The sequence below is a fragment of the Bactrocera dorsalis genome, chromosome 1, assembly GCF_023373825.1.
Source record: "Bactrocera dorsalis isolate Fly_Bdor chromosome 1, ASM2337382v1, whole genome shotgun sequence".
NCBI lineage: Eukaryota > Metazoa > Arthropoda > Insecta > Diptera > Tephritidae > Bactrocera > Bactrocera dorsalis.
In genome coordinates this window covers 34293125-34365213 of record NC_064303.1, presented here as the reverse complement: position 1 = coordinate 34365213, position 72089 = coordinate 34293125, and the positions used below count along the sequence as shown (strand labels likewise).

General features: G+C 35.5%; 2 protein-coding genes and 1 long non-coding RNA gene across 3 annotated transcripts; 2 read left to right on the top strand and 1 right to left on the bottom strand.

Annotated features, from left to right (window-relative positions):
- Window positions 1–21227: 21227 nt before the first annotated feature.
- Window positions 21228–44548, top strand: LOC125775704 (uncharacterized). The gene is made up of 3 exons (XR_007421310.1): window positions 21228–21338; window positions 21398–21478; window positions 43138–44548. It is a non-coding gene; the product is annotated as an uncharacterized LOC125775704 (long non-coding RNA).
- LOC125775379 (putative nuclease HARBI1) lies at window positions 26069–27431 on the top strand. The gene is made up of 3 exons (XM_049445912.1): window positions 26069–26373; window positions 26430–26825; window positions 26892–27431. The coding sequence occupies exons 1-3, from the start codon at window positions 26128–26130 to the stop codon at window positions 27414–27416; spliced, it is 1167 nt and encodes a 388-aa protein (XP_049301869.1). The 5' UTR covers window positions 26069–26127; the 3' UTR covers window positions 27417–27431.
- Window positions 44549–44596: 48 nt separating the features above from the next.
- LOC125775618 (uncharacterized) lies at window positions 44597–46425 on the bottom strand. Its single transcript, XM_049446267.1, has 2 exons — window positions 45824–46425; window positions 44597–45767 (listed from the first exon to the last, which is right to left on the bottom strand). Exons 1-2 carry the CDS (start codon window positions 46308–46310, stop codon window positions 45328–45330), a joined length of 927 nt encoding a protein of 308 aa, XP_049302224.1. The 5' UTR covers window positions 46311–46425; the 3' UTR covers window positions 44597–45327.
- Window positions 46426–72089: the final 25664 nt, after the last annotated feature.

The window sequence follows — 72089 nt, the reverse complement described above, 5'->3', positions numbered from 1 at the left end:
CAATATTTTTTTGTACCACCTTTCCATCTTTTTCCACTTACTGCTCTTTTCGCAGGGTCGACAACTTCTTTCAGTGCATCGATAGTCGACCTCTGTTTTCTGAAGCCGAATTGTCTTTCTGATAGTCCGCCGGCTTCCTGGATTGCAATCTTCAAGCGGTTTCTTATTATGCTTTCGTACACTTTGCCCATTGTGTCGAGCATATACAGAGGTCGATACGAAGAAGGTTCATCTGGTGTTTTTTTTTGTTTTGGGATTAAAACCAGACGCTGGGCTTTCCAGGGATCGGGGAACATCCCTTATTTTATGCATACGTTGTACCTTTTTGCAAAGAGAGTGGGCTTCGAAATTATGGCTACCTTTAGAGCTCTGTTTGGTATTCCGTCGATACCAGGCGCTTTGTTGTTTTTGATTTTTTTGGCTATGGCTAATAGTTCTTCTTCTGTAACCAGTGGGGGTGATTCAGCATCTTCGTTTCGTTGCTTAGCGTTAGTAATCGGTTCATGCGTCGGAAATAATGCCTCGACGACTTTCTTCATGAACGTAGCGCATTTGCGTTGCTGCCCCTTATTTTTGAATTTGGACATACAGAATTTATAAGCAGTCCCCCAGGGGTCTATATTCGCTTCTCCACAGATTTTTTCAAAACAGTTTCTTTTGCTTCGGGTGATAGCTGACTTTAAGAGCTTTTTGTGGCTTTTAAAAGCTTCTTTGAGACGGTTTTCGTTTTCGTCGCTTTGATTGCGTTGTAGGCGACGTCGAGCTGCGTGACAAAGCTTTATCAGGGTGGCAATTTCTTCATTCCACCAGTATACAGGGGTTCGCCTATTGTGGCATTTCGTCCTTCGCATTGTAGCGTCGCATGCTGCCATCAGTTCCTTTCGCAATGCGGTTACTAAGTGGACGCTGCCTTCGCCCGGTGCTACTGCTGCACTCCAGGCTATCTCAAAAACGTCAGTATCAAAATCTGTTTGTTTCCAGCTTCTTTTTCATGTAGTGTTAATGCGTGAGTGTTCCTGGGCCCGAGAGAACGAAACTTCTGCATTGATTGCCATGTGGTCACTATATGTAAACATGTCTGACACCTCCCACTTAATGTGTCTACTTAGTGCGTCATTTGCAAACATCAGGTCTATTATAGAGCCTTTAGTTCCTTTTTGATAGGTATTTTTGGTGCCACTATCAATAATTGTGAGGCTGGTTTGGCTCAGGAATTCTAGAACCAGGTGCCCACGATGGTTTGAACATCTGCTACCCCAAGCAGTGGACCATGCATTAAAGTCACCTGCCATTATTATCGGTGATTTGCATCTGCTTTCTAAAGACAACTCAAGGAGGAAGTATTCAAATTCTCTAATGGATGCGCTGGGACGGGCATAACAGCTTACGAAATATATTCCTCCTATTTGCGCCCATGTGAAACCATTTTTTGCTTCTCTGCAGCAAGATGTGAATGATTGTCCGTTGCAGGACGTGCAGCTTTGCCACTTATATCTGTGATCCAAGTACTTTCCGAACGTTGGCAATATTGCTCACTCAGTAGGGCGACATCAATGTTGCTTTCAATTATGGTTTGTTGCAGCAGTGCCTGTGCTGCGGCGCAGTGATTTAAGTTCAGCTGCAATATTCTCATTTTTTCGTTGTCTTTAGCAACTCCATGTACTTAGGGCAAGTCGTGCTCAAAACTGAATGCTCCCCTTTGCACAGCATGCAATTAGGTGTATTAGTGCATGCTTTTGACACATGTCCCGGGCTTCCACAACGTGTGCAAAGAGAGGACCTGTCTATAACACTGCTACATTTACGCGCCATGTGGCCTGGATGGAAACATTTGTAACAACGGGAGATAGGCGAGTACTCCCGGAGGCGACAGATCGACCACCCGATCTTTACTTTGCCTATTTTAAGGGCAGTCTTAGCGTCTTGAACCCGCAGGCATATAAGGGCTATTTGAGTGCCGCTTCTTGTCTTCCGCATATTTTTGATATTTGCTGGCCCTATATTCTGAAAACCACACTCCTTTTGTAACGCGTCGCAGATCTCTTCGGGGGTGGTTATCTCGTCCAGGTCCTTGCACATTATAGTGACGTTATGCGTTTTTTGCTGTATTACAGCCATTTCTCCAATCACTTCCTCTAGAGCGCTCTCAAACGAGTCTGCTCTCTTGTCTGCTTGGGGTTTTAATTCCAGTAGCAAGTCTCCTTTGAGCGTTTTTCTAATGTGCCTTACGTTTGTGCCCAGTTCCTCAAGGCCACTATCGCACTTAATTTTCTTGAGAATGTCCGCATATGATCCTCCGTTCTTTTTGGTGTGGTGAGTAACCTGATAGCTCTCGTACCCTCTTTGGCGTTTGCTTTTCTCTGGGGATAGGGGATACTTGCGACGCTTTCCCTACCATGGCTCTTTTCAGCGGTTTCTCTGAATTTTCAGCCTTGTCGTACAGGCTCGTTATGCAGCTTACAAGGTCTCGCATAGCTTGATTAATATGCCTCTGGCCAGACATCATGGTTTCAAGCTCCTCAATTTTTGTGCCCAGTTTGCAAAAGATATTGCCAGCTTCATTTTCTTCGTTCTGCATTTGCTCCGATTTATCGCTTTTGTTATGTTGGCCGGCGTTTTCACAACTTTTAATCGTTCCAGCAGCTGTGATCTCCTCATTTTTGCCTTTTGGAGGTGTTCTCAATATCTTTGAATTCCTCCGAAAAGGATTCTCTGGTGTACTTCCCAAACTATTTTCAGAGGCCATATCTCTGCCAGAAAATAGTTGGGAACACCTGTCAATGGGTATGTTCAGTCCTTTGTCCTAAAAACCTTATTTGCTTTTTTAATGGTTGGCAATGCCGTAACCAAAGGCAAAGCGAAGAAGGAAAAAACGAAAAAGGAGAAACAGCTGATCGAGCAAAACAAAACGGCAGATTAAATTAAGTGCACGTTTTGTTTCGCTGTTATATGGGGAAAAAATTAATTTAAGTTTTATTTGTGTAAATTTACCACGAAAAGGGGCAAGTAAGTAAAAAATAAAATTTTGATTCAAATCAGATTTTACTTATCTTTTTGCTAGGTTCACTATCCAAATTGAAAGGTCCAGTCTCCCGGTAAGTCGTTACCTAAACTATGTCACTTTCACTAATTATAATTATGAGATTTCGCGAGATATTCAGGGACTGCAAAGAAACCCGTCTACTCACTTCAAACACAAATAATTGCTCCTATGATGCTTTTTATTCCAAATTTTCTAAAAAATCTGGAATATATTTCAAATAAATTTACTTAAATTAGTATGTTATTAATACTTGCCCCGATTTTATAAAATTTTCTTCCTCACTTTCACAATAAATTTTGCTACAGCCCGCAGATTTCTCGAAATGGACGACTGACTGATGGGCACGTCAACTTGCCTTGTTACCTACTCATTACTGGTATGAGCCAGAGAATGTAAAGTATAGAGAAGGTGCAAATCGAATTCTGTATGATGGTTCGATTGCGCGGCTAACAGAGCTTATAGGATTGTGACACGGAAATTCACCATTATCGCTGCTATTTAGCAGAAATGAGCATGTCTCTGGCAGAAATGCGAGCCACATACATAAAGGGTGATTTTTTAAGAGCTTGATAACTTTTTAAAAAAAAAAAACGCATAAAATTTGCAAAATCTAATCGGTTCTTTATTTGAAACGTTAGATTGGTTCATGACATTTACTTTTTGAAGATAATTTCATTTAAATGTTGACCGCGGCTGCGTCTTAGGTGATCCATTCGGAAAGTCCAATTTTGGGCAACTTTTTCGAGCATTTCGGCCGGAATAGCCCGAATTTCTTCGGAAATGTTGTCTTCCAAAGCTGGAATAGTTGCTGGCTTATTTCTGTAGACTTTAGACTTGACGTAGCCCCACAAAAAATAGTCTAAAGGCGTTAAATCGCATGATCTTGGTGGCCAACTTACGGGTCCATTTCTTGAGATGAATTGTTGTCCGAAGTTTTCCCTCAAAATGGCCATAGAATCGCGAGCTGTGTGGCATGTAGCGCCATCTTGTTGAAACCACATGTCAACCAAGTTCAGTTCTTCCATTTTTGGCAACAAAAAGTTTGTTAGCATCGAACGATAGCGATCGCCATTCACCGTAACGTTGCGTCCAACAGCATCTTTGAAAAAATACGGTCCAATGATTCCACCAGCGTACAAACCACACCAAACAGTGCATTTTTCGGGATGCATGGGCAGTTCTTGAACGGCTTCTGGTTGCTCTTCACCCCAAATGCGGCAATTTTGCTTATTTACGTAGCCATTCAACCAGAAATGAGCCTCATCGCTGAACAAAATTTGTCGGACGTAAAGCGCGAAACACATTTCGAACCGAACACTGATTTTGGTAATAAAATTCAATGATTTGCAAGCGTTGCTCGTTAGTAAGTCTATTCATGATGAAATGTCAAAGCATACTGAGCATCTTTCTCTTTGACACCATGTCTGAAATCCCACGTGATCTGTCAAATACTAATGCATGAAAATCCTAACCTCAAAAAAATCACCCGTTATATACATACATACATTCATAATAACAAGTGCCGCACGCATCTTTCGCATCTCCGTTGTCACGGCCAACCAATGGCCGTGCCGAAAAAAATAAACGAATGGCCGCCGATTGTGTAAATATGTATGCATATGTATGAGCTTGCATACATATCGACGCTGATTTTTGCGAGCCACGAAAAATATTTTAGAATTGACAAATATTGTAAATCGACAACAGCTATGTTGCCACTTTTGTCACTTCTTTCTGTGAAGAAGCATCAGAAAGATGTTCAATTTATGATTTTTAGCTTTTGCCATCGTCGCGGAAAGACGCTTGTTGGCAAAGGCATGCTCGGGGAGATGTTACGGCGCACATAGGTTTCTGCTAGTGCATACTGCGGCTAAAAATATAAGGAGTTGTCGCAGGACAATGACATTTGGTACATCATTGTTTTAGATTCCAATCAAGAAAAAAATGAAAAAAATTTTTTTAAAAATTTTATTTTACGCCCACCTCCCATATAAGGTGAAACTTAATTTTTGACCTACAGCACTGATTTTTGGTACATAGCATTTTTATGACATTATATATGTTGGTGTTAAATTTCAATAATATCCGCCCACTTTTACGCCCACCTCCCATACAACTAAATTCTCTTTTATCAAGTCTCTTTTAGCAACTTTTTCGTGATATTCTGACATTGTTTTTTTCAAGGGGGGCAATTTGGGGCAGCTGAATTTTTTCTTATCGTTTAGCTGAGACTTCAGGCTTTAATTCGGTGTATGTATGTCGACAGCGGTAGACAGCGCTAAAAAGATGCACCACTTTGAATTTGAAGAACATTGAAATTTTGACGTCCAAATTATGTTGTTCCACAAAATTTTGTATGCATTATTTTTTTCAATGGATTTTGATGCAAATTTTTTCTTTGATACGTATTATAAATGAAAAATAAAACAAAGTTGAATTGCAATAGTTGTTTTATTGTATCAATGATTTGACTTTTGAGTAAATTTTTTGCTAATTTTGATGTTCTCTACATTCACCAACTTTGGGTATTTCTGGACAAAAAACTAATGCAGATAGAATCCTAATACTTTGGGAAAATAATGTACAGATAGTTGGTAACAAACTGTGAAATTTTCATTCAAATCAGACAACATGAAATTTTTGAATTTCGGCCACAGATATCCCAATGTGCGGCGTCTGTTTATATGAATGAAGCGCGGTCGCTTGTGGCATACGCGCCTGCGTTTATGAATGAAATCGTTTTTGTTGTAAAATTTACTACATTTGAGCTTCGCCGATTCGGCTGCCATATTGACTTGTGATGCTTCTGCTATTTGAGGAATTGTTGTTTTTGTAGAACAATGCTTCAATTTTTTGTTGGCGACATATTCACATGTGTATGCATATGTTTGTATGCTTGTGCATTATTTGTTCGGAAGTGTATACAAATATTTGTACATACATATAAGTGTATATGAATGTATGAACATGCAGATCAATGCGCGCACATGTAATATATTGATAAGTGATAAAATCACGACTTGATTTTCTGAACGCGCACATGCGTATACATACATATCGTCACCTGAAATGCAAAATAACGTAACAACATTTTCAGAAATTGACAGTGGCATGAATGAAACACGAAATAAAATCGAACATGAGTGAAACAAAATATTAATATTGGTTAAGACTGGTTTATATATGACCGCAGAACGAGAAAATGTTGAACATTTGTAAGATTATGTATATGACTTAAAGTAGTGAAGCGTAATCAATAAGACACTCAATTTAGATTTTTTTGATGATACGTTATTTTGCATTTCAGGTGACGATATGTACATATATTCATATGAGCAGATAATAAGATTGATATGATAGACAATATACTTATGTATGTATGTATTTATGTATTGTTGTGATAAAACATGCAATTTCTATTACTAAGAAACATCATACAAAAAGGTTTATTAGTATAGTATATTATGTAAAAATCAGATAAAATTATTAAATATTCAAGTCCAAATTGACTTTGCATTCATAACAAATTAGGGGTATTCTCTTGCTCTTGCAAGATTGTGGATTGCAAAAATACTACACCGAAATATACAAGGGCACGAGAGCACCCATTGCAGAATCTAGTGATATATGAGCGACTGATTCAGTCAATTTATTGCAAATGACTATTGTGCATGGCTATTGTGAATTGGCGCACCTTCTGCATGCATTTTTAACAAAAAAACTGTAACAAAACTTTATAATTTAAATAGAAATTATAAAATCTAATTAAAATTTACCTTTCTCAACAGTTTAACGACGTAATATGTCTTTATGTAAAATGGCAACTACAACAGGGTTGCAATTTTATTTTTGCGTGACATTGCACGCTAATATACACGGGTTTTGGTCTGACATATTTCACAGCCCTTGCAAATATTTTTCTGCGTGTGTTTGTTGTTGTGCCATTGTAAATTTGCAATGCTTGCACCGTGCACCGGGTTTTGCAAGAGCAAGAGAATACCCCTATTATACTCATATCATAATTATGTTTACATGTCAATATTGAATTGCCGACGGCAAAACGCAAAAGCATACATACATACATATTTATTTGCATACATTGCGATTCCCAAGTTGAAAAATTGAAGTATGAAAAATCACAAAGTTGGGAGATCATAAGGAGCAGCATGCATATGTTTATGTCTTCATATTCAATGCATGCATATGTTTACATATGTCTTCATATTCATATTCATGCATACATATATTTATGTCTCTTCATATTCTTGCGTATGTGAGACAGAGAACATAATATGTTATGTACACATGTTTCGCTGTCAAAAATGAAACAAAATATAAACAAGCAAAACGAAATTCTTCATTGGGAGTTTCTTCATATTCTATGCTTGGGCATACATGCTATGGCATCACATGCCGAAAATACATATGTAACGGGTGATTTTTTTGAGGTTAGGATTTTCATGCATTAGTATTTGACAGATCACGTGGGATTTCAGACATGGTGTCAAAGAGAAAGATGCTCAGTATGCTTTGACATTTCATCATGAATAGACTTACTAACGAGCAACGCTTGCAAATCATTGAATTTTATTACCAAAATCAGTGTTCGGTTCGAAATGTGTTTCGCGCTTTTTATCGACAAATTTTGTTCAGCGATGAGGCTCATTTCTGGTTGAATGACTACGTAAATAAGCAAAATTGCCGCATTTGGGGTGAAGAGCAACCAGAAGCCGTTCAAGAACTGCCCATGCATCCCGAAAAATGCACTGTTTGGTGTGGTTTGTACGCTGGTGGAATCATTGGACCGTATTTTTTCAAAGATGCTGTTGGACGCAACGTTACGGTGAATGGCGATCGCTATCGTTCGATGCTAACAAACTTTTTGTTGCCAAAAATGGAAGAACTGAACTTGGTTGACATGTGGTTTCAACAAGATGGCGCTACATGCCACACAGCTCGCGATTCTATGGCCATTTTGAGGGAAAACTTCGGACAACAATTCATCTCAAGAAATGGACCCGTAAGTTGGCCACCAAGATCATGCGATTTAACGCCTTTAGACTATTTTTTGTGGGGCTACGTCAGGTCTAAAGTCTACAGAAATAAGCCAGCAACTATTCCAGCTTTGGAAGACAACATTTCCGAAGAAATTCGGGCTATTCCGGCCGAAATGCTCGAAAAAGTTGCCCAAAATTGGACTTTCCGAATGGACCACCTAAGACGCAGCCGCGGTCAACATTTAAATGAAATTATCTTCAAAAAGTAAATGTCATGAACCAATCTAACGTTTCAAATAAAGAACCGATGAGATTTTGCAAATTTTATGCGTTTTTTTTTTAAAAAAGTTATCAAGCTCTTAAAAAATCACCCTTTATATTTATTTCTCTTCATATTCTCACTATGTGGGGAACTATTAAAAATGTTAACATTTCACAGCGTGAATTCGTAGCTGTGTGGTGAAATTCTGTGTCGCAATCTTACAAAATGTTCGCTGTCGAACCTGCACCTTCTCTATACTTTACATTCTCTGTATGAGCCGTGTCCAAAGTTAAAGGTAGTGACGGTAAATTTCACGAGTTAATCGAAAATTTTGCGCAAAGGTATTCTCACTCAAAGAAAATGGATTGCTATCATCACGTAAACATTTTAAATGCCGCGCGCGATTCCCATTCTCACAATTTTCATCTTCGTTTAACAATAATAACATTTCTTCCATTTTCACAACAAGATGCACAAACAGATATTTAATTCATAACGAGCACTGTCAAGAGCATATGACATCTTAACAACTTATAAAGAAAAGAGCTTTTTATTTCAGACACAGAATACGAAATCTATATATATAAAAATGAATGCCATTTTTCGTTGTGACGTTATAACTCAAGAACGGGCTCACCTATCCAAACCAAATTTTTAGGCTTTGTTTGGACTATTCAGTAGATGGTTTGTGTTTTGAAATTTTAAGAATCGAATACCAGAGTCTCGAGAAATAGGCCAAAACGTGGACCCGGGTAACCCTAGGATGTGTTTGTACAATATGGGTAGCAAGTGGAAGCTGTTGATGATTTCTATAGTATAGAGTATTTTTGTTGACGCTCCGTGACTAGGGTCTCGAGATATCGGCCAAAATGTTTCAAAAATTTCACCACACATATGTTACATTTTTTTTTATTTAACTCGTACCTACTTGGAAAGCTGAAAAGCGCTCAATGTATGGTGAAATTATATTTAAAAACACACCAAAACCCCATTTGTTAGGTCAGATTCATCCCACTTAGCCAGCGGATTGTACGTTTTCATATTAACATACTTACATCAATAGTAGTTTAATCATTCACTAAACGATTTGTTACCTACTTAGCTACGCTCTTTTGCTCTCAAAATTTATGAACTTTCGTCTTAACTAGCATACTTATTATGCCACCTACAAACTTACTTGCATTATATTTATATCAACATGTATTTGCATTATATTTATATCAACATGTATTTGTGTAAAACATATCGTGAAGCATGCCAACTTTTGCATTTGATGGAGGATGATGCTCATTGGGATTCAACACTTCATGATGCATCTATTTCGGCTCATCCTCAACAAATACGAATGCTGTTTGCCGTTATATTATCAACATGTATGCCATCAAATCCACTTGAATTATGGAACAAATATAAACATAATATTGCAGAAGATATTTTAATTCGTACGCGTCATCATGCAAGAAATCCTGATTTGTTGATAACTTTGGAGATGTACAACGAAGCTTTGATAATAATTGAAGATACATATGTATGTGTCTACGGATTGCAAATAAAACATTAGTACAATTGGGTATGACCGCACCAAATCGTGACATGCATGATCTGTTTGATCGTGAATTGCAACGTGAGCAGGAATTCAATTCCAATGATTTGCGTTTATTTGTACAATCGAATATAACCAAAATGAATATTCAGCAAAAACATGTCTATGACACAATCATGCAAGCCATTTCCAATAATGCAGGTGGGTTAAATTTCTTGGATGCACCTGGTGGTACAGGCAAAACGTTCGTTATATCACTGATTTTAACCACTATTCGATCGGAACAGAAAATTACATTGGCACTTGCATCTTCGGAAATTGCTGCTACATTATTAGAAGGTGGTGGGACAGCACACTCTGCATTAAAATTGCCATTGAATGTACAGGTGATTGAAACTCCAACTTGCAATATTTCAAAAACTTCTGCTATGGCAAAAGTTCTGCGATTAACGTCAATTATTTTGTGGGATGAGTGTACAATGGCGAATAAAAAATTACTAGAAGCATTTAATCGAACAATGCAAGATTTACGTGGTAACCAACAGCTTTTTGGTGGTGCTTTGATATTACTGTCAGGGGATTTTCGACAAACATTGCCTGTCCTCCTGATGATGAAATAAATGCCTGTTTAAAGTCATCAATTCTTTGGAGATATGTACAAAAATTGACACTGAACTTTAATATGCGTATTCACCTACAAAATGATCCAGCTGCCCATGAGTTTTCAAAACAATTGTTACAAATTGGTGATGGCAAAATACAAATCGACAGAACCAACGGATTGATCACTGTACCGAACAATTTTTGTACAATTACGAAATCGATAGATGAATTGATTGAATGTGTTTTTCCAAATATTCTTCAAAATTACAGAAAATATGATTGATTGAGAGAACGCGCCATTTTAGCACCGAAGAACATTCATACCAATGCCATTAATTTTCAAATTCAAGCAAAACTACCAGGCGTAGTCACGACATATAAATCAATTGACAGTGCTATGAATCAAGATGAGGCAATGAATTATCCAACTGAATTTTTAAATTCATTAGAACCGGCTGGTATGCCACCGCATTGCTTGAATCTGAAAGTGGGTTCTTTGATTATATTATTGCGAAATATAAATCCACCAAAACTGTGTAATGGCACCAGATTGCCAGTGAAAAATTTATTGCCAAATTTGATTGAAGCTACGATCTTAACTGGTAAATCAAAAGGAGAAGTTTGTTTAATACCGCGTATCCCTATGATTCCAACTGGTATACCATTTGAATTCAAACGATTACAATATCCTGTGCGTTTATCATTTGCGATGTCCATCAACAAAACTCAAGGGCAAACACTTAACGTTTGTGGTGTGAATTTGGAGGAATCATGTTTTTCACATGGCCAACTTTATGTTGCCTTTTCCAGAGTCGGTACCCCCAGCCGTTTGTTTATTCATGCTCAAAATGGAAAAACAAAAAATATTGTTTATCCAAATGTTTTGGATAGCTAGCAAATAATTAAATATATTTTTTTTATAAATTAGTTTGATTTAATATTTCACTTTATACGTAGCGAAGCACGTACCGGGCCGCTATAAATATTATATGTATTCATTGTATTGCTTTCAAAAAATCATACAGTTCTGCTTATCTGTAACACCACATTCATTGACTGTTAGGCGGTACAAAGTTCGCCGGGTCAGCTAGTGCTTGATAAATTTCAAATTTTGACAAATTATAAATATGTTGAATTTGTCGAGTGCACAGAATAGCGGTGTTAATGTATAGTGATTGCGGGACCTATGGATTTATTTTAAATTCCATAACAACCCTGCACGTGCAAGATGAGACGGGTGTCTTGGGTCGTTATCTTGTTATAAATAGAAGTGGCCGCTATTAACCGCCGATTTAAGCACGCCGTGATTTAATAGAACTAGGTGTATGTAAACTTTATTGGTCCACTGTAATTTGAAAGCTAAGAGGCTTAACAATGATGGCCGAGAAAATAAATTGAAGGGTATACATGTTCTGATAAAAAGTTTACAAGTTATAATACAAATCTGATAGAAGAAATGGTCAAATACATAAAAGTAATACTTATAATACATATTTGAGGTTAAAAATAGGTTTAGAGTTTACCTGTGTCCTTTGTTTTCGCAATATGTTGTAATCAGTATCCGCCAACTTGTTGTCAGCCTGTGGAATAATGGAGCTTTAGAATTTAAACAAATCGAATCTTCATAAACTAACTCAGTTGTTCTTCCTCACGACTTACTAAACCAAGTATCCTCTGGGTAGCCAAAGGACAAAAACGCCCCCAGTGAAAAGCAATAAACAGCTTGGGAAGAGAAACCCCCTTTTGATGACGACCACAGCAAAGGAATTAAGGAGTATGACTTAAGGGTATACACTAGGGGTATAACTTTTTTGCAACATAATATTTACATGGCCGTACATGATGAGCAATTGTGAAAAAATATTGACTGCGTTTTTACTTTTTTGTTTTCTTTCAAAAAGTTCCCGCACCAACGCAATTGAATTTTTTTTATTTTGATAAAAAAAAAAATGTGCAAAAAACGCGTTTAAAGTTTTCAAATCCCATAAGCCTCAATGTAAAAATTTGCACTATTTTGTGGATATCTCAGAAACCATGCATGATATTGATATAAAATTTTGATACGATATAAAACACCATAAAATCTACGTTTCGGCATCATTAACACGAAAAACGTTTTTTTTTTGAGTAGGTATGATTTCTTTATCGGGAGCAATATTCCGATAAGAAAACGCAGAAATATTTCTACATTTTATGAAAAAAATAATACACCCATAAATAGAAAAAAAAGCATCACCGAATATTATCAAATACGTAAAAGAACGCAAAACCACACAACAAAACTTTACGATATGCGTCGACTAACTGTAATATTTTCCCAGTAATTCAATTGCTTTTGTATTCATTGTCGTTGCTTCTCTTCCTCACGCAACGTAAATATGCGATAAGCGTCGACTAACTGTAACATTTTACAGTTAATTCAATTCGTTTTGTATTCATTGTCTTTATATTGCTACTCTTTACCAGTCTTGGTTTAGCCAGCAACGCGAAAGCTATTGAATGTGGACAAATAACTATTTAACATCAAAAACATAATGTCTTTTAAAAAGAGTGAAAAAGATGTTCTTAAAAATTCAAAAGTGTAGACAAATAATTTAGTTGCTTTTAAAAAAAGTACAACGAAAAGACGTGAAATAGTAAACATTGAAAAATGTTTAACCGAATTGTGCAAAATTCCGAAGCAGGCCGCTATAATTGGAAGATACAATGCATTGGCAAAAATTGAAAAAAGCAAAGTGAAGAGGTGCAAGATTATTGGAAAAGAACTGATTGATTTGTGGTCAAAACTTAATTTTCCAATCATAGCAAAAGTATCCCTTGAACGTAAAATACAAAAACTCATAGAAACATACCAGAAATCGTTAAAAAAACGCAGTGAAACAAACATGGTAATCGCATTCAACAAATTATTTGATGTAACGAATAAAAACGGTATGTGGCTTGGTACTGAATATAAAGAGCTGTATGAACTCCAAATAAGAACGAACGGAGAAGTTGGGTACACAACTACTAAGGATGTAAAGCTTCACCCATCCATAGCTTTCAAAATGAAAGAAAATACCTCCGTCAAAAATAATAATATATTAAACTCATCAATATCTTCAATATCATCAAGCGACATGAAGAATTTGAAGTACCTTCAAGGCTTAAACAAGCGAATTGTTCAACAAAGGCAGCAGTGAAAATAGTAACAACTGCCAATGTGACCACCAAAAATGCTGCTAAAATATGCAAAGAATTGGCGAAATCAGGAGTTAATATAACAACACCAACACAGCCAGGAATTTTAAAAGCAGCAAAAAAAGCAGCAGAACGTTTGGAAGAAGATTATAAGACTTCACTCAAGAATAATATTTGGTGTCTTCATTTTGATGGGAAGAAATTCGGTAAAAGAGAAATACAGGCCGTGGTGCTAAAAAATGAGTTCAGAGAAGTAAGATTGGCGGTCTTGGATCTTGATAATGGAAGAAGTTCAACCATATTTGAAGGCATCAAGGAAGTTCTCGATAATTTTCAACTGTGGGGCTCCATCAAAATGATTGTGTGTGATACAACAACCGTCAATACAGGACATAAAAATGGAGTTGTTGTCTCACTCCAAAAATACTTTTCAACAAAAGGTTTACATTCACCGCAATATGTGGGCTGTCAACATCATATTTTAGATCTGATTTTAAGACATGTAATGGATGAGTCACTGGATGGAAAATCAATATTCCCTACGATATATTTTCAGAAATGATCAATAATTTCGATGCTCTAAAACAAACTTTCGCTCAAGGCAAAGAAAAATTGAAAGTAAGATGCATCAAATGGCGCGATGACATGCAGTATCTGTATGAGCTGGGACAAGCGTTCAAATATTATGAAAAAAATAAAATCTTTCCTTATATAAAATTTAAGACTCTACCATCGCTAAGCAACGCCCGTTGGAACTCAAGGGCTATACTTTGCATTTTGACATTCATACTCATTGCCAAACACCGAACAAAACTGTTGCCTATTTGTCAATTTATTATGCCGAAACGTAGATTTTATAGTGTTTTATATCGTATCAAAATTTTATATCAATATCATGCATGGTTTCTGAGATATCCACAAAATAGTGCAAATTTTTACATTGAGGCTTATGGGATTTGAAAACTTTAAACGCGTTTTTTGCACATTTTTTTTTTATCAAAATAAAAAAAATTCAATTGCGTTGGTGCGGGAACTTTTTGAAAGAAAACAAAAAAGTAAAAACGCAGTTAATAACGGGTGATTTTTTTGAGGTTAGGATTTTCATGCATTAGTATTTGACAGATCACGTGGGATTTCAGACATGGTGTCAAAGAGAAAGATGCTCAGTATGCTTTGACATTTCATCATGAATAGACTTACTAACGAGCAACGCTTGCAAATCATTGAATTTTATTACCAAAATCAGTGTTCGGTTCGAAATGTGTTTCGCGCTTTATTTTGTTCAGCGATGAGGCTCATTTCTGGTTGAATGGCTACGTAAATAAGCAAAATTGCCGCATTTGGGGTGAAGAGCAACCAGAAGCCGTTCAAGAACTGCCCATGCATCCCGAAAAATGCACTGTTTGGTGTGGTTTGTACGCTGGTGGAATCATTGGACCGTATTTTTTCAAAGATGCTGTTGGACGCAACGTTACGGTGAATGGCGATCGCTATCGTTCGATGCTAACAAACTTTTTGTTGCCAAAAATGGAAGAACTGAACTTGGTTGACATGTGGTTTCAACAAGATGGCGCTACATGCCACACAGCTCGCGATTCTATGGCCATTTTGAGGGAAAACTTCGGACAACAATTCATCTCAAGAAATGGACCCGTAAGTTGGCCACCAAGATCATGCGATTTAACGCCTTTAGACTATTTTTTGTGGGGCTACGTCAAGTCTAAAGTCTACAGAAATAAGCCAGCAACTATTCCAGCTTTGAAAGACAACATTTCCGAAGAAATTCGGGCTATTCCGGCCGAAATGCTCGAAAAAGTTGCCCAAAATTGGACTTTCCGAATGGACCACCTAAGACGCAGCTGCGGTCAACATTTAAATGAAATTATCTTCAAAAAGTAAATGTCATGAACCAATCTAACGTTTCAAATAAAGAACCGATGAGATTTTGCAAATTTTATGGGTTTTTTTTTTTAAAAAAAGTTATCAAGCTCTTAAAAAATCACCATATATTTTCTCACCATTGCTCATCATGTATGGCCATGTAAATTTTTATTTTTGAAAAAATTGTTAAAAGTTATACCCCTAGTATACACCTGGAGTGTCGGGTCCCTTAATTGGGAAGGGTCACTGCCCAGCTAGTTGATGTCTTCGTAAAAATAAAGGCCTACAGAAGTGTAAGTGGTGGTGATGTCCTATTTAAACACTTTTTCCCGGTAATGATACCGGACCACGGAAGACTGCGTTAGCGATCGCAATGTTAAAGGTTGAGTTTGTCAGAGGATGAACTCTCCACCAAGCCTGTGCATGTGCTAACAGATTCGCGAAATGTTGCGTTGGGATGGCGTGTGTTGCTGGGACGGCCTATATTGCTGGAATCGCGTGCGTTGCTGGCAATGGCGTGGTTTTACCGTTACGTAAGCATTCTTGTCATTTCATATGCAAGTTAATACTACCAGTTTATATTACATGAACATATCTTTTATTTGTCATAAATATGTAACATGACACTTACGGCCCATATAGTCCGTATTGAAACATTGTACTTTTCTAACACGGTCCACCTTAAGTGGTCCCAAGATGTAATTCATAAATTGTAAGATGAATCTTTCTACTTGTAACATATGGTCTAGCTCAAATGGATTGTAAATACACTTCTTAGAATGTAAGATTAATGGGTTGGGGTCAAAATTCTGCTTTTTTGGAAATTCTGCATTCATAATTCCGGAAGTCGGAACACCGGGAATCAAAGTTATGGAAATCAATATTCTGGAATCCAAAATTCTGGATAACGAAATTATAAATTGCAAAATTCTGAATGGGAAAATTCTGTAATTAGTAATAGTAAACTAAATCATTATGGTAGTACAAAAAAGTAAATGAACAACAACAAACAAAGCAATAACAATAACAAATACAATCATGCAATTGTAAATGGACATGTTTGCCAAAAAAGTTGTTTCGACGCGATTTCGGGATTCGTTTGCTCGAAAGCAGCTAGCCTTAGTTGTAAAAGACTTGCACCCTTTCAATATTACCGAAGGTATGTTCTATTCCCATTGCATTCATTAATTGACTCTTTTTTTTGTGAATTGGTAGGTAGCGGCTTCCGTGAATATAGCCAAGCGCTTCTCAACATAGGAGCAGAATTTGGAAGTCAGTCTTTCGACTAGTAGTTTATTTGGGCTGTGACTTAAGCGCATCTTGTTGAGACATGCACTTATGGGGGCTGAGGGTGCCCGTGCCTTGTTTTGAATTATACACCAGCACATGCTTACAGCTCCGGCAGCACACAAAATCGACATTATTGCCATTATAATTAACGCAATCAAACAGCTTCCACACGTCATTCCTGCCCTTTTCATTTTGTATTAGCTTTACACATTCACTTTTTTTATTCACAGCGTCCTGAATGGTTTGTCGCGACATGTTTTATACATATTTCAAAGTTTATCAATTTCACAATAGGACGCCAATTTTGAATTAGTGGTGTGCAAACAAGTAAAATATTGTATAACCAAATCAATAGTAGTATCGATAACGGGGCATCTCGACAGGATAGAATTTATAGAATACTAGCTGACAAACGAATTGCTATTACCATTGCCAAATCGGTATGTGGGCATTCGTCGGTATATATACGTAAATGAGAGGTAGGTAGCTTAAATCTTTTATGTGGAAAATAAAAAAAGGATTAAGATCCTTTTTTACAAATGTTTTTCTGGGAAAAATAAGAATTCATATTTTTGGACTATTATATAATAATTGCGGCATAAATTTTATATACCAATTGAAATAATGATTTATGCTTGTATAAGTTTATTAAATTAAAACTTCGCTCATTCCCAACCCAATTTGCATAATTTTGCTGTAAATTAACAATATTAAACTAAATATTAATTTTTTGAAAAAATGTTATTTTGAACATGTACTTTATTTTTATAATATAACACAACCGTCTAAATACTCGCTCTTCTAAATTTCATATTGCCAAATTGAAAATGCCGTCGGCATATGTGCAAATGGGATATGTTGCCTCTTCAAAATTTTCATAGAAATGAAACCTGCGCTGTCAAACTGCTGAAGTGACAGCTTCTAGCTTAGTATACATGGCAAACTAGATAGTATTCTATATCTAGTAAGCTATGAGCAATGTGGAGTCTCCACAGGCTATGTGCCCGGCAATGCAGCAAGTATTCTATAAATTCTATCGTGTCGAGATGCCCCGTAAGCAAATAAAATGCGATAAATGGCGGTTCTAATTCGAGAATAAAAAAAAATAACGCGATCAAATCAAAATTGTTTTCAGGCCTATTTCGGGCTTTTACGGGCCGGGCCTTTTTGCTAAGGCCTAGGCCCGCACGAAGCCCGCGCGAATTTTAATTTTAAGGCCTACATATACTTATATGTACTGACTAAGCAATGTGTTACTGCAATTTCATTAATAAACACGTGCTAAATATTTTTGTGAAATGATGGAAAATATAACTGTGGTGAAGTCCAATAAAGGAAAAGACATGTTAAACGTCGACGGCTACTTCTTCTATTTGGAACGAAAAAATAAGAAAACATTTAACTGGACTTGTTCTGAACGAATTAAAAACAAAACGCACGGTACGTATTGTCACACAATTTGATGGCTGTGAACATGTTATACGAAAAAAAGAAATGAACATTCTCATGATCCATGTGCGCATAAAAAATCGGTAGCAGAAACAAATAATCTGGTTAAAAATATGGCTCGCTCGAGTTTTCTGCAGCCTAGCCAAATAATTCAGCGTTCGGTATCTATGACAGAAAAACATATTAGAGATTATTTGCCATCAAGAAATGCCCTTAAGTTAAAAATTAGAAGACAACGGAACAGTTTGAAATGTTTTAAATACCCAGCTTGTGTTGAAGAAATAGACATTCCTTTATCACTTTATGTTTTGGAAGGTCAACTATTTATTTTAAGTGAAAAAGTTATTGATGGCGAATGCGCTCTTCGCTGCAGTTGTTAAATGAGAGCGACTGCTGGATTATGGAACGTACATTTGACGTTGTTCCAACGATGATGAGACCGCTATTTTCCATACACGGAAGAGTTGAAGGGCAAATTGTTCCGCTGGTATTCTGTCTTATGACCAAAAAATCGAAGTCAATGTATATTTCTTTTTTTGTTGAGTTGGAGAACGTCGCATTGAACTATGGTATCCAACTGAATCCGACGCGTATAATTAGTGATTTCGAAATGGCTATTATTTCTGCAGCAAGGGAGTGTTTCCTATTTGCACGGCAAAGTGGTTGCCTCTTCCACTTCGGGAAAATTATTTGGCGAAAAGTTCAAAAAGAAGGGAAGGCAATAAATTTGAATAACGACAACTTCCTGCATTTAAGATAAAATGATTATTAAATATTTTCAGACTAAGCCGCAAATATGGCAGCAGCGAGCAGTTTTCAATCCAAGTACGAATGCTTAAAAGCTTAGCACTGGTTCCTCATAGCGAAATCTCAGAGTATTACACAAGTTTGGGTAATTCATTTGACGACAGCGATTTGCAAAAACTTTCAAAATGGTTTGAAAAAAATTATGTGTTTGGTAAAAAGTCACAACCTAAATATTTAACACAATTTTGGTCCGTGTTCGATGACCCTAGATCGAAAGTGTGGAAGCTTGGCATCGCCGCCTTAAAGTCATAGTTGGAAAAAGTCGTTCGACGCTGTTCAAATTGATATCTGACTTACAAAGGGAGCTTATTTATGCTGAAACACAAGTACAAAAAGTAAAAAACGGCGAAAAAATAAAAAATAAACAGAAAATTCAATGAAAAAAAACCAACAAATTACAAGAGTAATGAAAAAAAGATTAGATTTGAGTCATTTAGCGTATTTAAAGCGTATTGCTTCAAACATGACATTAATGTACTTAGTATCTATTTGATCTTTATTTGTTAATAATGTTGTTTTTTGTCTTTCCGATAAACATGTTTGAATTTTGGAATTATTTTGGAGGCTATGTTTTGTTTATGTTATATTATTATGTATGTATAACCAAATTTATATAAAATACACGATTTGGTTCAAATTTTGGGGAAAAAATTTCCAGAATTAATTATGGAAAACGTAAATTCCGGAATTATGAAAAACCAGAATTTTGAAATGCAGCCAAAAAAAGCGAAGGAATTGCGGAATTCCGATTTCCAGAATTTTGTCGACCCAGAATTTTGTTTCCGGAATTTTAATTTTAGAGTTCAGAATTTTAATTTTAGAGTTTTCACCGTTTCCCAGGATTAATATTTGTAGCTTGGCTTAAGAAAAATATTTTATTTAAGTAGAGAAAATAAAATGAAATGGGGAGTTGCCCACGGCAGTTTCCCGTAGTTGCCTACTAAACACCAACCGAATAATTAATTGGCGATCCTGCCAGGAGACACGCAAAACTCCTGTTGGACCAAAACCATAAAAAAAAAACAAAACGCAAACAGATATCGCGAACTCACGAAAAAATCAAATTCCAAAGAAATAAATATAAGTGTGTTAATAACCAAACAAAAACTGAAACAAAGTGAGTGAGAATAAGCAACGAAGTGACAATCGTAGGATAATAAAAACAAGAAATTAAAAAAAATGTGTTTAAATAATTGATTTAAAAATTAATAATTAAAATAATTAATTAAAGCATAATTAATCAACAAAATACAAAAACAGAAATCGCAAAAATAAATATAATTTCAAAAGTATTTAGAACACAGGGTTCTTTGAACTTTGAACTGGGAAACTTTATTTCTCCTTCCTTCACCTTCACAATAAGTTTTGCTATAGCCCGCACACTTCTCGAAATGGACGCCTGATTCATGAGCACGTCAATTTACCTAACTACACATTTCTGGTATGAGCCGTGTCCAAAGAAGTTAAAGGTAGCGACGTTTTTCTATCGTGTGGGGCTAGTTCATCAATCAGGCAACGGCAAATTTCACCAGTTAATCGAAAATTTTGCGCAAAAGTATTCTCACTCAAAGAAAATTGATTGCTATCCTCGCGTAAACATTTTAAATGCCGCGCGCGATTCCTATTCTCACAATTTTCATCTTCGTTTAACAATAATAACATATCTTTCATTCTCACAACAAGGTGCACAAACAGATACATATGTACATACATATGATTGTATAAACCTACAAGTAACCAATCCTACATTTTTCACTAACACATACGCAAAAATATACTACAATTTACGCACTTGGTACGGGTTGCCCCTAAATATTCTACTACGAATTAGGCACTTGGTTCGGGTTGCCCCCAAGTATTCTGCTACTAATTAGTCACTTGGTACGGGTTGCCCCCAAATATTCTACTACTAAAACGTTCAAATGCCTCAAATCTGATATAGTGTGTTGCCGTGTTAGGTTTTAAAATTTATAACTTTAACAATATTTTTATTAAATATTCAAATATTTTTCGATTATTTAAATTCCTAAATACTAAATTTAATCAGTTTTGTCCAAAATATTAATTATTGTATCAATATATTATTAAATGTTTCCAATTTTATAAAAAAATATGTATATAATATTTGTGTAAAACTATGTATTTCGTGCAACGGTGTAATGTGTCAAATCATTTCAATGCACATTTTTCTAAGCTTAAGAAGCTCACAAAAATTGCAATAGTAATTTTTAGTTTGGTTTTTAAAGGAAATTAAAACATTTTTCAAAGAGATATTCAGCGTATGTAAGTATAGTAACATTAATTAATTAATTTGTTAATATTTGTTGTTTGATTTCGTATAGGATGCCTTGCAGAAAGTGTGTTGCTGGTTGCAGTTTGGAGGTGCCGCTGTATCCCTTCCCATCAGAAGGGGAAATGTCCAGGTGAGTTTTATGTATAAAAATAATATAATTATGTACATAATATTATCGTATGTATATAAATATGTACGTAATATAAATAAGTGAACAAGATGTGTCCTAAACTGTGATTTTATAAAAAAGTGAAGTTTTAAAATCGTGTTAAATGTTAAAAAATTAATTTAAAAGTATGGCACAATGAAAGTCCTCCTGATTAAAAAATATATAGGGTTATAGGGACCGCAAACGCCTAGTTTACGAAATATTCGACCTTAAAGTTCGAATATTCGCCAAATTGGACCAATTCAAGAAGCTATTTCACCAAATTAAACGCACTTTATTCACATTTTTCACTTCAAATTAATTAAATTACACTATAAACTTAATATAATATTATATAATAATATGACGTAATTAAGTGTAAAGTATATGAGTACAGTACGAAAACTCAAATTTTGTTTCATTATGAGTGCATGATAACCATCAAATATAACCACTTTAAGTGCCCTGGACACGATCAAATAATTGCGTCAAACAGTGCATATGTGTTAGTGATGTTCAATCGTGTGTTGCCCGCAAACGTTCAAATTAACACGTCAAACATCAGTTTATTTTTGATCTTGTAGCGAACGGTCGTCATGTCATCGTCGGATGATGATTATCTTTTATTGGCATGTGCTGCAATTCTTATGAAAAAAAAAAAATGAAAAATTTTATTATTTTAATTTATTTGATTTGTTTTGATTTTATTTTATTTTAGTTTATTTATTTTATTTTATTTTATTTTATTTATTTTATTTTATTTATTTTATTTATTTTATTTATTTTATTTTATTTGATTTGATTTTACTTTAATTATTTTATTATTGTAATTTATTTGATTTGATTTTATTATATTTTATTTTATTTTATTTGATTTTACTTTAATTATTTTATTATTTTAATTTATTTGATTTGATTTTATTTATTTTAAAATTTTACGCTTATTTCACTTAACTTTTTTCTTCTTCACTTCACTCTTTTTCGCTTCACTTCACTTTTCCGCAAGTATGTCTGTCCTCTTCGCTTGAAGTCTTCACTGCAAATGAGTCATGCTTGTCAAACATGAGTGGAGACGATCAAATTATCGTCCGTCAAATAGAAATATCAAAAATTTTTGATTTTCATCAAACAGAGCCGACAACAAGTCGGTGTAGCGTACGTGTAGCCAACGAGAGCCGACGACACCAACACAATTAAAGTGTTTGACGCAATTATTTGATCGTCTCCAGGGGACTTTATACCCAAAACTCATATTTCAAATATAAAAATATAAATATCGTCACCTAAAATACAAAACAATGTATAATCAAAAATAAATGGAAATCGCTGACAGATATAAAATCAAAATTTATCCATTTTATAACGAAAACTTAAATTTTGTTTCTAATATTGTATTGTAGTTGTGATATTTTTGATGCAACTGTTTATTTTTAAATTGTTAGTTTACTAGTTTAGTTAATGTACGTATTTTTTGTTTAATTTCAATTAGGCGGCACGAATGGATCAAGCTGTTGGACGTAAGAAATCCAACGGCTAAATATTTATTTGCGTGTCAAAGACATTTTTCATTAAAGATGAGGAAGGGACGGCTTATCTCCAGATCAGCTACACCAGATTTAAATTTAAGAGTAGTATCACCTGCAGTTAGAGTAAATAAGGCAATAGGTTGTAGTGGACAAGTAGGTAGTGTATTTGACCAACACGAACAAGCTATTATAGAATTAGGTAGTGCAGATTTTAACCCGATGCATCTTAGCACTTCTCCAATTAGAATTGTCTCGACTTCAAACACTAATATGTTTGAAGTTGAGACTTTGGGTGAATCCCTTCAACCCCTATATAATGAAGATCATACATATTCTTCCTCTTTAGGGAACTCTCAAATAGTTAGCACTTGGGCAAATAGTAGGCAAACGCAAACAGAAAAATATTTAACAGAAGGGACACCTAGAAAAAGAATGTATCGGGAGGAGTTAGACAAAAAATCGCAGGAAATAGAATTTTTACGCAATAAGGTGAGAGCTTTAGAGAATAGAATAGAAATTTTAGAAAATAATAAAAATTTGTCTATAGTAGGGCAGGAAGAAAATAGACAAATTTCAGAGCTATGCGGCAAACTTCCTCCACATCTTGCGATATGTGTGAGAAATTGTTTAAAAAATGCACCCCGTACTTCGAAGGGTTATAGATATGATAGGGAATTAAAAACATTAGCTCTGGCTGTAAAATTTGTATCAGCTATTGCGTTCAGGTATTTACAGCCCATTTTTAATTGGCCATCGGAAGTGACCCTCGAACAATTTGTTCAGGGTTGGCCACGTAACCCTAGGTGCAATTTAGCAGCATTAAAGCCCTAGAGTTGAGAAGCTGTGGTTACACTGACGCACAGAGATATGTTTCGATATGCTGTGACGAAATGTCTCTGAAAATTCACCTTCAGTATGAAAGAAATGGGGACTGGATTATTGGGTTGGAGGATTACGGTGATGAAAATCGTACCTCTCGAGTAGCTTCTAGTGTTTTAACACTTTTTGTCCAAGGTATTGATATCGATATATGAAAAATATGTCACAAAGCACCCCACGCTTTTCTCACAATAATGCAGGAATTTTTCCTTCATTATTATTGTTAGTTTATACAAAGAATTATTATTCACTTTTTAGTTTGATATGCTTTAAAAGCGTTTTTTTTAGTTTTTTTAAACTATATTTATTCTTAATTTTTTAGTTTTTCTTCTATAAGATTTGCCAATATTGTGAAATATAAGCGAATATAACTTAAATCGTATTCTCCGCCATTAGATTCGGTGACAATTTTTAAAAAGGTCACATCGACGTGACAGCCAAAGTTAAAAAAAGGAGTTTTCTACTACAGTTGCTTCTCGGAGGCATTTTGAAAACTAGTATCTGAATTTTTTTTTACTACAAAAATTTTATTATAAGTATTAATTTTTTTATTACCTAAAAGTCACATGTTTTGCATTATTAATTTGATATTAATTCTTCTGGTGCGCGGTTATAACGGGTGATTTTTTTGAGGTTAGGATTTTCATGCATTAGTATTTGACAGATCACGTGGGATTTCAGACATGGTGTCAAAGAGAAAGATGCTCAGTATGCTTTGACATTTCATCATGAATAGACTTACTAACGAGCAACGCTTGCAAATCATTGAATTTTATTACCAAAATCAGTGTTCGGTTTTTTTTTTTTTTCGGACAAATTTTGTTCAGCGATGAGGCTCATTTCTGGTTGAATGGCTACGTAAATAAGCAAAATTGCCGCATTTGGGGTGAAGAGCAACCAGAAGCCGTTCAAGAACTGCCCATGCATCCCGAAAAATGCACTGTTTGGTGTGGTTTGTACGCTGGTGGAATCATTGGACCGTATTTTTTCAAAGATGCTGTTGGACGCAACGTTACGGTGAATGGCGATCGCTATCGTTCGATGCTAACAAACTTTTTGTTGCCAAAAATGGAAGAACTGAACTTGGTTGACATGTGGTTTCAACAAGATGGCGCTACATGCCACACAGCTCGCGATTCTATGGCCATTTTGAGGGAAAACTTCGGACAACAATTCATCTCAAGAAATGGACCCGTAAGTTGGCCACCAAGATCATGCGATTTAACGCCTTTAGACTATTTTTTGTGGGGCTACGTCAAGTCTAAAGTCTACAGAAATAAGCCAGCAACTATTCCAGCTTTGGAAGACAACATTTCCGAAGAAATTCGGGCTATTCCGGCCGAAATGCTCGAAAAAGTTGCCCAAAATTGGACTTTCCGAATGGACCACCTAAGACGCAGCCGCGGTCAACATTTAAATGAAATTATCTTCAAAAAGTAAATGTCATGAACCAATCTAACGTTTCAAATAAAGAACCGATGAGATTTTGCAAATTTTATGCGTTTTTTTTTAAAAAAAAGTTATCAAGCTTTTAAAAAATCACCCTTTACTTATATATGTACTGCTTAAACTTACTGTCGCCTTCCTACAGTGTCTCTCAAATATTCTAAGTTTCAGTACCACATAAAAAAGTTACAAACATACATACATACATACGCCTTCCTACAGTGTCGCTCAAATATTCTACGTTTCAGTACCACTTAAAAAAGTTACAAACATACATACATACATACAAGTGAAGCTAATAAAAGCGTATTAAAAAAAGTAAAGTCGTTGTAAATGGGCGTCCAGTTGAATGGTCGGATATCGTTCATATATATGAAAATGGTACCCCAAACGACATTAGTTGCACCCATAAATTGACCTCGGCACACATAGCCCCTAAACCCTTTCAAAAAATGAGCGTGCAATTAGCTTCTCAAGCTTTTAGTCATTCTGTTGCAAGTGCTATGTTCGCCATTTATAGCTCCGGGAAACTTAATACTTCTAAGTCTCCATCTTATATTAACACAGCCGAGTTTGTCCTTTTTTTTGATAAATTATTCAATATTTTTAATAGTAGTGGCTGACTTCATAAACGCAGTTTGCAATGCAACACTGCAAACAGATGCGATACCGATGCAAAGCAACACTGCATGGTAACACTGATTTGTCAAATAATGCAATGACATTTATTAACGTTTGTGAACGCAATATTGCTTTGTCGTGTTTCTTTGTGTGGTAAAAATGAATCTTGAGCAATTGTGCACTTTTGTTTTTGAAAACGCCCTAGAATTGGGCGAAAAAAGAAATTCAAGTAACGTGGTGTTCATTAAAAAAATATTAAATAAGCGAAAGCGCCGGCGTGTTTTTTTAACCGGTGGTGGCCCAAAAAAGAAAATTCCAAAAACGTCCAACTTCTGCAAAACGATAAAATGTATGCAGGATGACGTTTTTTATGCTCATTTTCGTATGAAAAAGAGCACATTCAAGGTATTTATTTTTTAATTTATGTTTAATATAAAATAATTAACATATATGGTTTAAAGAATTTGCAGACCATGTTAATGCCGTGGTGGCCTTCGCGCACAACTGGACGAATTGGAATTTCTTTGGAAAAGGCTTTGCAAATTGCAATTTGGAAGCTGAGCAATAATTGTTCTTTTAGAGATGTCAGCGATCGTTTTGGAGTAGCTGTTGGTCTCGCATATAAAGTCTTTGTAAAAATAATAAAGATGATCTGCCGTTTAAAGAAAGACGTCATCAAATTTCCAAGAAGTGAAGCTGAACAAAAGCAAACCAGCGAAGCATTTTCAACTCTACGTTTCAATCCTTTTCCTTTTGTACTCGGGTGCGTCGATGGTACACATATTCCCATTTCGCAGCCAATCAGAGATGAAATCAGTTACCGGAATCGAAAGGGGACGTACTCAATCATTGCTCAAGTAAATATTTCTTTTGTTTTATGAAAAAATTATTATTTTTAAATTTTGGTTAACATTTTTTGCCAGGCTATTGTCGACAGCCGTATGAAATTCATAGATGTGTTCATAGGGTGTCCGGGAGCATGCCATGATGCTTCAATTTGGCAAATGAGCCCTATCAAGAAGGCCATAATTAACAAAGAAATAAATATTTATCCCAACTACCATTTTTTGGGCGATGGAGGTTATCCTTTGGAGATGTGTGTTATGGTTCCTTATCGCGATAATGGATTCCTGACACCAATGCAATCGAAGTACAATGCAATTTTAAGTTCAACTCGGGTTGTTGTAGAACAGGCATTTGGCGTTTTGAAGAAGAAATTTAGAATTCTAAAGTATATCGAAGTTCAAAATCCAAGTTTGCCAAAATTAATAACAATGGCTTGTATGATTATTCACAATATTATTATTATAAATGAAGGGAACAACGCCGATGATTTAATCGCAGAAACAAATGCCATCACTTCTGAAACACTCGAGGAAGTCACTTTACCAGGACAAAGAGAGGCAAAAGCAAAGAGAGATGCATTGGCAACTTTGTTATCAGCCTAATGCATCTCTCTTTGCTTTTGCTTTTTCAATTAAAAATACTTTTTATAAATAATACTTTTTTATTATATCGCTTTTTCATGAGATCAATTACAAAAATAAATACATATGTATTTTGTTTGTATTCTATTTTGTTTGTATTTATCTAAAAAGATTTTAATCTGTTAAGGTGAACAAGAAATGGAAAACTTATTGAGACCTGTCTACAATTCTCTGAAATAAGGCACGGATTTCCTTCAGCTCAGCTACTTTCTCCTTCTCCACCGCAATTTTTTCTGCTTCGATGTCCAAGAGTTTTTTCATCACTTTGGCATCTGCCTCAGACTCTTTACTTAAAAACTCCAGAACTTCGCATCGTTTTCGTTTTATAGCAAACCTTTGAGTAGTGTTTTCTGAAGGTGTAGCATCTAAGTTCATTGGCGCGTGGGAATCGGTGGGTGTCAATGGGCTATCGCTAGTCAAATCTTCCACCAAGGATTCTACAGAACTTTCAAGCATTTCACTGGGCACCTGAACGCTACTACGGCTGCCAAACACCTCATCCATGACATCGAAAAATTCCCAGTTCGTGGAACTCTCGCCAGATGTGTTATTGCGTTTCTTAATTCTTTTGTATGTGCCCATTAGATTTATAAAACATCTGGTTGCTTCTCCTTTTCTTTTTTTTGGCACAAAAATCCGGTTCATGGCGTAGACGCACTTCCAAAAGGAGCTTTTTCCTTTCATGGCTCCACTTCTTTTCACTATAAGAACGAAGAAATCATATAACAGAAAGAAAATGCGAAAAAGTTTTTACTTACGATGTCTCAGCCATTTCAATTACCGCAAAAATCCAAAAAGCATCCAAAATAAAACAGATGCACAAATTTGACAATTGTTGCGCATCAGAAAGGGTTGCCAGGCGATAGTGAACACACGGCAATGCCAAAAATATGCTAATGACGTTTATGAACACTAGGCATTTCAATGTTGCATTGCAAACTGCGTTTATGAAGTCAGCCAGTGTCTTTGGAGCAGTAGGGAATTTTAAAGAACCCTTTTCGGCAACTGCGGAACAATTAAAATTTCTTAAAGAAGCCGAGGAGTTTCTTAACTCCATAAAAGTGTACGATTCTTTCGGTCGCGAAATAACAAACACTTTCAGTTTTATAAAAGGTTGGCTTCTAAATATAAGTAGCTTAAGACGTTTGTGGCGTTTCTGGTCACATAAGGGGTTCACACATTTAATGACTAGAAAACTGACTCAGGATAGACTGGAAAATTTTTTCGGACATATACGCAGAGGGGGGTGGGGGGGATTTGATGTGAGAATAACTCCGCAGCGTTTCTCATATCTTTTCAGACAAGCCTGGGACATAGGATATATCCGTTGTGTAGATAAAGGGAACTGCGAACTCTTGCCAGTTGACCAGTGTGAGTCATTTTCTAATAGCTCCCTCGAAAGCGCCTGCAACGACGCTTTGGTTCAAAATACCTCTTGGCAAACTTTTCAAAGTTTACCAAGACCTACCAATTCTACCTCATTTCAAAATATACAAATCGAGGTAAATGTGGACGTAGATGAAAGTAGCTTTCTACATAAAAATGCTTTTGTGTATTTTTGCGGTTATTTTTACTATAAATATTTTAAACAACATAATTGTTTAATGCCCTTGCCAAGATTTGATGGTGGTATTACTGAAGAAGATTTTTTCCCCACTTCAGAAAAGCAATATAGTAATTGCCAAATAGTAAAACCACCCCTTGAATTTATAGATTTTCTATCAAAAATCGGAGATATTTATACACAACATTTTGATTCTACTTGCCATAGGATCGGGTTTTCCCAAATATTATTGGAAAAAATGGTTAACGTAGAACCGTACTATTGTTGTGAAAATTGTATTTCTGATATTATAAAATGTCTATTCATTAGAATTAGAACATATTTCCTAGTAAATGCTTTTAATAAAAACCTAAAACAAAGTGATTTCAAAAACGTAAAGTTCTTGTGTGTTACACATAAATAGTAATCACGTCCGTTTGTTTGTTTATATGAGTCGGAATTTATTTGTATATATGTATGTCTGTCAGTCTGAATTATTTTATATTTGTCAAAAAGTTTATCTGTCGAAGGCCGCATTTCCATAGTTACCTTGATCTGTGATTTTGAAATGAGAATTTTAGCGATTAGGTTTGTACGCTTATTATCTATGTATATTTATACTTTCGCAACAAAGTTGCTAAAGAGAGTATTATAGTTTTGTTCACATAACGGTTGTTTGTAAGTCCTAAAACTAAAAGAGTCAGATATAGGGTTATATATACCAAAGTGATCAGGGTGACGAGTAGAGTTGAAATCCGGATGTCTGTCTGTCCATCCGTCCGTCTGTCCGTCCGTCCGTGCAAGCTGTAACTTGAGTAAAAATTGAGATATCATGTTGAAACTTGGACCACGTATTTCTTGGCTCCATAGAAAAGTTAAGTTCGAAGATGGGCAAAATCGGCCCACTGCCACGCCCACAAAATGGCGTAAACCGAAAACCTATAAAGTGTCATAACTAAGCCATACATAAAGATATTAGAATGAAATTTAGCACAAAGGATCACATTAGGGAGGGGCATATTTGGTCGTAATTTTTTTGGAAAAGTGGGCGTGGCCCCGCCCCCTAAACAGTTTTTTGTACATATCTCGGAAACTACTATAGCTATGTCAACCAAACTCTACAGAAATCGGATAATAACCACGCCCACCTCCCATACAAAGATTATGTTGAAAATCACTAAGAGTGCGTTAACCGACTAACAAAAAACGTCAGAAACACTAAATTTTACGGAAGAAATGGCAGAAGGAAGCTGCACCCAGGCTTTTTTTAAAAATTGAAAATGGGCGTGGCGTCGCCCACTTATGGACCAAAAACCATATCTCAGGAACTACTCGACCAATTCAATGAAATTCGGTATATAATATTTCCTTAACACCCTGATGACATACACGAAATATGGGTGAAATCAGTTCACAACCACGCCTTCTTCCAATATAACGCTATTTTGAATTCCATCTGATGCCTTCTCTTTATAATATACACATTAGGAACAAATGATGATAGCGGAATAAAACTTTACACATACATATATATAACTTTTCAAGGTCCCTTATATCGAACACGAAGAACTCAGTGCCTAACCTAACCTAACCTAACCTAATTTACCACCGAAAATATCGGTAAATCTCTCAGAATTTAATTCTAATTAATTTTACAGCAAAATAAAAAAATATGTAAATGACGGATAATGAAATCTCGATTATCACTTTATCATGCGGGAGTATAAAATGTTCGGTGACACCCGAACTTAGCCCTTCCTTACTTGTTTTTTTTTTGTTTTTTAAGTGTTTTCGTGTACCAGGTATAGGACCCTTCTTTCCACCACTATTCCTTTGATAGGGTTTTTAATAAGTATTTCGCTGTGGGTGATTTAGAATATTTTGTAAATATTATTTATTACTTAGTACATTGTTTTGAATATTATTGTTGTTGTTCCTGAATTGTACCTGATTTTTTATATTAATTTTTGTTTTTGTTAAACTTAACACAAGTTGATTGTTTTGACTTGTATTGTTAATGTATACATACAATGGAATTGTACCTAATTTTTTTATATTTATTTTGGTTTTTGTTAAATAGTTTCTAGTTGATTGTTTTGACATATATTTTCAATGTTATATTTTTTATAATAAGTAGATTGTAAACTGTATATATAAAAAAAATGAAAATAGGCCTCCTGGGGAACCGAACACCCAAAAAAGATCGGTAACGCGCCTGCATTGCAACCTCAGAGGTGGTGAGGAAGAGCAATAAATATCCAATAAACTTTCGTTTCAAAAATATTCTTGAAGGTTTTCAATAATGTTTTCCGTTACAAATATTTTTTCACAAAGAAGTTGATCGACTACATTCTTTTAATTACATCTCTGTGCCTAAAAAAGGCAGATTTCGATCAGGTGATCTCAGCTGTGAAAAATTCTTGGAAAACAGCTGATTCTTTGGTTACTTGTAGGTTTATACTTTTGACGTTGTTCCAACGATGATGAGACCGCTATTTTCCATACACGGAAGAGTAGAAGGGCAAATTGTTCCGCTGGTATTCTGTCTTATGACCAAAAAATCGAAGTCAATGTATATTTCTTTTTTTGTTGAGTTGGAGAACGTCGCATTGAACTATGGTATCCAACTGAATCCGACGCGTATAATTAGTGATTTCGAAATGGCTATTATTTCTGCAGCAAGGGAGTGTTTCCCATTTGCACGGCAAAGTGGTTGCCTCTTCCACTTCGGGAAAATTATTTGGCGAAAAGTTCAAAAAGAAGGGAAGGCAATAAATTTGCATAACGGCAACTTCCTGCATTTAAGATAAAATGATTATTAAATATTTTCAGGCTAAGCCGCAAATATGGCAGCAGCGAGCAGTTTTCAATCCAAGTACGAATGCTTAAAAGATTAGCACTGGTTCCTCATAGCCAAATCTCAGAGTATTACACAAGTTTGGGTAATTCATTTGACGACAGCGATTTGCAAAAACTTTCTAAATGTTTTGAAAAAAATTATGTGTTTGGTAAAAAGTCACAGCCTAAATATTTAACACAATTTTGGTCCGTGTTCGATGACCCTAGATCGAAAGTGTGGAAGCTTGGCATCGCCGCCTTAAAGTCATAGTTGGAAAAAGTCGTGCGACGCTGTTCACATTGATATCTGACTTACAAAGGGAGCTTATTTATGCTGACACACAAGTACAAAAAGTAAAAAACGGCGAAAAAATAAAAGAAACAGAAAATTCAATGAAAAAACCCAAAAAATTACAAGAGTAATGAAAAATAGATTAGATTTGAGTCATTTAGCGTATTTAAAGCGTATTGCTTCAAACATGACATTAATGTACGTAGTATCTATTTGATCTTTATTTGTTAATAATGTTGTTTTTTGTCTTTCCGATAAACATGTTTGAATTTTGGAATTATTTTGGAGGCTATGTTTTGTTTATGTTATATTATTATGTATGTATAAGCAAATTTATATAAAATACACGATTTGGTTCAAATTTTGGGGAAAAAATTTCCAGAATTAATTATGGAAAACGTAAATTCCGGAATTATGAAAAACCAGAATTTTGAAATGCAGCCAAAAAAAAGCGAAGGAATTGCGGAATTCCGATTTCCAGAATTTTGTCGACCCAGAATTTTAATTCCGGAATTTTAATTTTAGAGTTCAGAATTTTAATTTTAGAGTTTTCACCGTTTCCCAGGATTAATATTTGTAGCTTGGCTTAAGAAAAATATTTTATTTAAGTAGAGAAAATAAAATGAAATGGGGAGTTGCCCACGGCAGTTTCCCGTAGTTGCCTACTAAACACCAACCGAATAATTAATTGGCGATCCTGCCAGGCGACACGTAAAACTCCTGTTGGACCAAAACCATAAAAAAAAAAAAAAAAACGCAAACAGATATCGCGAACTCACGAAAAAATCAAATTCCAAAGAAATAAATATATATATATATATCGCGAACTCACGAAAAAAAAGCCGTGTCCAAAGAAGTTAAAGGTAGCGACGTTTTTCTATCGTGTGGGGCTACTTCATCAATCAGGCAACGGCAAATTTCACCAGTTAATCGAAAATTTTGCGCAAACACTCACTCAAAGAAAATTGATTGCTATCCTGGCGTAAACATTTTAAATGCCGCGCGCGATTCCTATGCTCACAATTTTCATCTTCGTTTAACAATAATAACATATCTTCCATTTTCACAACAAGGTGCAGAAACAGATACATACATATTGTAGTAATAAGTACTATGTGTATGATAATACATCCTTACTTTAAGTTATTCTAATTATACTTATGTTATATATAAAGAAGTAAACCATTGACGGGTTAATTTAAATATACATAAAAGAGTAAACCGTTGAAGGGTTAATGTAGATATATCCCGTTAACTTAAGATTCGTTTTCAGTTATTCATTTGTATTCATGTAAACACATGCTTGGTTGTCATTGTGTTGACATACATATATTCATGTTGCACAAGTTCATGTGTCCATTTTAAAAGATATACATATAAGTAAATACATAGCGTGTAAGCAGAGAAAATTGTATGTATGTTAGAATAAGTATGTGTAACCGTTCTTCGGTGACAAAGCGAAGCACAGCACAGTTTGAGAAATAAAAGCGTAAAGACGTGCCATCCTAAAATATGTAGTTAATTCATAACGAGCACTGTCAAGAGGATTTGACATCTTAACAACTTATTAAGAAAAGACCTTTTTATTTCAGACACAGAATACGAAATGCTTGATAAATTTCAAATTTTGACAAATTATAAATATGTTGAATTTGTCAAGTGCACAGAATAGGGGTGTATTACTGTATTATATATTTATTAATTAAATGGGAAATAATCCCACTAATATTAAGTATGAAAAATTGTTTCGCTGTGAGTATAAACGAGATTAATTATACTATTACTGTATTTATAATTAATTATTATTATATAATTTTTTGTAAAGTGGACAACATATAATTCTAAAATTTTCGAAAATGGCAGTCAATTAACAATTTAGAGAGCGATCTTTTAATTGAAATTAATTTCCTAAATAAAATCGGAGCGACAATTGATATTCAAAATAGGAAATTTATTTATGGGGATAATAAAACAGAGAAAATAAATTTTCTCAATTATTTAATTATACTAAATTCCTTGGGATAAAAAAGTCCTGGCACCCATCAATGATAATACTAGCAAAAATGATACTAAAGGATAGAAAAATCAATGACGCAAATGCCCACAACATTTTAAAAATAAATAATGTTGAAATATCGAATGAACTTGCTCATACGTATAAATATAATCATAAGAAACAAAAGATATCAACATTCCATTACTAAAAGAGGATGTTATTAAAATAAAAAATAAAGCTCATCAAAACGTGAACATGGATTTACCTTTTAGAACAGATATTAAGAAGAAATTAGAACTGAGGATGACAAACCTACATATGTATGTATATGGTCCAAACAATATCCTTATTCTATATCTGCAAATAATTGTGTAAATAAATTAATCGAAAGTTTACTCGTATAAGGGATTATACGACATAGTAAAAAAAAGAAATTGAGACTGGTCATCGAATTTAAAAAAATTAATGAAAAACATTAACCGACAGGTACCCATTGCCTAATCCCGAGGTGCTACTTTTTAATATGGGAGAATCAAAATACTTTTCCACAACAGATTTAGAGTCTGGATTTCATCAGATATCGATGAAAGAAAACGACATACAAAAAAACAGCATTTTCTGTAAATTACGAAAAATATGAATACCTAAGAATGCCATTTGGACTAAAAGAAATGCTCCAAGTATATTTCAGAGAGCAATAAATAATATTTTACATACATAGTACATGTATAGGACAATTTTGTCACGTACATATACACTGGCGGACATAATTATTCACACATCACTGAGTTTACCACAAAAACGGTTGTATCTTTTAAATAATAAAAACTAGGTTATAGTTTCATTCTAAGAAAATCTTTATTCATATCTCTGGTATTTAAAAATAACATTAATTTTAAAAATTAACTTTCCATTTTAAATAAATCTGCAAAAATTGCATTTTACTTCGTTTATGTGAGGGACAAAATTATTCACACAACTCAAAGTCATATCATTTAAATGAAAAAATTTAGCACTAAAATCTAACGGAAGCATTTAGAGAAGTACCGCTATGAACGCTACACTCGAAATTTGTTATTTTACATTGAATTTCCGACATTCGGTATTGTTATTTGTGCAAATAAGTTGTAGATATTGAAAATGGGTCGTAAATTAAAAGAAACTACCGTCGAGGAAAGAAAAATAATTTTAAATTTACATAAACAAAATAAGTCAAGTGCTGAAATTGGTAAACTTGTAAATAGAAGCAGATATACTATTTACAGCATCATAAAGCGCTTTAAAGGAGAAGAAGACCTTCAAAGTCGTGCTCATACCGGCAGACCCCGAATGCTGACCAACGCTGAAGAACGGCAGATTGTAAGAAAAATTAAAAAGAATCCCAAAACTACCTCTACGCAGGTGGCAGCAGAAGTTCGTGAAGAAATTGGGAAACATATTCACGCAAAAACAGTACGCAGGACCTTGCATCGTGCTGGCTACAGTTCACGTATAGCGCGAAAAAAACCTCTCGTCAGCAAGGTTAATAAAAAAAAGAGGGTGGACTTCGCAAAAGCATACAAAGAAAAACCATCTGAGTTCTGGAGCAACATCCTATTTAGCGATGAAAGTAAATTTAATATTTTTCAGTCAGATGGCAGAATACGGGTCTGGAGAAAACCCAATACTGAACTTGAGAAAAATAATACGATAAGTACAGTAAAACACGGGGGTGGGGGGGTCATGGTATGGGGTTGTATGTCAGCGGGTGTTGGAAATCTCGTATTCATTGAAGAAATAATGGATAAAAAAGTTTATTTGAATATACTAAAGAATAACTTAAAAGAAAGCGCGCGAAAGCTAAACCTTGGGGATCACTTTTATTTCCAACAGGACAATGACCCCAAACACACTGCGCATGACGTGCGTATGTGGATCATATACAATGTGCTTCATATTTTTCCGACTCCTCCACAGTCTCCAGACCTAAATCCCATAGAACATTTGTGGGATGAACTCGGTAGGCGTGTGAGTAAGCGAAATATTACCAGCAAATCTCAACTAAAGGAAGTTCTTCAACAAGAATGGCAAAATATAGCGCCCAGTGTGACAAAAAAATTAGTTCACTCTATGCAAAATAGACTTAAAGATGTATTGAAACAAAAGGGTATGCCCACCAAATATTATTTTTTTTATTATATTATAAGTTTCCTTCTTAAACAAAAGTGTGTGAATAATTTTGTCCCTCACATAAATGAAGTCATATGCAATTTTTGTAGGTTTTTTTTAAAATAGAATCTTAATTTGTTAAATTATTGTTATTTTTAAATACCAGAGATATGAATAAAGATTTCATTAGAACAAAACTATAACCTAGTTTTTATTATTTAAAAGATACAACCGTTTTTGTGGTAAACTCAGTGATGTGTGAATAATTATGTCCGCCAGTGTATGTATGTTGACGTAGCATATTGAAAAACTCTAAAGGAACATATACATATTTCATTTGAAATATATAGTACAAACCCTCGAAGAATCCCATATGAAAATATCTATAGAAAAATCAAAACTTATAGAAACCGAGGTTGAATTTTTAGAATACGTTGTGTCCCATAAAGTTATTATATAAAAACTGATCCCAAAAAAGTAGAAACAATAAAAATTACTCATATCCCAAGACGTTACGACAACTTAGAGGATTTTTAGGATACTATGTAGGAAAATATGCAACAATAACTAAACCACTAACAAAATACTTAAAGGGAGAAAATGGTAAAATATCGCAGTATATACATAGTATATCCAAAAAAAAAAATTATTAATCTTGATCAAGAAGGAATTTTTGCTTGTAAAACCTTAAAAAGAGCGCTACAAGAACAAGTTGAATTAGCTCAACATAACTTTGAGAAAGAATTAATTTTAACTACTGATCCATCTAATGTTGCTGTAGGTGCAGTTTTATACCAAGAAAGAAGACCAATAACATTTATTTCAAAGACACAAAACTCTACCGAACAAAATTACGCAACAAACGAAAAAGAATTATTCGCCATAGTTTGGACATTAAAGACATTACGCCAATATAACGGGTGATTTTTTTGAGGTTAGGATTTTCATGCATTAGTATTTGACAGATCACGTGGGATTTCAGACATGGTGTCAAAGAGAAAGATGCTCAGTATGCTTTGACATTTCATCATGAATAGACTTACTAACGAGCAACGCTTGCAAATCATTGAATTTTATTACCAAAATCAGTGTTCGGTTCGAAATGTGTTTCGCGCTTTACGTCCGACAAATTTTGTTCAGCAATGAGGCTCATTTCTGGTTGAATGGCTACGTAAATAAGCAAAATTGCCGCATTTGGGGTGAAGAGCAACCAGAAGCCGTTCAAGAACTGCCCATGCATCCCGAAAAATGCACTGTTTGGTGTGGTTTGTACGCTGGTGGAATCATTGGACCGTATTTTTTCAAAGATGCTGTTGGACGCAACGTTACGGTGAATGGCGATCGCTATCGTTCGATGCTAACAAACTTTTTGTTGCCAAAAATGGAAGAACTGAACTTGGTTGACATGTGGTTTCAACAAGATGGCGCTACATGCCACACAGCTCGCGATTCTATGGCCATTTTGAGGGAAAACTTCGGACAACAATTAATCTCAAGAAATGGACCCGTAAGTTGGCCACCAAGATCATGCGATTTAACGCCTTTAGACTATTTTTTGTGGGGCTACGTCAAGTCTAAAGTCTACAGAAATAAGCCAGCAACTATTCCAGCTTTGGAAGGCAACATTTCCGAAGAAATTCGGGCTATTCCGGCCGAAGTGCTCGAAAAAGTTGCCCAAAATTGGACTTTCCGAATGGACCACCTAAGACGCAGCCGCGGTCAACATTTAAATGAAATTATCTTCAAAAAGTAAATGTCATGAACCAATCTAACGTTTCAAATAAAGAACCGATGAGATTTTGCAAATTTTATGCGTTTTTTTTTTTTAAAAAGTTATCAAGCTCTTAAAAAATCACCCTTTATTTCTGAAGTCAAAAATTTAGAACTTCACACGGATCAACAACCATCAGCATTTGCAATGTCCGAAAAAATCCGAATGTTTTTTATTAAGGAGTTTCTGGAAAAATAATTTATAAACCAGTAACTACAAATGTAGTTCCTGACGCATTATCAAGACAAGTATTAAGTAATTGAATTAGTTCATGTGAGTCGAGTGACTCAAGTGATTCACCAATAGAAACCCAACATTCCGCAGAAAGTAGCGATGAGTATCAAATTTATAAAACAAACAAAGCTTTGAATCATTTTAAGTAACAGATAGTAATCGATAATGGAGCAAGAATTACTGTCTTAGAGACTATTTCTTCTTTTAATAATAAACGTTTTTTAATTGAAAATGACACACCAGAAAACATAATTGGTATTTTAAAAGAATATAAGAATCCAAAAGTTGTTACAGGAATATTTTGCACACCTGAAGTGCTATATGCAATAAAAAACATTTTGAAGGACATATTTCCCATGATAAAATTTCTACGAGTATATACTAAACTATACCCTAATGATATAAGTATGCAATAAAGAAGATCAAGGAACGATAATTGAGCATACACATAATAGAGCGCATAGAAATTATAGGGAAATTTGGCACAAATTAGGCAGCAATATTATTGGCCTTTAACCCATCTTTACCCATCGTTGCGCAAGCGCAACATTTCGAATTTGTTTTTTTTTATTTCTAAAATAAGGAAATAAATCTATGAAATGTAAGCCAGTCTCAAAAAGAAGAACTAACAGATAGACAACAATTTTTTTTATGGCTTTTCAAATACAAATGCATTTTATTTTTATCATTCAAAAACTGCTAATTGAGTCATCTCGGGATCGATATATTCATCCAATCATAAAAAATATTAATTTAAATAAACCTTTACTTTTTACACTGTACAAAGCTTTAACAATATCTTCTTTGTGATATAAACCCTTTTGGTGGACAAAACTACCTACACGTGTTGTTTATCTTACATTTCTAGGAAACGTTGCGTTTACGCAACCTTGGGAATAACAATAGTCTGTTGTTATTGTTACTCAGCATGCCATTCGTGTTAGAAATGTATTGTCAATAATGGGTTCTCGCTATTCAAGGAGTAGTTCTGTTTTGTTTTTATTATTCAGTTGGTTCTAGAACGTTGAGCTAATAACATAGATAACTTGATACGAGACTCTTTGGTTCGAGAGAGAGCTGTCAAAACTATGCTAATATTATCACATAGTAATTTCTAAAAAACGTTAAGTGAGTGTATACAAATCAGTAAATAATAAGGCGAAATATTATGGCTTGGCAGCGATTACTATCTTCTCAAGAAATTCTGAGTACCTTAGAAGAGGAAGAGGAGAGAGATGCCACTCAAATCGATGCGGTGTACATCCCCCCGACGGTTGACAATCTTACAGACGAGGAAGGCCTAGATGATGACGCGCTAGGTGATTTTGACAATATTGTGTCCACTGATATCGCTGGAACATATGAAATACACACCGATTTACCCTTAGAGCCTGAAAACACGCAAGGTGAGCTCGGTCCTTCAACATCGAAGAAGCCAAGACTGTCAAAGAAGTCCCCAAAATGTGTTCCAGACTGGAAAAAAGAACATCCGACCTATATGAATTGTCCTACAAGTGATGAAACAGTAATGACACAAAATATTGAAGAACGTGTAGGTGGAAAAACACCTTTTGAAGTATTTTCACTATTTTTTAGTGATGAAATTTGGGAACAGATTGTATGTTTCTCGGAAAAATATGCTCGTGACCATAACCGTCATTTATTTATCCTCACGGTAGCAGAACTCAAAAGATTTTTTGGTATATTATTATTGTCTGGCTATCATTCTTTACCAGCAACGAAATTGTACTGGTCAAAAGATGAAGACAAAAATGTATCAATTGTAAGAAATTATATGAGTCGGAACAAATTTTACTCTATAAAGGAAAACATTCATCTATGTGATAATGCGGATCTGGATAAAAATGATAAATTCGCTAAATTGCGTCCTATTTTCGATGTAATGAATCAAAAGAATATGCAGTTTGGGATATTCTCACACAACTTGTCAATTGACGAAGAAATGGTGCCGTATTTTGGACGTCATAGTTGCAAGATGTTCATCAAAGGAAAGCCTGTAAGATTTGGTTTCAAGATATGGTGCTTGTGTAGTTCAAATGGTTATCTGTATCGGTTTATTCCATATGGCGGAAAGGATAGTAACGACAATAGAAATGATTTAGGACTAGGAGAAAAAACTGTTCTGGACCTATTGTCTGTCATTGAAGATCCTCGCAAACATCGCATTTTTTTGATAATTTCTTTTCTTCGCACAAATTATTTTGCATTCTGAAAGAGAAAGGCTATTTTGCCACTGGTACTATTCGAGAAAATAGAACAATGAATAAAACCATGATAAATACGAAAACTCTTCAGAAAAAAGAGAGAGGATCATTTGATTTCAGCTTTGACCAAAAACATGAAGTATTATTAGTTCGATGGAATGACAATTCTGTGGTGACTGTGGCTACTAACAACGCAAAAATCGAACCATTGGTTACGGCAAAACGTTACGATAGAAAAATAAAAAAAATGGTGAATGTGCCACAGCCCCAGGTTATAGCAGATTATAATAAAAATATGGGAGGCGTCGATCTGCATGATAATGGAATTGCCAATTATAGGATTCGAGTAAGAGGGAAAAAGTGGTGGTGGCCACTGTTCATCAATTTGATAGATAGTGTTTTAGTAAACTCGTGGAAGATTTACAATCTAGCAAATGAGCGATCTATGACTCAATTAGAATTTAAATCTTACGTTGCTGTTAGTTTGATGAAAACCGAAGAAGCCCAACTTACAGATAATTCTCACTTTTTGGGTAATTCAAATATAAATTTAGGAAGACCATCCAAAAACGCATTACCTTCCAATATTCGCTTCGATAATATTGGTCATGTCATAGAAGAGCACGAAAATAAACGTCGAAGAAGATGCAGACAGTGTAAAAGTACAACAATTTATATGTGTAAAAAATGTCAAATACATCTTCATGCTGATTGTTTTAAAATATTTCACTCACGCTAATCGCTATAGTATTAGCGTAAGTGAAATATTTTAAATGTATTTTTATGACTTGCTTGTATAATATAAGTTCAGTAATCCCAACGTTGCGTAGGTGCAACATTTCACGGAATGAAAAATAATTAACCAATATTTTTTTTTTTAATAATTTTCTCTTTTTTTATGTATTTTTAAACGTAAGAAACAATAAAACCATAAAATATGCATTAGGGTGATTCAAAAAAAAAAAATTTTGTTGTCTTTTATTGGTACTCGGAAAAATGGGTTCCTAGACACCTCTAAGAAATCCTCTCCAAATATGAGTTTTTAATTGTAACGGGAAGGTCCTCCGCCTAACGGTTTTCTATTTTTTCTTATTATCAGATAGAAAAATTTATATCTCGCTTCCAACTACTTGAAAAAATATCTTGTTAATTAGGTTTTGTAGGAAATTGAATGCTCTAAAATATGGTCTCTTATGATTTTTTCGTAAACCCAACCGTTTAAAAGATATTAACGGTTGAAATTTGACTATTTTTGGAAAAATTCTTTATTTCTTCTTAATTTTATAACTCAATGAAAAAAAATTATTATGAATGATGAAACACATAGTTTTGTAGGAAATTTACTGCTCTATAAAAATGGTCTACTATGATTTTTCGATTAAGTTAAGCGTTTACGAGATATTCATCGTCAAACATCAATGCATATTAGGGTGGATCAAAAAAAAAAAATTTTTTTTTTTCGTTTGGTTCTGTGAAAAACAGGTTCCTAAACACCTCTAAGAAATTCTCTCCAAAAACCTATTCATAATAATTTTTTTTCATTGAGTTATAAAATTAATAAGAAATAAAAAATTTTACCAAAAATAATCAAAGTTCAACTGTTAATATCTTTTAAACGGTTGGGTTTACGAAAAAATCTTAAGATACCATATTTTAGAGCATTCAATTTCCTACAAAACCTAATTAACAAGATATTTTTTCAAGTAGTTGGAAGCGAGATATAAATTTTTCTATCTGATAATAAGAAAAAATAGAAAACCGTTAGGCGGAGGACCTTCCCGTTACAATTAAAAACTCATATTTGGAGAGGATTTCTTAGAGGTGTCTAGGAACCCATTTTTCCGAGTACCAATAAAAAAAAAACAAAAAATTTTTTTTTGAATCACCCTAATATGCATTTATTTTTACCCTTGGGAAATAATCGGTTAATGATAAAACAATTTAACAGTATGCAAAAAATTGTAGCTTATATAATAGTAATAAATATAAACCACATTCGAAACTACATAATTCCAATAGGGAGAACAACTCCATATACATACATAGATATTTTTTCCGCACAAAAGCTTAAATTTCTTACATGTATACTCGTAGAATCATATTCCAAATTTTTAATCGCAAAACATATAGAAGACAAATCAAATTGAGAAGAAAAAGTTTTGGAACTGTTACAAATAAAAAGACTTCCAAAAAAAAAGAAATAGAAGACTACAAAGATGAATGCATCGAATATTTATTTAGAAGTCAAATTAAGATGAATTGTAAATATAAGTATAATAACCAATCAAAAGTAATAGAAATGGATACAAACCATATTAACGTAATCAATGCAAAAAATAAAACCATTTATAATAACTGTAATTCTAACAAATTTACTATCAACGATAATTATTTAATAGGATTTGAAAATTGTAATGTTCAAATTGATAACTTAGTCTATAGACATTGTAAGCCCCTCACAATGAAATTATTACAAAATCCAGTTAAGGTTATTAATATTACAATCACAAAGAATTTAACACTAGAACTACCACACTTTTGTCGAAGCTATTTCTACCAAAACCAGTCAAAATGACTGTTATTTAAAAAATACGTAATAGTAAAGTTTATATAATAGTTTATTTATTTGTTACAGGATTGGTTGCTTACAAAACGAATTTTGTGCTGTGCAGTACGTGGGGCCATGATCCCTAAATGAATATTCTTACATTTCATCACTTAAACAATAATAATAATAATAAGTATCACAAAGAAAATATGATTCGGTTTAAAAAAATTAAAATCAATTATAGTAAATTTAAGTTAATTTTATAGTATAAGGTAAATTATTTGGTATATTTATAAATTTTCACATTTTTTACAAACATAGATTTTCTTTTGAGTGCATTTTGAGCATACAAAATTTTTACAGATATTACAAATGGTGCTAGTTTTATTATTATTACAGTACCCAATTTGACACCATTTGCGTAAACAAAGTAAAGCCTTAGGAGTTGTAGGTACAATAGTTTCTCGTGATTCCATTCCTGGTTTAACATTTTTCTCGGTATTTCCAATATCAAGTTCATCTGCTAATTGAAAAGGAAAATCTGTTCTGGATATCTTTTCACCTGTTGTTTCTCTATATAAGATCCAGGCATTTATGCCCGCTAAGTCTAAAATATTAAAAAATACTTGGAGTGGCCATCTCTTTATCCTGATTTTACGCTATATTTCTTTACCATTTGGTCTGTAATATCTACGCCAAACTTAGTTTTATTATAAAACTCAAGTGTTTCAGGTAATAGCTTGTTACTTTTATGAACTCTGACGGAGTAGTTCTAGTGTTAAGTATGGAGGAAATACATTTTTAAAACATTAAAAATATTGAGAAAATAACAGAACTCAGATGTAAAGCAAAAAAAGTAAAATAATAAATTATCAGCCTTATAATAGTAATACTAATAATCTGTAAATACAAAAAAAATAAGAGCACACAGGTTAAAATGAACATTGAACAAATTTCAAAGAAAAAGCAAGCCCAACCTGTAGATCAAATGATGGAGAGGATCAAGCACTATTCCTCTTTGAATCGGAACGCTTCAATTTAGAGATGGGGGAGTTAATACCACCAGTTCATATTACATGAAAATATCTTTTATTTGTCATAAATATGTAATATAACACTTACGATCCATATGGTCCGTATTGAAACATTATACTTTGCTAACACGGTGCGCCTTAAGTGGTCCCAAGATGTAATTCATAGATTGTAAGATGAATCTTTCTACTTGTAACATATGGTGTATCTCAAGTGGATTGTAGATATATGTACATACTTCTTAGAATGTAAGATTAATATTTGTTTCTAGGCTTAAGAAAAATATTGTATTTAAGAAGAGAAAATAAAATGAAACGGGGAGTTGCCCACGAAACACCAACCGAATAATTAATTTGCATGCCTGGTTTCTCAATCTTCTTGTGTTTCTGGAAGTGGTTCGGTTTCTCCGTTGTGTTGTGACCAATAGGATGTGCCTTTATGGGTTGTGTGGACTAAATTCTGTATAGATCTTTGCTTCTCATACTATGACCACACACTGCGGATTATATCTGCGATTTCCGGGAAGGCCTCTAGTGCTGTTCCTTAGCCTCGGAGGTGGAAATGTTTATGCCTTCACGTGGCAGGGTTGGTTTGGTGGCGTCTGAAGGTGGCACATGTCTGGGCTCGCTTTTCAGCTGCCAGCTTCGCCGTGAAGGGTTCGGAGATGCATCCGAGTGCCCCTCGTCCGACGTATCGCATGACCCGCTCCATGTTATCCAGCCCATAGATACCGCAATCTTAAGTGTTCTCTTGCTGGGATACGTCTAGTAGCAGTTCCCGATATTCGAAATTTCGGGGAAACTTTAGTATACGATCCCACGATTTCAGGGTTAAAAGTGGTATGGTTGGATAGAGCTGATGCTCCAGATTAAGAAAATATATAATTGTTGCCGCCACAAACTTATAGTTTTCGAGATATTTGCATTTAAAGTTGAAAATTTTGCAAATTTTATCTTGCAATTTCTCGATTGCTAGTAATTATTTAATTCATATTATGCACTTACACTTCACTACATTGTTTCTACATATTTTTTTCCAATAATTATTAAGTTATTTGCTTAAAATAAGCATTTTATATTTTACACAATTTTCATATCATGCACAAAAACAAAAGTATTCCTTGTTGACAAATAATAAGTGTTGCCATAATTACACATTCATCAAACGAATAAAAATTAATATAAAAACTCAAACCAAGAGACAAATACCATCTGAAATAAATTTTCCATTGTAATAAAAAAAGTTTTAAGGCTTATATGTATATTTAATTGCATATAATAATTTTACAAAAGGATCGTGATGATTATTTGCAATATTTTTTCTCCAAGTATATTCATAAATTAAATTAGAAAAATCTTCGCTATTATTGTAATTGTTCTTAATAAAAAAACGTTTAATTACTCGCCACTGGGACTCGATGCGTTGAGTATGCGTCCCGTCCTCGGCAACCAACGGATTATCGGGGTCGCTGTGATTAACGCGTCGGTGCTCATACCCGTGACTGGCTAGACAGTCGTATGCCCTCCAGCAATCAGTACATATAATACTGCCTTTTGCCACGTGCTTCTCTATCAAAGGTGTGAGCACCTCAGCAGACCTGACATTGCCGGGACATACCTCCAGCCTAAGGTCGTCACTCCCATCCTCAACCATCCCAAGATCCCAGTGGCCCTCGACTCTCCGCCCTAAAATAAGAAAAGATATATTAATTACATAAAAAAAATTATTTTTTTATTATTACCTTTGCTGTATTTTCTCTTCCCAAATTTGCTTTCGTCTATTTGAACAGTTTTACCAGGACCACCAATTTTACCTACCACTACCTGATGGTCAACCTGGTATAATAATACAGCTTCGCGGCAGTAATTATACCAGTCAAATATTGTAGCGCTAGATAGAACTGGTTCCCTGATAAAACTGTTTTTCCTCACTTCCGCATGTGACCAATGAGATGCATACGCATACATTAGATAAAATACTTGCGGAAGTGGGATTTTGACGTTTTCGAACCAGGTATCGCTCGACCTTGCCAACGCACTTCGGTTTCGACAACCCCCTTTCCGGCATCGGAACACCCCAACACTGCTACTTTTTTTTAACGACAGCGTCATTGGCATTTTATGCGTACGGCAAATTTTGGCTTTTAAAATCAAACCTTGTTCTTCGGCAAAGGAAATACATTTCTCTTTTGTGTCAAATGTTTGGAATATTTTTACAATATTCCACATTGACTTCACTTCCGCCGCTTTAAGCACATTGGGTCGCTTTATAACACCTCGGCTGTTTGACGCTCCGACACAATTTATTTAAATACCTTAAGTTATATTTTTATCAGTTTAAAACTTATATTACTTACCTGATGATTTTGCACGCACTAGCTTTATGCCACCTCGGCTCGTTGACGCTCCGACACAATTTATTAAAATACCTTAAGTTATATTTTTATCAATTTAAAACTTATATTACTTACCTGACGAATTTGTACTCATTTTTTAAAATTCAACTTTTAATAATTATATATGTATTTATATATATTTTAAATTTTATGCTCTTTAAATTTGTATCCTGAATTTATGGCTGCATCCAATCTCGGAATTCAAATGAAATAATTATGAAACTTATTTCAAAACGGGAAAAAAGGAACGGTACCTTGTTTATTTGTAACAATACCTGTTATAGAAAATGTAGTTTAAAAAGGGGAAACGAGGCGTTTGATAAATGTGAAGATAATGACAAAACGGACAACAAAAAGAACGGTACCTTGTTTAGTTGTAACAATATCCGTTATAGAAAATGTAGTATAAAGAGGGAGATATACCCTATTTAACATAACTTTTAGATTACCTTTGTGCATTAGCAGCCTTCGGCCACGCTTAAAAAACTCTGGCCAATCCAACACCAGGGTAAACATTAGTCCATTCGCGTCCCACTTCTTTCGGCATTGGCGGCCTTTGGCCGCTCTTCAAAAATATAACCCTGGCCGATCCAACACTGGGGTGTATCAAAAATCTTGATATATCAAGAAAAAGGGCAATGATTTATGTATTTGGGGTATAGTCCTATTTTTATTCATTTTTATTCGTTTGATAAATGTGTAATTATGGCAACACTTATTATCTGTCAACACGGAATACTTTTGTTATTGTGCATGATATGAAAATTGTGTAAAATATAAAATGCTTATTTTAAGCAAATAACTAAATAATTACTGGAAAAAAATATGTAGAAACAATGTAGTGAAGTGTAAGTGCATAATATGAATTAAATAATTACTAGCAATCGAGAAATTGCAAGATAAAATTTTCAACTTTAAATGCAAATATCTCGAAAACTATAAGTTTGCGGCGGCAACAATTATATATTTTCTTAATCTGGAGCATCAGCTCTATCCAACCATACCACTTTTAACCCTGAAATCGTGGGATCGTATACTAAAGCCGACCCGAAATTTCCTTCCCCGCCTCTCTCCTTGTATTCCCACTGGAGGAATTCGCGCCAGGCCCTGATTGCGTGGGTGACCTTACCCCTCACCCAGGAATCTGCTGCCCATATCTGGTGGAGGTGAAAACGGACTGTGTCGGTGACGTGGTCATGATTGGATAAGGCGAGGAGGTACCAGTGATGAGCCGTGTTGTGTGGCGCTAGGACTACCCTCCGTCCAAATATATTCACGTTGCGGTTCCAGAGGTGAATGCGGCAGAAATTTTCATCACGTCTTCCTGGTTGGCTGCCAGACAACAAGTAGTGAGTATTGTACCTTTCGGGCCAAATTCGGCTTCCAGGTGCTGCGCATAGGCATCGATGGCTATGTCTGTAAGCCAACATCCGTTCTTCAGGGACTGTAAGTCTGCTAGGTATAGGCAAACTTCATTTGGCCCCGCTGGGAAGGTAAGTTCCGCCTTCTCGCTCTCAGGCAGCGTATCTTCTTGTTCCGTTTACTTGCGCTGCGATAGTATGCCTCATGGCGATCTGCACCTTACGAGCCTTTGCGGAAACTGCCGCTGTCGCTACCCCTGTGCGTCGCTGCCTGCATGGCGTCTGCGCGTGCCGATGTAGCACTTCTAGTGCCTGAAGTGCTCGCTGCCTCCAGTGCCTGTATCGTGGGAAGCTTTCTTTGCTCCTCCTTCATCCGTTCACGGAATCGCTTTACACTTTGTGTTCACTTGTCTTTGTCATTCATCTTGTTTAAAAATTCTCTCCAGATGAATTTGATATACTCGTTTGGTCAGTAGATAGGCTCATTTAAATAAAAAGGACATATATTTTTATTTTCATTGATCCGTGGACGCTCTCTCCATGTTTTGTCGAACGATTCTGAAAGCTTCCTGCATCCTGTTGTACTTTATTCAGCCGTCGTGGGCATCATACTTGTGCCGATATTAACTTGGTCGAAGATGGCCTTTGGCAGTCGCGGTTCTCGTCCTTGTACGAGAAATGCCGAGCTATACCCTATGGAGGGCGAGTTGTTGGAATGTACTGCGAGCTCGATCTCTGGGAGAAAATCGTCCCATTTCTTGTGTCGTGATTTGCTGAGTTGTGTTTCGTTTAATCGTACGGTTTACTCTCTCCGTGGGATTCTTTTGAGGGGTATAAGGTGCGGTGAATTGCTGACGTTGCTATAGTGTACTAGTAAATTGAATGCCATTGTCCGAAATAAGGATCTTCGGAACACCAAATTTTGCGGGGATTATTTCTCTGAATGCGCGACGAAGTCCTTCAGCTGTAGAGCGCCTCATGGAGACTAATTCCACCCACTTGCTGAAGCGGTCGAAAAACACCAGTAGCATTGTATTGCCATGGGTTGATCGTGGTAAGGGTCCGATGAAGTTGGTGCAAACTGTGGCAAACGTTTCTTGTGCCACCTGTGAAAACATCTTCCCTGCTGGTTTCTGCTGTTCTTCCTTTTACTTCTGGCGGGACTCAACTAGCGTTCGTACTGGCTAATGTCGCGGTACTTTCCTGGCCAGTAATATCAGCTTCCCTGTACAATACTCGATGTCGAAGGTAGGCTGCAGCAATTCTAAAGCCCATCGTGCTATACGACCGAAGGGCTTTCTATGGAATTCACTTTAGTGACATATGCTCGGTTATCACTTTGAATTGATATCTCTTTAATTTCCAAATTTCCTAGACTATGGTAATAGTTGATAGTTTTTCTCTGCCTTGTTTAATTTTCGACTGGCGTAGGCTATTACATGTTCTTATCCTTCCAAATTCTTTGTCAGCACAGCACGAAGGCCGATATTGCTAGCGTCCGTCTGCAAGGTGAATGTCTGCTGAAATCTGGACGGGAGGGCATCACGTGTAACACTGCCTTTAGCGAAGTCTGTCCGAGTTAAACATTGGCCTCCACGACGTCGAAAATCTTGCTGGTGGTGTAAGCATGATTAGGGCGTATAGCCGGCCGCGTTCCTGCTGCATAATCACTGGTGGTTCGGCGCTGAGTTCCGTGGGTCCGCCGCGCTTCGTCTTTGACGAAACTTTTGGTCGTTTCCCTGTTGTTGATGACAACATTCTTTGGTTAGCACATCCGCTCGGCCACACTCCCTGCAAAATAACTTCCTGGGATTACGGCATCTCCTAGCATAGTGACTTTCCTGACCACATCTCAAGAACATATTTCCCAACCTAAAGGCTCGGCTTGTAGATGGTTGCTGGCGATGCGCATCTACCGTCGCGTGGTGTTGTGGTGGACGTGGTAAAGGCCCACTTACATTTCTCGCGTCGAGGTGGCTCTACTGCTCGTCGTTGTCCTTTATATATCCCTTCGTACTCTTCTGCCAGTGTGAAGAGTTCGGCTAGGGTCTCGAAATCTCGCCGTCGAATGTAGAGCAGATAATCGGTGTGACTATTTCGAAAAATCCTTTCCAGTCGCTCCTCCTGATTATACCCAGCGTGTCTCAATAAATTCTGCATATCCAGAACGAAGTCCTTGTACTTTTCTTGCTCATGTTGTCTGCGTGTCCGTATGTTATCTTCAAAGCGTTCGAAGCAACATGCTGGTAAGAAGAAGCGCAGAATGTCCTTTTTGAAAGTTGTTCAACTTTCCCAATATTCGTTATGGTTGCGATACCATTGGAGAGTGGTACCGCACAGTAATTTGGGCATGGTTCTCGAAAGAATACAAAATTGGCCGCCGCGTTGTAATGTCGTCGCCCGAGGAAAGTGGTGTCTGGGTGACGGTTCAGTGTGGTCCGTTAGGGCAATGCCGTTTCTCGCTCTGCTGCGGTCTTGGGTGCTAGACGATTGGCTGCTCTGTACCACGACGACCACGCTCGACTACTTCTGCCGGCGCTCGCGTAGGCTTCGATGACGACGTGCTGGCGTACTCCTTGGCGCTCCTCTGCTACGACGACTGCGCTCGGCTATTTCTGCCGGCGCTCCTGTATGCTTCGATGACGATGTCCTGGCGTATACGTTGACTCTCGCGTGCTACGACAACTACGCTCAACTACTTCTGCCGACGCTCGTGTAGGCTTCAATGACGCTGTCCTGGCGTGCACGTTGACGCTCCTCTGCTACGCTTGTGATTTCCTGATTAACCACTTTTGCCAGGTAAAGATACCAGGCGACGGAAGTCGGCGTTAGCGATCGCAATGATAAAGGTTGAGTTGGTCAGAGGATGAACTCACCATGGATAATATGATACGAGACTCTTTGATTCGAGAGGGAGCTGCCAAAACTCGCATTTTTTATAACATTTGCCAATGATGCCACTGCTGAAAAATATAAGATTGGGCATTTTATAAATAATTTTTGGGCATTTTGCAATTTCCACACTACCAGTGAGGTATGCAAATAGCGCGTTACCGATATTATTTTTGGGTGCTCGGTTCCCCAGTAAGCCTATATACCCATACAACATAAAATATATATGTATATATACAGTGGCTATATATATATATGAATATATCTCGAACGTTCGACGAGTCACTCGCGGACGATGCGTCGATCGTTGAGAATATGAAATAGGAAAAGGAAGTGTATTAATAAATGAAACCACAAAGTTTGTGTTTAATATAATAAATTAAAATGTTGGTTCTTTATTAAGTTTCGATTATTACAAAGTTACTTACTTCGCTGGTGTAGTGGTGTTATGGATTCTGGTGGCCGGTCGACGACGTCTCGATTCGCTCCGTTCGCTTAAAGAAGTGTAAGTGCGCGACTAGCAGGATCGCTTGCTAAGCCATTGAGTTAAAACTAGCGGGAGTTTTTTAACGAAACCATTGCCAGTTGAGTGAAAGTTATTAACAGCTAACTGGCATTGGTTTGTTATATGCTCACTAGGGTTGGCTAGAAAGAAATTAGGCAACGGTCTAAACATACCGGCCCCCTTGCGGTGAGCAACAAAAAAAAAATTACATGTCCATCGACCACCATAACGAAGTACAAATTTATAGCACAATCTTAATAGATAAATAGAAAATATATAAATGTAGAAAAAATATTATAAATTCATTTATTTCAATTATTATTATAATTATTCTTAAAAATACGAATCAAAAAAAAACGATAGCCATATCTTAACTTAGTCCCGGGCCGTACCCGAAAGCACCCAGCCGAAAATGGAGCCCTGAGCGAGGAGCTGCCCAAACGTTTGTGGCATGACCTGTTGGGTCATGATGCGGGAGTATGCATCTGCGCCGAGCACCAAGCGTATCGGCGACGACTTGTAGAAGTTTGGATCCGCCAGTTTGATGTGGATGTATGGGGCTGCTATGGCGGAGTCCAACGTAGTGGTCGGGCTGATACGCATATAATCGTGCATTACCCTTACATGCGTCGATATGCGGGTATTCGTCCCATGTCTGCCTCGCAGTACTACGAAGCAGCCGCGTTGACCACCGATATGGGTCTGCACTAGTTGTAGTTCCCTTAAAAGGTCGCGTGCAATTAGCGACGTAGGGGCGCATGCGTCTATCAGGGCCCTGACTAAATGTAGGCGTCCCCTTGCCTCGATCTTTACCACCGCCGTCGGTAAAATGGCTGTCGTTGGCAGCAAGGAAGGAGTCGCTATGCTGGCTCGATCCGCTAGCCCGGCTCTAAAGGAGCTAGCCCGGTGAAGCTGGAGAGACCTGGTCTCCAGTCTGGCCGGGTTGTGCGCTTGGCGACGGTGCTGACGGCGTTGGTGGGAGCTACGTTCGTGTTGCAGAAGGGGGCGGAAAGTCCAGGTTTCCGTTTCCTCTCGCTGTGATGGGCGGAAAGGCCGTGTTCCCGCTCCGGTTTCCAATAATTCTTCCTCCGGTTCTGGTTGGAGAGGCCTAGTCTCCGTTCCAGGGTCTGACGCATAGATGGATAGCGCATCATCTGAACTTGAGGCTATTTGTTCGCTCCATGAAAGGTTGTGAGGCACTGCGGGGCGGCGACGGGTATTTTCCCCGATGTGGAGCATTGTGTGGTGCTTTTCGTCGCAGCGCCGGCACCGTGCGTCGCTGGAGCAATTCGCTGACCTGTGGTTGACCGCAAGGCAATTTACACAGTATTTGCCTATGAGTGCCTCCCGTAGGCGCTCCTCCGGTGTCTTGGCTCGGAAGGACGAGCAGAGCCGCAATGGATGCTTTCCCTTGCACAGCGTGCAAGAAAGCGGGTACCGGTTTGGGTGTAGCGCCGCGGTTTTCTTCAAGGTACTGTAGCGAGTCATCTTCCTGAAATTAATCTGTTGACGATTTTGTGTTGTTTGGTTTTGAATATCATCTAAAACTGATTGGGTGGCGAGTAAAAGTGCACAAATTATATTATATATATTGCATAGTGTGGAGGCGGCCTTATGTGGTGTGAACTGCCTTACCTTACCATAGTGTTGCAAATAATAATTAAATAAAAAGCATTTTGCCTTTAGCATCAAATTTATGTTATCGTTATTGTTTTATTTGTCGTATGTTTTTGAAAAAGTGACCTGCCACCAAAGAAAATGTTAAATACAATTTGGTTTAATACTTATTTTTAATTCTTACTTGTCAATAAAGTACCTCTTGCTCAGTAAATTCAAGGGCAATGCATACATGTACTGCTGTAGAAGGAGACTTTCGGTTTGCAATTGTGTTATTTGCTAGCAAAACATATTTTTCAAATATGGTATTTGCAATAGAATTGAATTTAAAATTCATAAGCATGAGTTATGCCTCATAGTTTGAAAGAAAACAGTTCACTGTTGTAAAATTTTTAAGGCGAATTAAAAACTGACGGCATGGCATCACCGTATGTCATGAATGACATTTTGTATTATTGGTTACGTGCGCAACACGTGCACATGGAGATTTGACAGCCGGCTGAAAAGGTAATTAGGTGACCATAATGAAATTCGCAGATTTATTTAAATATTTTCCTTTTTCTTACAGGTTTACGGAATAAAACTGCTGTTTGCTGAAAATCTTGTGTACAATTTTTTTTTTTGCTCGCCTGCTGTCTCACACAAGTACGTTTTGCGTTTTCGAGTAAACTCTCCCGCTGCCGGCTCGAGGGACCATGAATATATCTCGAACGTTCGGCGAGTCACTCGCGGACGATGCGTCGATCGTTGAGAATATGAAATAGGAAAAGGAAGTGTATTAATAAATGAAACCACAAAGTTTGTGTTTAATATAATAAATTAAAATGTTGGTTCTTTATTAAGTTTCGATTATTACAAAGTTACTTACTTCGCTGGTGCAGTGGTGATGTGGATTCTGGTGGCCGGTGGACGACGTCTCGATTCGCTCCGTTCGCTAAAAGAAGTGTAAGTGCGCGACTAGCAGGATCGCTTGCTAAGCCATTGAGTTAAAACTAGCGGGAGTTTTTTAACGAAACCATTGCCAGTTGAGTGAAAGTTATTAACAGCTAACTGGCAATTGTTTGTTATATGCTCGCTAGGGTTGGCTAGAGAGAAATTAGGCACCGGTCTAAACATATATATATGTATGTACATATTAAAAATAAATATGTAGTTAACAAATTAACAGAACATATCTAAACATCAGAAACCAAAACAATTTATAAAAAATATCACAATATGTATGCTAGTACTAATATGTACGCAGATAAATAAATACATTTCTTATAACTAATGTAACAAATTCTTCTTCTTCTTTACTGGCGTAGACGCCGCTTACGCAATTATAGCCGAGTCAACAACAGCGCGCCAGTCGTTTCTTCTCTTCGCTACGTGGCGCCAATTGGATATTCCAAGCGAGGCCAGGTCCTACTTCACTTGGTCCATCCACCGGAGTGGAGGTCTTCCTCTTCCTCTGCTTCCCGCGGCGGGTACTGCGTCGAATACTTTCAGAGCTGGAGTGTTTTCATCCATCCGGACAACATGACCTAGCCAGCGTAGCCACTGTCTTTTAATTCACTGAAATATGTTAATGTCGTCGTATATCTCGCACAGCTCATCGTTCCATCGAATGCGATATTCGCCGTGGCCAACGCGCAAAGGACCATAAATCTTTCGCAGAACTTTTCTCTCGAAAACTCGCAACGTCGACTCATCGGTTGTTGTCATCGTCCAAGCCTCTGCACCATATAGCAGGACGGGAATTATGAGCGACTTATAGAGTTTGGTTTTTGTTCGTCGAGAGAGGACTTTACTTTTCAATTGCCTACTCAGTCCGAAGTAGCACCTGTTGCCAAGAGTAATCCTGCGTTGGATTTCCAGGCTGACATTGTTGGTGGTGTTTACGCTGATAGACAAAATTATCTACAACTTCAAAGTTATGACTGTCAACAGTGACGTGAGAGCCAACTCGCGAGTGCGACGACTGTTTGTTTGATGACAGGAGATATTTCGTCTTGCCATCGTTCACTGCCAGACCCATTTGCGTTGCATCCTTGTTCAGTCTGGAGAAAGCAGAACTAAGGGCGCGGGTGTTGAGACCGATGATATCAATATCATCGGCATACGCCAGCAGCTGTACACTGTTATGAAAGATTGTACCTGCTCGATTCAGTTCTGCAGCTCTAATAATTTTCTCTTCAGCAGCAGATTGAAAAAGTCGCACGATAGGGAGTCGCCTTGTCTGAAACCTCGTTTGGTATCGAACGGCTCGGAGAGGTCCTTCCCGATCCTGACGGAGCTTTTCGTGTTGCTCAACGTCAGTGTACACAGCCGTATTATTTAGTTTTGCGGTGATACCAAATTCAGACATCGCGGCATAAAGGCAGCTCCTCTTCGTGCTGTCGAAAGCAGCTTTGAAATTGACGAAGAGGTGGTGTGTGTCGATTCTCCTTTCACGGGTCTTTTCCAAGATTTGGCGCATGGTGAATATCTAGTCGGTTGTTGATTTACCAGGTCTAAAGCCACACTGATAAGGTCCAATCAGTTTTTTGACGGTGGGCTTTAATCTTTCACACAGTACGCTCGACAGAACCTTATATGCGATGTTGAGGAGGCTAATCCCACGGTAGTTGGCGCAGATTGTGGGGTCTCCTTTTTTATGGATTGGGCATAGTACACTTAAATTCCAATCTTTGGGCATACTTTCGTCCGACTATATTTTGCAAAGAAGCTGATGCATGCTCCTTATCAGTTCTTCGCCGCCGTGTTTGAATAGCTCGGCGGGCAATCCGTCGGCCCCTGCCGCTTTGTTGTTCTTCAGGCGAGCAACTGCTATTCGAACTTCTTCATGGTCGGGCAATGGAACGTCTGCTCCATCGTCATCGATTGGGGAATCGGGTTCACCTTCTGTCTGTAACAAATTAATGTAATAAAAAAACAGAAAAACAAAACAATTCATATAAAAATATCACAAGCTTAAGATATAATTATGTATTCAATACATATGTATATAAACTTAATTGCTATAACTTAAATTAATATTTACATGTACATATATACATATACACAATGCCAAAGTTTCCCAGAACCCAGTTTTAAATAAAAAATATTATTAAAAACACGAAACAAGAAGCCGAAGAAAAATTAAGATTCAAAATTTTCTCGAAAATATTATATTTATGTGCCAATTTTGAAGCTATTTTTTTTCTAAAAATCCTACATATGTGAAACCATAATATTTTTGTTTTGAAGTTCCTAATGAAATAAGGGCGAAAAATATACGAATCATAAGGTCTGACATCCTTCATCTTATCGAATAATAACTGCCCTACAGCTATCCTGTGAAAAGTGCAACCAAATTCCCTAACAAAAATTATTTCAATTTCTTTTAAGTAATCTAAAAACCCCTGAGGCAGCTTAAATGAATGCACCTGTCAATTTGCCTTTCCTGCATGAAGAGGTATTCGACTGAAATCTCATCTTCTAGGTAGAGTAAGGGTTGAGAGCAAGTGTGTGTCCTAAATATTTTTAAATAAAAATACCCGCTAAAATATGCAAATGTATTGCCTTTAAAAAAATCTACTTCAACATCATCTACCTCGAAGTTGCTGTCTAATCCTACCCTATTGAACGAATGTTCTGGCTGTGGAAGTCCTTGGAAGCCTTGCCCCGATAAGTCCTGCATTAAACGGTCATTACACCCACTTTCTATTATTTCATTAGAAATGTTAGGGAAAAGCTTTCGTTGGGAGTTGTCGGTTCGCAGTTTCCGTTGGTTACCAAGTTGGCGTAACGCTACCACCATGATTTTTTAAACAGATTGCAGAACATGTATGGAGTTATCCTTACACATCTACCACCGCCCCTTCTGATTTGTTCAAAATAATTTTCAAGATTGTCGTGACATAACCGTCTCGTCTGTACATGTTGAAAACCTGAGCGCCTTCTGATTTGTTCAAAATAATTTTCAAGATTGTCGTGACATAACCGTCTCGTCTGTACATGTTGAAAACCTGAGCGTGACAAGAATCACCACAATCGATTTAAACTATTTATATTAAGGACCCAACTCCTTAGGTAGTTGAAAGATGAAGTGAGCCCCGGTGTCATCGTTAACCCTAATCGTCTTTAAAAGTTTAAGAGCCTCGTATAAAAATTGTAACTGTTCGAGTGTTGCCGAAAGAACTTTTTTGTTGGGCAAAATAGCTTCAAAATTACTACTATTAAATACATCAAATAATTTATTAATAAAATATATTCTGCCGTAATACAACAACTATTCGAGGGACGAATCAAATGACCGGAACTATAAATTGATAACATTCCGGAAGCGACTGTGTCACTAAACACTTGTCTAACAAGTTTGACACTCATTTTTTGAAAATTATTTGGCGCACTATGTGCATAGGAAAGTTTCGGTGCACAGCGAATGTGATTTTGCGAATCTTTATTATAAAAGTGCACTATATCGGACAAACTTATCGGACGGGATTTGAAATTTACTTTATTTTTACAATTTTCGAGATAATTTCGGCTATCTTTTAAATTGAAGTATGGGCGCTCTTCGCAAACCCCTAAGACCCTAGCTAAATTAAGAAAGTTATAACGCTGATTACAAACAAAATGGCATGGATTACGACCTATGTTTTGTAGCTGGGTAATGGCCTCAAAAATATATTTTTTGGCTACATCGCCCTTACAGGAACCATGGACAATAAAAAACGATAGGGGGTGAGACCAAGGTGCTCCACCAATACCTTAGACCATCAGAGTCATCGCTCTATTACCTATTCTACAAATGCGATTTTCATCGCCGTAATCCTCAACTCGTCACACAAAATAGACACGAATTTTTTTTCCTGACTAAATCCCCGACTTCTCAATTCTAAACATCTAGTACTACTGCTATTATATCCTGTATAGCGGGACCATTCCGAAACAAACTCGTCCAGAGTTCTCTCATCCGGAAACCTAAGGATTGGCTTAAGGTGTCTATAAGCTAAAGGTAATAAGAAGTATACACCTAAAGCCAGTATTTTAAAATAGCTGTCGTATCTACGACCTTTGGGATTTCGGTTGAAATTTTTTGTACTATTGCGCACTATGGCACTTATCTCTGGAGGAAAATTACTATTAAAGTGGCCTATTAAACTTAAATTTGTTTGACTTCCCATTTCCCTAGAATTAGCTATCACTAAAAATCTTAGTTCCTCCTGGGCTTCTTTTACCAGGGATGCTAATAGCATCAAATTATTACCGTTATCGAGCAAGCCTGATTGGGTACCATTATTTCCAAAAGAAAAATCTTCCGCTCCCAGTTCAATGATTGAATTGGGACTAAAAACATTTTTATAATTAAAACTAGGTTCCGGTGCATTTGGCAAATGCGTGTCCGGAACAGCATTTATTTCTACTCTAAGTACTACAATCAATATTTATAATATGTACTTAGATTTTTAAAAACTACTATATTTACTCTATAAAATTTCATGCATAAAGCTTAACTTTAAAAAATTTACAAATATTCGTAGTTTTTAACTTTTGGACTAACCCGTCTTTATCCTTTTCCTTACAAGGAAAGTTGAAAATATGCTGTCCGCCCTCGCATCCAACCACACACTTCCTCACTTTTGGCATTTTCACTAAATTATACAAAAATACTAAATTGATAACTTTGAAAATGCATATAAAATATACAGTGGCGGACAAAAGTTTACATACACCCCCTGTTTTCTTCGATGTGAGAGTACAAAAACTTTTTAGAAAAATGTGTTGATACAGTTTTATTCTAATCTTCTTTCTAATAACAACAAACTTAAAAAATCCGTTAATTAATATAAAACTACAAATTTATGGAATAAAAACTCAAATATTGTGCTGACAAAAGTCTACATACAGTCAAGAATGATATAATATAAGATTACGACACTGGTACTACCGTTAGTTTTTTTCGGTTTAGCTCGTGACAATTCTTACAAAAACAAATACATTGTGCAACAATTTCGTGACGTTACACTTTTGCTTTGAGAAGAACAAGCGTAGAAGTGCATACAAATTGTAAACAGAAAAGTAAACACTTTTGGAAATTCCAAAAATAATATTAATTCATTCGTCTTTTCAGGAAAAATTTCAGTGGAATGTTTAGAATATTGTTGCGAGAAAAGATATATGTAAGTAGTTTTAACACATCCACAATAAATAGAGTAGCATGTGTGGAAATTGTTCAAATGAAGAAAACCAGTGAAAGTGTACTGTTGTATTTATTTAAATTTCTAAGCATAAATACATTAATTTTTTAAAATGAAATGTACAGGGGCTTGTTGTAATAATTATTATGCAATTAAAGGATCGAAAACGAGTTTTTTCAGTTTTTCGGCCGATTTAAAAGTTGCCAAAAAATGGGTGTTATTTTGCAAAAGAAATGATATATCTAATACTAAATCCTCTTTAATTAATTAATTTCACAATTGTTTTATCATAATTTCATACATCTAATACATCTGAACTTATAATATATGTATATATTTATATACAGCAAACGTCTTCTTCATTTGAATCACAACTTAATAGACAATTTTATTATCAATAGGCCGATATATTTCTTTAGAAATGATTCAAATCTTTTTACTCAACAATCGCTTCACTAAAAATTTTCATTAAAATCGAAAGAATTACTAATATTTTGCGAATTTACAAAAGTGTTTACTCTTCTGTTTACAATTTGCAAGCCATTTGACAGTTTTTCACTCTTGTTCTTCTCAACACGCAACTATGACGTTTCGTAATGGCGGTCGTCGTAATCTTATATTCTATCATTCTTGCATACAGTACAAAAATATCTTAGTTCAGTGCGAAAAACTTTACAAAATGGTAGTTATTAAGACGTTTTAGTATTTAGTTGGGTCCCCATTGGCATCTATAACTGCTTGAAGACGCCGTGGCATTGATTCTGCTAAATTTGTCAACGCTGAAGATGTAATGCTGTTCCAAGGTCCCAATATGCGCTCTTAGAGTATAGCAGAGCTAGAAATTTGGTGCTTTCTAATTCTACGCTCCAAAATCTCCCAGACATGTTCAATAATATTTGGACTTTGAGGTGGTGTATTTAATTGCCTTGGAGTATAATAAAGCAACCAGTCCTTAACAATTCGCGCCGCATGCATCGGATCGTTATCTTGTTGAAATATCCAACCGGAACCGAGCCCTAAATTATCCACCAAAGGCTTCAAATTATGTTCCAACAGAGACTTATACTTATAACCGTCCATTTCATCTTCAATAAATTCCAACTTTCTAACTCCAGAGGCCGCAACAGCTCCCCAAACCAATACGCTGCCGCCACCGAGCTACAGAATTGATACTATGTTCTTCGGTTCAAGCGTGGCGTTAGTTTTCCCTTAAAATTTATCCCTTTCATCACTACCAAAAAGGGTGAGTTTAGAATCATCTGTAAATGAAACTTTTTTCCAAAAATCCATTTCCTTTTCAGTGTGTTTTTTGGCGAACTTTAAACGAAATTTCCGGTTTTTTCATAAATAAAAGGTTTCTTCTGTAGTGTTCTACTGTGGAATCCGTTATCGTTTAGAGTTTTTCTTTATTGTTCTTGATTGGATACTCATTTGTGACGTACTTGCTATGCGTTCGGCTAAATTTGGAGCATTTCCTTTTGAATTTTGGTCTACTTTTGGTTCTACTTCAGGCTGACGTCTCTACGAGATTGTTTTTTTGGGCGTCCACTGCGCGGTTTATTTTCATTGGAACCATTATTTTTAAAGTTTTTTAGAATTGTCTGTACTGTTGCTCCACTCAAATTTAAAATTTTAGAAATTTCACCGTATGATTTTTTTCTTTTCTTTCTTTTATCACCAAATTTCTTACATCAGTTGATATTTCATTTCGCGGAGCCATTATATTATAGCTATTGAAGTGTTTAAACCACAACTAAATTCAATAAATATCAAACAACAAACATATTGCAATAAAAGAAAAAGGCCAACGTTACCTTACTGTTAATATAACAATGTACAAAGTATGAGATTTGAACTGTATGTAGACTTTTGTCAAAGCAATTTTTGAGTTTTTCTTCCATAAATTTGTTGTTTTATGTTAAAAAAGGATTTTTTTTTAGTTAATTGTTATTATAATAAATATTAGAATAAAACTGTATAAATAAATTTTTCTAAAAACTTTTTGTACTCTCATATCAATGGAAATAGGGGGTGTATGTAGACTTTTGTTCGCCACTGTATATTAAAAAGCAAAATCAGTAATACACATAGCACAAAGAAATTATCTGTACCGAATATGCACGCACTTCAATGCTCAGTATATACAGTAAAAAACCTTTGGTTTGTTTACATACTTATACTCACCTCTATCAAATCTTAGGGTTTTGTGTAACACTACTTTCATGGTAATCAGGGTGTTGTGTTAGCATTTGAGATACATATAAGTTTTAAATTTTGATGATCACCACTTTAAAATATATTAAATAATGCAAGTGTTTACGTTATTTAAGTGATTATATTGAATTCCTTTGAATATCTGTTCAATTCTTTTGGGATATTACTTGTTGCAATTTTAAAACACGCTTCAAGTATTTCTAAATTTTTGCATGCAGTAGGATGCAATCCTGGGTGGTAATTTGTCGTTTGACATATGTATACAAAGAGACAATTCATTAGGAAAATATCAATTGCAAAGTGATTTTAAACCAGTGTTTATTTTATTATATATATTTTGTATAGGTGTTTTTGCTGAAAAGCAAGATAAAGGTAAGGTCTATAAATATATCAGAAATATGTTGAAGTTTTTAATAAGTTTGTGTTTACAGAAGAATGCCGAAATCATGTTTATGTAGATGTGCAGGAGCTGAATCCTTTTACAAATTCCCATCGGAACGAGAATTAGCAAGGTATGAATTTATTTTGGAAAATGTGTTAGATATTTTAGTAATACTTGGGTGAATTTATATATATATAACATTTATCAAATATTTAAGGAGCTATACTAGTGTTACGAAAGGAAAGTTAGGCGAATTACGTGATTTTTTTTTAAATACTCCATCGAATATTTCCAAGTTCTTTGGACAGAATAAGGTACATTTTCGGCTATATTTGAAGTTTTTTTTTTTACAAAAATATTTAAAAATAACGAAGTTATGTGCTGTCTTCGGAGGTTCCGAAAAAATTGTCATTTTTTATGTAAACAGTTGTCGTTTTTTTAATGGCAAATTGACAATTTTCAACCAATGAAAAAGATCGTAGGTCGTAGTAAATAATATACTATAGAATACTCAGTTTCAATTTGATGTCGATGGGTCAATATCTCGTTGAGTTATGAAGTCAGCAATTTTTAAAATGTCGTTTAAACTATCAAGAAAAAAAAAAAAAAAATGAAGAAACCCGATTTTTTGAAAGTGTCAAACTGGTTTAGCCCCTTAATGCATATTAGTTCTTATGCATACATAAAAGTGTGTATTATAAAAATTTAAAATCTCTTTTTTATTAATTCAAAAACATTTTTTTGCCACATGTGTATTATCTACAGGCGGCCTTTCCACCAATACAAGCTACCCAAGAGAAGTGGTTATGTGTTTTTCGGGATGGCCTACGGAGTTAAGAACTTTTTTTTAAGTATAATGAAAACTATATTAGTTTTAATTAGGTTAAAGAACAAATGGCTTTCAAAATATTTGTTACGAAAGTGTTTAATATAAATATAATTCATTAAGTAAATATCATATTAACTTATAAGAGCGTTGTTATACAAAATATGACTACGTGTTACTTTTAAATTATCAATATCATAAATGGTATTAATTACTTAAGGTAATTCATTTTGTTAAACCTTAAAAATTAGTCATAGATAATGTGATTGTTTTTAAAAGATAAGTTTTTTTGTATGAAAATAAACTTATAAATAGTTTATTAAAAATTTCGGCGATGTTTTAAATGATGCCTCTAAAAAGGTTGGTTCACTTCATGCATTCATTTAATGCTTTTCATGCGTTTTAATTTTTTTTGCACCATTTTAATTTTTATTTAAAGAAACTAACCAATTTAATGCTTTTCATGCGTTTAAATTTTTTTTTGCACCATTTTAATTTTTATTTAAAAAAAAAAACTAACCAAGATTTATTTGTTTTATACTAACCATTTTGCTTGCATATTCTTTTGTTAAATTTATGAAAATTTTTATAGACGAGGAAAATGGATGCAACTTTTGGGGGTAACAGACACCCCAAAAAAAGAGCTATTCGCCTGCCAGCGCCATTTCTCGTTCCGGATGAGGAACAAATTAAAATTAAGTAAAGGGGCAGTCCCCGATAGTAATTTGTACGCACCCACAGTAGATGGAATTACAAAAAATAATTTAAGGGTTGGAATAGGTAGCTTAGTCGAACAGACGGACGCAGATGACGGGGTAATTCGATTAGGGCCTAAGGATTTTGCTGCTCAGGAGGAGGGTTTTGATTATTTTAGGGAAACAGAAAAAGCTAGGGCAGAAGTGATTCCTTTTGGGGTTCGATGTCAGGATAGTAGGATTGGAGGACTATGGGGATGAAAATCGCACGTCCAGGATAACCAACAGTGTTTTTACAGTAATGGCTCAAGGCATTGGAGGCAACTCCTGGTCTCAACCAGTTGCATACTTTTTCGTCCATAATTCTTGTAAAGGGGATGTGGTTCGGAAGTATGTTTTTGAAGAGATTGAGAAACTCCAGGGAATAGGTCTTCATACCTGTCAATTAGTCTGTGATCAAGGATGCAATTTTGTTAATTTTGCTAAGGTAGTGGGGATTACAGATGATAGGCCTTATTTTGAAGTTAATGGTGAAGAAATCGTATTCTTTTATGATTCTCCTCACCTGTTAAAGAGTACGAGAAATTGTATTGAAAACTTCAGAAACCATATACAATTTCGTGGGCGTTCTGTAGATTGGAAAGATATACGTAGTTCATTTCCATGAACAGGATTCACATCGTGATATTCGATGTGCGCCAAAATTGACTTCCGCACATTTAAAGCTCAGTACTTTTCAAAAAATGAATGTACGTTTAGCTGCCCAAGTCTTTAGCAATACAGTTGCTAGCGCAATGTTAGCCATGTATGCAACGGGTCACTTAAATCCATCTCAGTCCCAAACCTTTTGAAATAACGCGGAGTTTGTATTGTTTTTCGACCAACTCTTCAATATTTTTAATAGTAAATATGGTGAACCCCTTTCGGGCAGCTTAGATCAAATGAATTTTTTAGTAGAAGCCGAAGAAGCACTTAACTCTATCACTGTTTGTGATATGTTTGGTCGAGATATCACAAATACATTTTCGTTTATTAGAGGTTGGCTTCTTAACATTCGCACTTTAAGACGATTGTGGCGCATATTGTCCCGGGAGGGATTTGAATATATTAAGACAAGAAGACTTTGCCAAGACGAACTGGAACACTACTTCGGACAGATTAGGAAAGGGGGAGGATTAAACGCCAGAACAACTCCTTCTATGTTTTCTGACCTTTTCCGCCAATCTTGGGGCCTTAGACATGTCAAATTTGTGACACGTGGCAATTGTGAATCTCTGCAAGGTAGAGATTTAAAGATATTTTCTTTCAATACCCTTGAAAGGGTATGTAATGACCCTTTGATTCAGGATAGTTCTTAGCAAACATTTCAAGGTTTGCAAAGACCGTTCTTAGATAGCCCCTATAATGTTAGGAATTGTATCGAAATCGATGTAATTGAAAGCGATTTTCTACAGCGAAATTCATTTGCATATTTTTGTGGTTATATGTATTATGAATATTTTAAATTGCATAATTGTTCCCAACCTTTGCCACTTTTTGAAAAAGACCAGATCCCTGAAGACGCATTCACTTTTACAAAAGAAAAAGTGTACGATTCGTCAAATCTGGTAAAAGCTCCTGAACCCTTCATAGATTTTTTGAAAAAACTTGATGCTATATTGAATGACAATTTTGATTCTTGTTGTCATATTGTAGGATTTTCAAAAAAATTACATAGTATGATGGGAGATGTAGAGCCTTTTTATTGCTGCGACGTTTTAAAATTCCTTTTTATTAGAATTAGGACATATTTTTCTTTAAGAATTTTTAATAAGCAGGCAGCCAGCCCTCATTTTCGGCACATAAAATTTTTGTGCATTTCACATATGTAGGTAACTACTTCCCCCTTTTAAAGTTAGTTTCTGTATTTTAATATATTTAATAGAGTTATAGGATTTATAGGATTTTTGATGCATCTATTGTGGGAGCTTAAAAATCTTATTAAACATTTTGTGCAATATTTTTATTTAAATTTTTATGTAAATTATTAATTATGTTTATTTTAAGTCGTAAAGGTGAAAATAGGCCTACCGGGGAACCGAACACCTAAAAAAAGTCGGTAACGCGCCTTATTGCAAACCTCAGGGGTGGTGTGGAATATGCAAAACTTAAAGATTAAAAAATAAATTATTAAAAATATTTATAATGTTAATAAAATTTGTTTAATTTCGTTGGAATAAAGAGTATATGAGAAATACATATGCTAATAAATTAAATAATCTAAAACGAGTTAACAGTCCTTGACCAAATATATATATAGATCTTCTGGTGACGAATGTGATGTGAATCCAAGGAATATTGTACAGCTATGTTTTCGTCTAATGAATTCATCCGTTTCATGCTAATCGGCTTCTTCAGGTTTCAATGGCTGCTGTCTACAATCAAGATAAGAATATTTTAAAATACTTAAAACTTTTCCACAAAAAATAGTTACATTACCATTAGATTGATTTTTTTTATTGCCAACACAAGATTAGTAGCTTGAAACCCCGTATTAATACACGACTCAAATAATTTTGAGTAATCAATTCCTTGATATAGCTCCGCACGATGGGTATGTTTTCCGTGCTTTTTCACTTCTTTTAAGTACCGCTTCATTGGCGATATCTGGTTCAACGGACATTTTCTATTGTATAAAACCTATATTCACTCCAATTATTAAACTTTAAATAAAATATTTAGTAACTTTATACAAAATAAACTTTGTTTTGATTTATTTTAATGTTCGAATATTGAAAGCTGCACCTTTTATGTTTTCTGTCGGTCAAATGTAAACAAATACATTCAGAAGAAAACTCACCACCGAGAAATCTGAAAACAGGACTGCATTTTATTATTAAGAACTCACTACAAAAAGAATATCTGAATATAAGTAAATGATATGGCCGAAATATTGCACACTATAGCATTTAAATCACCTATTAGTAAATATATAACATTAATAAATAATTTTCTTTTATATTAAGCAACAATATTTATAGTTTTTTTATTTAATAAAATAGATTTGCTAAGTATTTAGTACCTCAATTTATACATCACTGCGTTGCTACAGGTTGCTACCACTGATAATCCAAGATGGCCGCTATTCACCCCCATGAAAGCTACCACGCAAAAGGTTATCTACTGTGTATACTGAGCTTCAATGAAATTTCGTTTCACACTGACTTTGTCAGTTAGTTATAGCAGTTTATTTCTGGCATCCCGCCTTTTCTGAAATCAGCTGATAAAAATTCCCTGTTCTCCATCGCTGTCAAATAATCAGGGAACGCGTGTGAGAGAAAATGAGAGTCAATGCTAAAGTTTCGTATCATCTTATCCATGGAACTCACTACCAGGCTCACCCTTAACAGTCGGCGTTCACAAGTCAGGGTACCAAGCCTAGCTAGAGGATAAACTCACTGCATAGTCTGATGCTGAACGTGTGTACGCTGTCACAGTCCCGTGCTGACTGACTGATGTGCTGAACACAATGAGCGCGACAGACTGCAAACGACATCTGTCAAATATTAAAATACACACATTCTTATGGACACAGTAATTTTAACAGCTGCACGACTGCAGGCCGACAGTAGAGCTCTCGCTAACTTCAATATATTTTTAAATATTTCGATTCATTCGGCGCCGCGATTTGATGGTACGGATGGATAGAGGAGGTCCTCGGGAATAAAAAATGTATACACATATACCGTCCTCATACTCATAGTTTTCAAGATATTTCACTTTAAAGTTCAAAAATTTGTAAAAACAATGCTCGTTATTTCACTATGTTTAACCCACTTTTCACACAATTTTTAATTAATATATATATATTTAATTACACTGTACGCATACTGTTTAGACCAGTGCCTAATTTCTTTTCACCAACCCTAGTGAGTATATAACAAACTATTGCCAGTTAGCTGTTAATAACTTTCACTCAACTGGCAATAGTTTCGTTAAAAACTCCCGCTAGATTTCACTCAATGGCTAAGCAAGCGATTCTGCTAGTCACCTTTTTCACTTTTCTGAAGACCTGAGAGAATCCAGACGACGTCCACCGGCCATCATAACCATCAGCACAATTATCACAAACGAGGTAATATATAACAACTTAATATTCAATAAAGAACCAAACGTTGTTTTATATATTATATTAAACACAAAACTTGGTGGTTTTCTTTCATTAACATATTTCCTTTCTTGTTTCCTATTCTCAACCATCGACGCATCGTCCTCGAGTGACTCGTCGAGAGTTCGAGAATAATCACATGCGTATATATCAAAAATTTACACTAATTGTATATTTTTTAAGAAAATAAATGTACTTTAAAAACTATTTTGCACATTCAAAGTTTCATTCCCATCTTTAACTAGTGTTTCATGATGTCCAGTTTTATATGTAATGGTGGAAGGATAATTTTATATGTAATGGTGGAAGGATAATTTTGTTACGAGCTACTAATAAATTGTGGACTATATTGTGCTTTCCAGGCTCCATTTTTTCTCTCAAGGGCCAGTTTTTTCTCACCCAATGCTCTTGTTTAGCCATATAAAACAGGGAAATTTGGTATAACCACTTTGTTGACCGAGAAGAATGTTGACCATTTTTAAATCGACACAAATTTGCCATTCATGGTCATTGTATTTTATTTTGTTCAAGACTAGCGAAATGTTACAATATTCCTCCTTTAACTTTGTACTGTGGGCAATAGGTACCCCAGCGTATTTATTTCCATTATGTAATAGCATACATTTAAGGCTACGTTTTGAGCTGTCAATGAATAAACGCCAGTCGTTTGGTTTCGTTTCAAGCCCATTTTTATCAACAAGTTTTTGATATCTGAACAAAAGGTAATGCCGTTTTCTTCGGAAAAATAACGCCGTAATTCTGCATCTCTTTCACGATAAAAACTTATTTAAGTATCTGAGGATAGCAGGTTTTTTTCTTTTAGTCTTGATACTAACAATTCTGAAGCTTGTTTAGAAAGATTTAAATCTCTCACAAAATCATTCAACTCATTTTGGGAAAAGCGTTTTGGCTCATTAGACATATCTTCAAAATCAGCATCGTTTTGTGATGAGCTTGGTCTTTCAATGTCTTGCTCTAATGGTTCAGATATATTTTTAGGCTCTAAAGAGTTAGGTGAACGCTGCACTGGACGTTGAACCCAACTAGTACTTGGGTACTGCCATTTAGCTCGATTTTTAGTGTTAAAACCGTTTATGTTCTCACTACAAAAATAACAGTCTAGGAGATGATTTCGTGGTTCTCACCAAATATTCGGTGTTCCAAATTTAAAGGCACTTCTTTTACCACTTTTCCATAATCTTAAATATTCCACACAAGATTTACAAACACAATTAGGATCCCAAGATTTTTTATTTTTATCCAAGAGCACCCCAAAATATATATTTTTCACAAACTCTGATATAACTTTTTTACATTTTTTAAACACATATTCTCCGCATATGTAGCAAAAATGATCTGGTTTATTTAAACAACGTCTTCTTGAACTACTCATGAAGCAAAAACTTGAGAAACTAATCTTAGCACAGTAAAATACGCCTGTTTTCGATTAATATACATATATGCTTAAATGATAAAAATCAAAAACAACGAAATTCGAGCTGCTCAAAAAATTTTTAAGGTAGATTTGACAAAAACAAGTAATAAGTGAACAATATCAATCGCAGAATTCGCGGCAACAGACAAAAAGTTGAATACCGTAAACTAGTGTTATATTACATACATATATTATTTACATATGTATATTATTTAAAGAATATAGAAAAATGTTATACTATATTTAGTAAATACCGGTTTTTGTATTGCCAATGGAAACTCCGAAATTTTCAACAAAGAAAATTTTCCGTTAGATTTTTCTAATCCGTTGGAATTTCTTAACGGTGATTTCTTTTATATTGAAGTGAAGTGAAGCGAGTGAATTAAGTAGTTGTGATATCTAGAGGTTTTTTCGGATTTTTGCGAAAATAATAATTTAAAATGCCTCATCCGGATTAAAATTCAAAGTTAGAGATTTTTTCTATTTTTTCATCTTTTAGACAGTTTGTTCAAACCAATGAGCAATCGTTGCAGTTTTTTGAGGAAGTGGGATTAGTTCCATCAAGGGATTCCACTCCTCCATTATGCGACAAATACGGAGAGAATATGCGACCAGAGGAAAGTAAAAAATCAAAATTAGGATGGATGTGGAGGTGCGATTCAAAGCCAACGAAATTAAAAGGAGCGAAGCATTGTAGGCAGTGCATAAGTCCAGCACGAAGAACATTCTTGGATGGGTGTCATTGTCATTTGGCTCCGAAAGAAATTCTAGCAATCATTTGCTGTTTTGTGAGCAAAACGAACGTGACGACGGTGCATGCTCAATTAACCAACTGACGAAAGCAAAATGAGGAGCCGATATTGAGTTGCAACACTGTTGTGGATTACTACAGTTACCTAAGGGAAATTGCTGAAGTTATATGTTCAAACGCAGAGTTTTATCTCGGGGGAGAGGGCAAAACAATTCAAATCGATGAAACTTTTTTAACGAAACGAAAATATAACAAAGGACGCATTACGGGCCAAATGACAATGACGGTATTGGGACCTTTGTGCAAGGAAGACAAAATCTGTCGCTTTTCCCGCTACATCCCGAATTTGCACGGATGGTGGAAAGCAATACCATGGCTTAAGTAAACTTTTGGGGGACGGTACTGTATGCTTAACCACCAATAATAGTGTTAGTGAGTATGTGGAGAAAGGAAACGCAGGCAATACCATTAATGACCTCGAATGTCAAAATCGTTGGTTCAAAAGTGCAATTAAAAGTCGCCGAAGCCCAAAATTATTATATCAGTATATGGCTCCATACGACTATAGCCAAAATTTTTTCGAAAAACAATACAAAGATGGCCTTTGCTCGCAGATAATGCAACTTACATATATTGGACATAAAACAAGTTTATCCTGGATATGTAGAAGGAAGTCTTCAGGAAGGAAAGAATTGGAAGTGCCGACGGTAGAGTCCGAGGATTTAACGGATATTGTTCCTCAAACGAACGGTTGCGTTACAAAACTATAGAAGATTTGGTGGAAAATATATCGAGTGATGATGAAAATGACGCGGGAGACATTAACGATCCTGATTTTCATTTTAAGGATTTTGAAAATTAAAATTTAATTAGATTAGACAATATACATATATGTATATATTTTAAATCATCATAATAAATAGAAAAAACGTATTATAGAATGCAAAGTTTTCCATTCCATTGTCTTGACTTTTCTCTCAAGTTTTGCTGAGGTCTTATTTAAGTACAGATAAGTATTAAGAAAATTTAGTATTTTAAGAAATAATGAATTACGTAAAATAAAAAAAAATGTATTTCAAATTATTAAATAAAATAACAAAATAATAGTCAAGTTTGGTAAAACCCACATTGCCCAAGTAACTAAAAGAATTTCACATTTCCGAGTTCTCTACAATCGACTTGGAAGTTTTGGGTATAGGTGGTGTTTATACGCATTTCTTTGATTTAGCCGAGGCTTACTTTCGCTGCAGTTTCAAAGCTCTAAAGCTTAGTCACAAAAGCGCAAAGTAAACTTTTTCAATGGTGAACAAATGTGCAGGGCAGCAAAAGCCGGCCTAAAAGTATGCAATTAATACGTTTTTCTTACGGATTTACTCTCACTTTTTTCAGATAGGTCCCGCAGCAAAATCCCTATCTCCTCCAAGTCTGCCGTAAGGAACTTTGTTCCAATAATTCTTCGCTAAAACAAAAGTTAAATACTACATTTTGAGCATTATAACAAAAACTCAAACCATTAACCAACCTTTTAGCCAAAAAATATGCAACAATTCAACTCCCCATAAACGTACTTAGTGCAAGCACCATTCTCACCCAAAACCAATTTGCATACACAATTATGTTACAGATTTCCATGCATAATTATTATGCAAAGCCTAAAGGTAGGCTATAACTAGCGATCTTACGGTTTTTTTTCTTACGGTCTTCCTATCGCTTTTTTTCAGTTAGGTCCCGCAGCAAAATCCCTATCTTCTCTAAGCCTGCCGTAAGGAACTTCGTTCCAAACATATTTACCTTTTTACTTATTTTTTGCAAAAAAATTTCACTTTGAACATAATATTAAAATTTCATGACAACGAAATTGTATACATACAAAATGGACAACTGCGTTGTTTTGTGTACATACATGCCGGCCATTGTGTTATTGAAATTTAAGTGAATTGGTTTTACATTTATTGTATGTAATTAGGTACAAGTAAAATATTATATTTCAGATATGAATATGGATTTTGATGAAATTTTAATAGAAGTGCGTAATTGCCCCTTAATTTTTGATATCTCACACAGAGATTACAAAAATTAAAAAAAGAAGATATGGCATGGAAACAAATTTCTTGAAACACAAGGTTGAGCGGTAAGACAAATTATAAATAAAATATATAAAATTCTAATATTAATTTCATTTGCAGAAACAGAATGCAAAAAGAGATGGAAGAATCTCCGTGACTCTTATAAGTCTTTAAAAGAATGGAGCAAGTCGCTTCCGGGAGTGGTCAGCAAACTCTACGGAGAAAATGGAAATATTTGGAGGCGATGTCATTTGTGGAAAAAATTCCAAATTCCATGCGATAGATAAGTAAATATCCTTATGTAACGAAAATAATTTTTTTTAATAATTTATTTTACAGTACTATTAGCAGCTTAAGCGAGGAGGTCGAAAGTGTCCAAGACACTAGAATTATTTATCCTTCTTTCGAGACATCAACAGTGACGCGTTCGCGAAGTTTCTTGAATCGGCAGGCGCAAGCATATCTACAATGACTGGCGAATCTCGTCAGAAATTCCATTTGACTCACTAACTTTTTTTTTAAATTGTCCACAAGCGCAATAAATCAAACAACAC

What these genes read in the sequence shown, in the direction of transcription:
- LOC125775618 (XM_049446267.1), bottom strand. Translation starts at nt 46,310, where the DNA reads ATGTGGAATATTGTAAAAATATTCCAAACATTTGACACAAAAGAGAAA. An exon ending in GAAGAGAAAATACAGCAAAG is followed by an intron (nt 45,768 to 45,823) that starts GTAATAATAAAA and finishes TTCTTATTTTAG; the next exon opens with GGCGGAGAGTCGAGGGCCAC.
- LOC125775379 (XM_049445912.1), top strand. Translation starts at nt 26,128, where the DNA reads ATGAATCTTGAGCAATTGTGCACTTTTGTTTTTGAAAACGCCCTAGAA. An exon ending in TGAAAAAGAGCACATTCAAG is followed by an intron (nt 26,374 to 26,429) that starts GTATTTATTTTT and finishes TATGGTTTAAAG; the next exon opens with AATTTGCAGACCATGTTAAT. An exon ending in CGTACTCAATCATTGCTCAA is followed by an intron (nt 26,826 to 26,891) that starts GTAAATATTTCT and finishes ATTTTTTGCCAG; the next exon opens with GCTATTGTCGACAGCCGTAT.